The sequence below is a fragment of the Bidens hawaiensis genome, unplaced genomic scaffold, assembly GCF_021521415.1.
Source record: "Bidens hawaiensis isolate Kalapana, Puna unplaced genomic scaffold, B.hawaiensis_p1.1 tig00046077_1, whole genome shotgun sequence".
Lineage (NCBI taxonomy): Eukaryota > Viridiplantae > Streptophyta > Magnoliopsida > Asterales > Asteraceae > Bidens > Bidens hawaiensis.
The window spans coordinates 54854-126942 of NW_027498199.1; the positions used below are offsets into that span (position 1 = coordinate 54854).

At 35.6% G+C, this 72089-nt stretch overlaps 4 protein-coding genes across 4 annotated transcripts; 2 read left to right on the forward strand and 2 right to left on the reverse strand.

Annotated features, from left to right (window-relative positions):
• The first annotated feature begins 25164 nt into the window (after positions 1–25164).
• On the forward strand, positions 25165–31116 carry LOC143596103 (endoglucanase 6-like). The gene is made up of 9 exons (XM_077074963.1): positions 25165–25539; positions 25731–25943; positions 26082–26282; positions 28353–28442; positions 28528–28692; positions 29278–29562; positions 29984–30332; positions 30422–30487; positions 30568–31116. The coding sequence occupies exons 1-9, from the start codon at positions 25342–25344 to the stop codon at positions 30855–30857; spliced, it is 1857 nt and encodes a 618-aa protein (XP_076931078.1). The 5' UTR covers positions 25165–25341; the 3' UTR covers positions 30858–31116.
• A 1864-nt stretch (positions 31117–32980) lies between these two features.
• On the reverse strand, positions 32981–38309 carry LOC143596105 (vacuolar protein sorting-associated protein 45 homolog). Its single transcript, XM_077074964.1, has 13 exons — positions 38186–38309; positions 37883–38084; positions 37724–37803; positions 37422–37649; positions 36497–36622; positions 36318–36398; positions 36084–36225; positions 35822–36000; positions 34545–34700; positions 34347–34454; positions 34146–34267; positions 33295–33426; positions 32981–33225 (listed from the first exon to the last, which is right to left on the reverse strand). Exons 1-13 carry the CDS (start codon positions 38273–38275, stop codon positions 33165–33167), a joined length of 1707 nt encoding a protein of 568 aa, XP_076931079.1. The 5' UTR covers positions 38276–38309; the 3' UTR covers positions 32981–33164.
• A 1681-nt stretch (positions 38310–39990) lies between these two features.
• On the forward strand, positions 39991–44222 carry LOC143596100 (uncharacterized). The gene is made up of 6 exons (XM_077074961.1): positions 39991–40212; positions 41154–41308; positions 41437–41654; positions 42229–42838; positions 43411–43902; positions 44116–44222. Exons 1-6 carry the CDS (start codon positions 40016–40018, stop codon positions 44220–44222), a joined length of 1779 nt encoding a protein of 592 aa, XP_076931076.1. The 5' UTR covers positions 39991–40015.
• Positions 44223–45861: 1639 nt separating this feature from the next.
• LOC143596101 (RING-H2 finger protein ATL20-like) lies at positions 45862–48514 on the reverse strand. The gene is made up of 3 exons (XM_077074962.1): positions 48176–48514; positions 46785–47148; positions 45862–46422 (listed from the first exon to the last, which is right to left on the reverse strand). Exons 1-3 carry the CDS (start codon positions 48443–48445, stop codon positions 45974–45976), a joined length of 1083 nt encoding a protein of 360 aa, XP_076931077.1. The 5' UTR covers positions 48446–48514; the 3' UTR covers positions 45862–45973.
• Positions 48515–72089: the final 23575 nt, after the last annotated feature.

Below are 72089 nucleotides of genomic sequence, written 5' to 3' on the forward strand. Positions count from 1 at the left end.
TTAGTTAACTAATCCCTTGCACTACACTTGCACTAACAGGTGTTAACTTTTATCTTTATTGTTTGTGTAATAAAGATTTATTTATATTATTTTGGTATTAAACACCTATGTTTTGTTTATATACACACAATATCATTGTAGTAAACATTGAACCTCAAAGTTTAAATCCGAAAACAAGCAATTTTAATTTTAAAATAATCACATGTGTTTTACTATTATAGTGCATTTTATTTTTGGTTGTAAATTGATACTTATTATTAAAGAAATATAGACATGTTCTACGCTTTTATAAATTTTTGTATAAATCGTTCTGGATTTTCTTTTTTATATTTTTCTTTCCCAAGGATGTTTAATTTGTAAATCTGTATGGACATTCAATTATGATAAAGTGGGTGACGCATATTCAATCATTGTACGTGTATTATTTATAGAATTAATTACACTACTACCCATTTTGTGCGGTTAATTTTGATTTTTTTAAAACACGAATTTGATCTCAACCGTTGCTAAAACCATAACCACATTTGAACACTTCTACTATATCATACTGGTATGAAACCTGTGTGATGCTACTGCGGTGGTAACAATTTGCAATACGATACTTGTTTATATTAGTTTATCAATCTACTCGTGATATAGTGTACATTACTTATACGCATGTTAGTTTTCTTAATCGTGTAATATTTTACCAAAGTTTATTACATTAATTGTTTAACTGGTTCTAAAGATACATGTATATAGGGTTGTCAAAGAGCCGAGCCGAGCCGAGCTAGGCGAAGCTCGAGCTCAACTCGAATACATGTTAAGCTAGCTCAGCTCGAGCTCGAAACTTTAAGCAAGCTGAACATGGGAGCTTGATCTTGGCTCATTCATAAATCGAGCAAGCTCGGCTCAACTCGAAATGACTCAAACTCTTTTCTTTTAAGTTGTTTTTGGCTTATTCATTAGTTTGAACTTACCCATAAGATCTTACTTTCAATTAAATGTTATTACCATTATTTATAGAGACCATTCAATGATGCAAAGGTTTAGAGGTAGAAAGGTAGATTTGAGAGACAACTGATGGGGGATCCAAAACGTGAAAAATAATATGGGAGAAACATGTTTCAAACTCGGTAAGGAAAACAGTATTGCGTGTACCAGTGTTGAGAAGTAGCAAGCAAAATGCGTTGAAACAATTTGATATTAAAATGTTGGATATATAAACTAAATACCCTACATGAACAAATTAATTGAGCTATTGAGCCGAGCCATCCCTGGCTCAAGTTCGAAAAAGCTTGATTACAAAACGAGCTGGCTCGACTCAGCTTGATTTCTAATCGAGCGTTTTCGAGGGAGCCTTTTTACAAGCTTCGGGCGAGCTTTGGGGTTTATAGACACCCATATACCACCAAAAGAATTACAACTCATATCCAAAATAATGTTAGTTGGAGTTGATTTTATTCTTTTGATTTTGTATGTGTTTAAACATTTTATAGGTATATAGTTTCACATCTAAGTTGTATTTTAATGTTTTATTAACTTGTACATTACAATCTAGACATCGGTTTTGAAATTTTTTTATATCTAAACGTCGAAAAAATAAGCACGTCGTAATGGTAGGTTCGGTTTCTTTAAAACATATTGTATTTAAAGATATGAAGGGAAATAAAAAAAATTGTCATATTTTTGGATAAATACGAGGGGTTAAATGAGTAACAATTATTTTATATTACAAAAGTTATCTAAAGGGTAATTATTGTAAATATAAAATGAGAATGAAAATGTATTTATATAGTTGCATATATAAGTTATACTTTAATGGTTCATTGATTTGTACATTATAATCTACACATCTGTTTTGAAAATTTTTATATCAAAACGTCTAACAAAATAAGCACGTCATAATTGTAAGTTCGGCTTTTAAAAAGACATATTATATTTAAAGATATAGACAAAAACAAACAAATAAATCAATTTGTTATTTTGTGGATAAAGATAAGGGGTTAAATGTGTAACGCTTCTTAAATATTACAAAAGTTATTTGAAGTTTAAGGGTAATTATTGTAATTATAGAAGGGTAATTATTGTAAGTATAGAATGAAAATGAAAAGTGAGTGTTGTGTAAATACCAAAATGCCCTTAAAATTTTAAAATTATAAGCATTCAAAGTTGTACATGTTACATAATAGTTTGAACCTCTTAAAAATTAAGAGGTCCTTGACATTCTCTTTATATATAGTATAAATTTAAAAATATAGAAAAAAACAAACAAATAAATCAATTTGTCAATATTGTGGATAAAAATGAGGGGTTAAATGTGTAATTTTTCTTAAATATTACAAAAATTATCTAAAGTTTAAGGGTAATTATTGTAACTATAGAAGAGTAATTATTGTAAGTATATAATAAACATGAAACATTACGATTAGTGAGTGTTGTGTAAATACCAAAATGGACTCAGAATTTTAAATTCCAAGCATTCAAAGTTGTACATGTTGCATAATAGTTTGGACCTCTTAAAAATTAAGTCATTGACATTCTCTTTATATATACTGCAGATTATCAAACCAAAGACTCAAGTGTCCTATTCATCTTCTTTAGCGTCCCAAATCTAACTTTGTAAGCTTAACTTTCTAAGTGGGTGTTTGGGTGAGCTTCTAAAACTTGCTTATTTGCTATTTGTTTGTTGAAAAGTAAAAGGGTGTTTGGTAAAGCAATTTCAAAAGCTTCAATAATGGAGCTTTTGAAAAGTTGCATTTTCTTTTTAGAAAGCAAATAAGCAAAAAAGAAATTTTAAAAGCTTCCCCAAACACCCCATAAGTCTAAGTTTAATTTTCTTTTTGGAAAGTAACAATTAAGCCCAGATTGCCTAATTGTTTAACCGATCATCAATTGGAAATTACGGTGGTGAAGATCGTAAAGATAAATTTGTGTAATCGAATTGGTGAAGATTTTGAATGAAGCTGTAATTTGTAGTGTTGAAAAATAAGCACTTGCAAGTGTTACGGATGAAGTTGCAATTGCTTTTAACCCGAGCCATTTTGGAGTGACATGTTATAGTTTGACCCATTTTGACTTGACTTGTTTAGGTTGTCCTTCTTTCACACCCGTTGGCTAAAATTTCGAGATTTGCCACAGTATACGGCATGTCAGCACTTTTAGTCATTGGATCGTGTAGGGGTATGGTACTATAACCCGGTTCTACGACCCTAAATCTATTATGTTTGGCTTATTTTATTACATGGACTAATACAATGTTATTGGGCTGAGGGGGTTTTGTGGAGGTAACCCTAACTGGGCTAGGCCCATTAGGGTATCATGATGGTGGCCATGAGGCTCTCTATATAAGGAGGTCTCCACCTCCTTATTAAAGGGTCATGCTCAATAAGAGCCACCACCACTTTTTGTGTCTGTAAACAAGAGATCTTAGGATTTCTTAGCAGTCACCTCCACACCCCCGAAAAACCATTGCAGGTCTCAAGCAGCCGAAGAAGAAGATCAAGACGTGGTTCGTTCATCTCAAAATCCGTGGAAACATCGTCATGGATCAGGTCAGATTTCATTTCGTGTTTCGACATATCGTATATAACTATAGATGGTTTTCTTGTTTTGTTTGTTCTACTTTCCAATAATCAAAGGCTAAATATTGATTCATTTAGTTAATAATGATTTAATCGTTCTCGTTTGAACTAATTCTTACAATGTTATGTGAAGGAAATGTGGAATGGGAGTATGGGACAATGGGTGGCTGCATCATTTCTATCTACTCTTATGTTGGTTTTGTTCCTCAACAGTGTAGTTGTTTATATAACTTGTTAAAGTGACTAGAAAATAAATAAATAAATAAACTAAAATACGCCTATCTCGACATGCCTCAAGGTAGAATACCCGCAAACGACACAGTCTTGCTTAATTCTTATTCAGGAACAAAGAAAACACATAAAAAATACCAATATATCGATAAGATGTCCTCATGATAGGGTTTCACTTTGACATGCAACCTTTTCGCATATCCCTCCAGAAGTGTGTCCACGAGTTTTCATTGATGCAAAAGATGGAAACGGGAAATTTTTAGACACCCTATCTCAAGGACAGCCTGGCTATATCGGCGACTTTTGTTACGCTATAAGGTTTGTTGAGACATGGTCCAATTCTTGTAGTATACATTTTTTTTGAAAAAACGATATTCTTAATAGGAATAAAAACCGGGAAGGCTTACAAGAAGCAAGCAACCCAAACATACATAGAAGAAGGAAAAACATAGAACAACCAAACGGATAAACATACCCTTGTAAATTACAATGGGAAATTAACTAAGTTAAAACGGCTCCACCTTTCCCAATCTTGTAGTATACATACTACATTGCTTCTAATTCATATTCATATGCTATGAGGAATTTTTTTCATGTTCTTCACTTCACTGTTTTTCTAGTTTGTATGTTTATAAAGTTAAGTTTTCTGTTTGAAAGATCATCGAGAAGATTAAATCAAATATATTCATGTGGATCAGTCATAGATTAAAGGTGCAATCTTCAAGTTTGAGAGGTCGGGTGATAAAAGTTGCAATTTGGTGTACGTTTTGATTCTTATTTCATGTCATCGTAAATTTAACTTTTGTTTTCTTTAGTTATTGTTTTTTAGATAAAAGCCATATCGTTCAAAGAAAAACTATTTCAAGTCAATTAGCTTTAGCTCATTTGACATTGGAGAGGCAGCGAATATCTAGACCGGAGGCCACAAGGTTTAAAATAAAATTTGATCCAACCGGCTTTTATCGCATGGACATTTGAGTCCCTAGTTTTCCTAGAACCTGAGATCGAGCTTAGGCTACATAACGTTGTTGGTGACCTCAGGGGTATGGGGTTATGTTTTGACATCGGGTTATCTTGGATAGTCATATTTTTATTGGTTGTTCGTTAAAAAAATTAAAAGAAAAAGAGAAACTATTTCAAATTAAAGGTAGTTTAGCAAATATATGCCTTGATTTGCGGGAACCAATCGATGGTCATGTCGCATGTCACTTTAATGACCTTCCATTAAACTCATCCGTTCTACGTTTCCTCCTTTCCCACATGCGTGGTTAAAAACTCAGGTTGAAATGTAAATCTAAAAAAGAATATTAACAAAACTTTATTTATTTATTGTAAATAGTGATAGTGATGACTGAATAATACGGGTTAAATCTTGTTTGATTAAAACTCATGGTTAGTGGTGAATAGAATTGTAGAAAGAAATTTGTATTTCTTTATATCATGAAAAGAAATATAATTTGGCCTTATGATGTCGTTTATATCATAAGTTCACACATTTCTAATTTATGATATCTATGTTTATCAGTTTATCATTTAAAAATACTAAAGTTATTCTCTGAATCTCTTCTCTACTTTAAACATACTAAACAATAATAAAGCAATACTATAAGATGGTGTGATTTGAATGGAAACAATTGAAGGAATCTAATCTAACCTATATATATATATATATAATAAAGGAGACCATTATGGGACAGCTTTCTCATCCACAATCACTGATATTTTTTATTTTCCCGCTCAAACCTTTTTAGGGTTTATAATTAAAAAAAAACACTATCACAAATCGTTCCTATTCTTAATCTACGGGTTTTTCAAAATTAGGAGCATTTCCTCTCATGATTCATGATACAGTTACGATCACTTCTTCTCAGACTAATAATACGTAAGGTTTGCAGTTTTTAATCGTCTCTTTTCTATTAGTATCACAATATCATCTGCTCCTCTATTGCTATTTCAATCAATTTCATCAACCCATTGTTTCTTTTGTGGCTACTGAGGCTACAAAATCCGACTGAATCACAACAATCAATTAAAGCTTTTAATCATGTTTTGATTGTTAGAGCAGTCATCATAATTTAGGTTTTGTACCATGACATTTATAGAATGTTCATTAGTTACTTGAATTCCAATAACAGTTTTTGTACATTTAATTAGTAGAATTTTAGTATTTTGATGACAAATTTATTGATTTGTGTTAGTTCATGTATGAATTGGATTATATAGCGCATACTTAGATTCATAAAGTAATATAATTGAAGCTGTTACAGGTTTTGCTAGGGCTTTCAATATAGGATTGAGTTTAAAGAATCTATGTCTAAAAGGGTTTGGGTCTAAACGGGATCTGACTAAAATGAGTTCATGCTAAAACAGGTTGCTTTAAAACAATATGTCAATTCGGGTCGGATCCAACTACATTCTGAGTAAAATCAGTTCCGGCTAAAACGAGTTGTTTTTAAACAGTTTCAATCGGTATATCCTTTACAAAATTTTCCGGCTAAAACGAGTTGATTTCATTAACTTGGTACAAAATGTAACACTCATAGTTGCCTATATTTTCAAATCTTTTTTTTTCTGTCGAATAATCCATTGATGTACACCGTCTAATAATTTTCTCATTTAAAAAAATTGGTTCAAAAGATTTTAATATTGCAGATTACAATATATTCATTGAGGATTTCTATGGGACTGGTATGTTCTGTCATTAGTGCATATACATAACTTGCAAGTCAATTTTAGTATGCTCTGTCATTAGCGCATGTCTTTTATGGTGATATGTGAACATTCTTCATATGATTTGGTACTCACCTTCTTTAAAGAAGTTGATTTCACTTCATTATTGATGCCCACAGTTTATTTTAAGCACAATTAGTGGGATGCTTTTTGTAGGGGATACCAAGACCAACATTTGCAATGTCTATTTTACTCTCAACATGAATAAGTCATAGACTCATAGTGGTGAATATTTGAACAAAATTCATATCAATTTACCATTTTCATGTACTAAATCTGATATACAACTAAAAGTTTTGTTTTGTTTTGTCTTCTTTTGCATCACTTTATGGAAGGAAATGTGAGAAGCACTTCAATATATCGTCTACCTATTATGCCAACTTTAGACCAGAGGTTAAAGTTGCTGATATGATTGCACTTGAAGATGTAAATTTCTTAATTACTAAAGTTTAGTTTACTTACTATTTTCAACTTCAAAACCAATTGTGATTAATTCTTCTAAATCGCAGATGGATGTGACTGCCGAAATTGAAACATAATACCACCACAAAAACTATCTAGTCGGTCTCTATTTCTGGTATTTTTTGTTTAAAGTAACAATTGGGTGGGTTAACTTTATGCGCAATCTAATTGGTCGAAGGCTGTTGTAGATTTACTGATAACCCAATTTTCTTATTGGCTCCTTTTATATTCCATAGAAACATCCAAACGATTTACAATGAAGTGGCAGGTAAGCGGACAACAAGCTGCGCCGCAACCCCCTTTTGGATAGCAAACCCAATCCGACTAAAAACAAAGTTTTGATTCTTATGGGCTGATACGTTACTATACACAACTTTCTGAACCCTATTCAAAAGGTCCATGGCATCCGGCGCTAAGGAAACAAAAGTGTCAAAGGCGAAGGGGATAAACACGTGTTGATTCTCTAAACAAGCTCTCTCGTGTTTAGCAAACAAGCTCTCTCCAAACATTTACTAGATGGAAATGTCTTTGGTTTTTAGCAAGGCATGATTGGGAGGGATTGTCTCTGGTGATATCGATTTATTTACTTTTTACAACCACAAATATATTATCGATTATTATTTTCTTGAAGATTTATACATATAATCAGTTTTTTTGTACATCTCTTTATGAGTAATGAATTAAACTTGATTACACAATTATAATGACAATAATGATATTGTAACTTGATTTTGTTATTTTGAAGATCGTACCGAGTGAAGTTGATGGTGAAGGCAATAATAATAGACGGGATATTCGATTTGTCATCAGCACCAATGGACATCTTTGTAGCATACCTTGAGGTGTGTTTGTGAATTTTGGTTTTTAAACAGATAATGTAATATGTTTATAAGAATATAAATAAAAATACTTTATTTATAGAGTTATGACTTATATAATTTAAATTATTCATCCCTTGTGGTACACGGGTACATAACCTAGTATATTATAAAACATAAAAGTCAAATTTCATAAACACCTGAAGTGTGATAGTGCTCAATGGCTCATAAGCTAACTCGAAGAATAAGCTCACTAGAAGTGTGAAGTGTCCATTTTTCTTATAATTCGTCATCAATTATCAGTATTCATGTCCTATACATTCCAATTAATGGGGCGACTAAATGAAAAGCTGTCATCTATTGAAGAATGCTCGAGCTTTTCTATTCAAAGTCATCCACCTCTTAAAATTTGGTATGGTGCTTTCATGTATAACATTGTTTGTTTTTCTTATTTAACTATTTGCATTTTCGGATATACGATCAAACATTTCTTCAGTCTCAAAATTTTTCTTATTGAACAATGCTAATAAATAATATATACTAGATTTAGTTATTATTAAGATACGCTGATCTTAATCATTGAAGACAATTTTCCAATTTATGTCATCTGCTTGGAGTTCGGAACTTTTGCACATGCTCTGCTTGTAAAGAAATTGATCAAAGTTATTTCACTATGCTATTCTTTTAGATTTGAATTTACTTTGATATTTAAGGTCTAGTAATTATTGTAAAAAATTGTGACACGCTCAACAGAGAAAAACTTAAATTAGTAACAATGCAAATGGTGAGTGATAGATCGTATCAGTAGGAGTGGGGAAAATAGTGCCGGTGGTAGGAGGCTATAGTGAGTGATGGTTAATGGTGGCAGTCTGCAGTATGGGGCAGCAAAGATGGAGGTGGATGACAAGTTATGGGCGCTAAAGATGACCAAAGACGATTGACAAAGGTGGTTGGGATGGCGATCGACATAGGTAACTAGTGGCGATGACTGTAAGTGGTAGTGAGTTAAGAGTAGCACCAGTGGCTAGTGATGACAATGGTAACATTAAAGGGTTGTGGTGATGCCTAGATATATATGGTAGTCAACAATAGGTGAAGGCAAGGATTGTGGGAATGGGAAATAGGCTTGAATTTGATATTTTCTGGATACTAGTTATGAATAGATAACCGATTTCTCCTTTGTTAGGGCTGGCATATCGTGTATACCCGTACACGATAAGACACGACACAAAATGGGTATACCTGTACACGACACGAAAACTTATCGTGTACCTGTAACCCAAACACGAACACGAACCTGTTAATACCTGGTATACACGATAGTACACGGTAATAGCTGTTTAGAAACACATATTTGACAACCTTTTAGTGAAACAAAAGTTGACGAAAGTTCATAAAAGTTTTAAAATAAAATATCAAAGTCGACGGGTGGAGGCCGGAGAAAGTATGGCCACGACGGGTGATGGCCAGCGTGAGAGGGAAGGCCGACGACGGATTTCAAGTGTTGGCCGGCGTGAGAGGAAGGATGGATGTTGAGACTTGAGAGACAGACGGCTGTAAGAAACTAAGAATGAATTAGGGTTAGGGATAAATGGATAATAGGATATAACATAAGTTATAACTATATATATTTTATATATATTTATTTAATTTTATAAATAACCAGGTATCAACAGGTACCTAACAGGTAAACAGGTATTATACCTGTTTAGACACGAAAATTAACAGGTAATTTCGTGTCTACCTGTTTAGTACACGAAACCTGTTAAGGTCTTATCTATTACCTGTTAAAGTCGTGTAGATACGTGTCATGTATTAGTGTCTCGTGTATAAATTACCAGCCCTATCCTTTCTTTTATGAAAGATTAAAAACACTTTACATATTTTCACTTTATGTTTTTTACGTTTATCTTGTCAGAAAAACGGTGAAGAACGAGTTGGCACCAAGTGTAAGCGTGTATTTTTTTTCAAACTTTGTACAAAAATATTTATATATATCTGTTAATATAAGTAATAATTTATGGTTTGTATTCTATTATGTGGGATTTTCGGAACTAACCAAATCTCGTCCAAACAGTGTTAAAAGAAATGAAATACCGATACTCAAAGGCCAAAGCAATGGAAATGTGAAGTAAAAAGAGTAGTATGAGTAGAAAATTATCTCATATTAAAGGGGAGAAGAACATTGAAGTGGTACATACATGGGAGTCTTTCTTAGTTCCTATTATTTTTCTTTAAGACTAACAAAAGTGGGGGCCTTAAGGTTTGAAGCAACATACCTCATACCTATTGTGTTCTTTTGATTTTGATTTTTTTTTCTTATATGTATTGTGAAATAAACTTTAAGATGTTTTAAAACGGCTGACTCATACTGATCATGTAACATATTAATCCTATTTCTAGTCTACATATTTGTTCATTTAAACTTTTTCTCAATTGTATTACATACTACCAGGGCTACAAAAGTACAAAGTATTCAAAGAAATAAATTTCAAGTACATGGGAATAATTGTGAAGGAAGAAAAATATCTAGAATTCAGTTATATGCAAATATGAAGTGGACCTTAAGAGATTGTGAGGAACCAAACTTGTCCCCAGGGCCGTTTTGGACAATATGAGTCTGGCCTAGTAAACTTGTAAACTATATCACTTGAGATCGTTGTAGGGTATGTATCCTTTAATTTGATTATGATTGACACGTGTGGAACCCATTTTCGATCATTTAATGCATACTTTTAGGTTGTTTACATTCTCTTACGTGATACCGAAAATCCATTGTCACGTATATAATTTTTTGTTGTTATCTTCTATGTGGCTAACTAAACTAGTAGAATTCTCTCACTGTTATGGTGAGAATTCGATATATGCTTAACATACAAAATTAATACAAGTTATCAATGTACAATTCTCACTGATAAAGTTACGTTACGATATAATGTTTCGGTACGTAACAATAGTGAATAAATATCGAAATTGAATTATATTGAAACCAAAAACTGACTGAATGACGGTACATGTACCGATGTTGTTCAAGCGTTATAGGCTCGTCAAAAAATCGGAATTAAAAATTATGAAGTTTATTTTCTATTGTTTGATTACCCAAAAATTGTTCAGCGCAACACAGAAAATAAACTCATGATATGTTCGAATGATATCAACACTTGTTTCATATCAAATGAAAACCATACAAGCGAATACTTATACTGATTCTAATTATAATTGGGCACCATAGAAAAAGCCAATTGACACAATTTATAATAATACCGACACTGGTACCTATTCTATATGGTTGGTATGGTACGATATAGTTTCGATATCGAAAGTAGAAAAATATGAATAGTATCAAAACCAAAAACCACAAAATTGAATAGCAACATTAGTACCGATGTTTGAGCGATATTTATCGGCAAAATTTATGTGTACTACAAAATTAAAAGAATTATTTACATTAGTTTGATCACACAAAAGTCGTTTCAAGTAACCCAAAAAATTAACGTGTGACATGCCTCAGAAGTCATCAACATATGTTATACATCGATCGATCGAAACCATAAAATTATTGACATATGTTGTAACCCCAAAAATTAACTCTAAGATAGCTTTTAAACTCTTTTTCACTTCACATCATAATCCACATCCTTAAAACATGAAAAAAAACTACAACAATTCCCTTTATTTTGGGACTCATCATCATTTATCTTTATAATTTGGGGAATGAGAGAAAAGGTTTTTAGAAAATGGGATGTAAAAATAGTTACTAATTAATAATATTTCTAGTTAAATTCTACGGATGCGGATACGAAACCTACTAACGCTAGACTGTCGCTATTTAGTAAAAAAGCAATTGAATCAAGTTCCTAATCACCTAAGCAAGTTAGGGTAAGTAGGGTCTCGAACCACGAGGAGTATGTGGTCAATATAATCGTGTAAACAATTTCTAATATTATGAAGTACGTCTGGTAGTGCTGATCACACAAGCAAATTTAATTTTGTTTTTATACTAATTAAGCAATTTAACAAATTCAAGCAATTAACAAAAGCCAATCACACCCGGGGTTCAAGAATGCAAACAAACAGTAGTCTCATGCAAATTAACACAGACTGATTAACGAGCTAAACCTTAGGCCATCAACAATCGCTAACACACGACACTGGTTATCAAACAGTCCCTGCCAGTGTGACTCAACTAAGGGCAATTGTATGCTTCTTTGTATTCAACTAATCAAAACAGTCCTATGAGAAATTATTATAGCAACCGACAAGCTAATCGTTCTGATCAATGTAAACATAAACCGACTGAATGCACAAAAATACTAAACATCAATATTCATAAATTAATCAACAATAGTTACAAATTATATGTTCTTAGTACATGAGAAAACTGAAAATAATACAAACTTTACATCCCGGGTATGATTCGAAAAGACTAGCCGAGCATCGTCATCGATAGATTTTCAATTATGATGAGGAAGGCCATTAGGATTGATCAAGAGATGATTGGTAGCCCTTGAATTTATCCAAAATCACCTAACAGCTGTTGGAAGTCGTCCTTCTGGTTTAGGGTTCGTAAAATAGAAGTATATGTAACATCCTACTTTTGATTTTAATAAATAAATAAAATTTCGTTTATTCAATAAAGTGTCGTGTGTCGGTTTCTATAAGATGATGGGCTTGGACTTTAGAAGATAGAATAAAAGATGGAATGGGCCTTAAGTCCATGGGCTTAAGGGAGTATAAATACCCCTTAAACCCTAAACCTTTCAATTTTTATCCATCTCTACACTATAGCCTACACCACCAAAAACACACACAAGACTATCCTTTAACCCGAGCCTAGATCCGAAGTTGAAAACCCGAGATTTGTTGGTGCTAGATCGTTGTGAAGAACCAAAACAACATCAAGGCTTAACCGTGTTCGTAGTTTGACTCGTTTAAGGTACATATATAATTAGGAATCTTTCATTTAGGTCCGGATTCATTTAGATAATCTTAGATCTGTATACATATGGTAAAAACGAACCAAACGTGATGATTCTTGCTGAAAACCATTAATGATTGATAGGTTAATTACTAACCTAAAGAACCCGTAACATATATGCCCAAATCGCACCCCTTAAACACGAAAGTTTGGTTGATTTGATGGTTAGGGTTTGTAGGCGATGTGATTACGAGTTCATGGATACCAAAATCGTGTTGTTTCGTTAATATTTGAGGTTCAATTGCAAAAATCTGTTTCTGTTGACTATTTGCTGTTCTTGGCAATTTTGACTTTGACCCTGAGTCAAAGTCTGATAAGATTGATGCAATTCGTTATGATTAGATAACGAATTAGTTCGTCTTTCGTTAAGTTCAGATAACGAATCAAGTGATTCGTTATTCACCCCTTTCGCTATGTTCAAAAAACGAACTAGGTTATGCTAAGATAACGAATCAAATGATTCGTTACCCTCCAGTTCGCTATGGAAAGATAACGAATCAAGTGATTCGTTATTTACCCAATTCGTTATGATAAGGTAACGAATCAGAGGACGAATCAGACGATGAAAAGATGACGAATCAGGATAAAAAGATAACGAATTAGCTAATGAATTAGGCTTAATTCGTTATGGCGAAAGAGTTAGCGAATTAAAATCCTAATGAAAAATGTGTTAAGACAGTTAACGAAAATAAAATTTTTCCAAGCTGACCTGGCAGCTTAACCCCAGCCAGGGGCTCTGCCCCTTGGACCCCGCTAGGGACTGCCGCCCCTAGAACCCCGCTGCCAGGGGCGCTGCCCCCCGGATCCCTGTTCGTTATGGGTTATAATTGAACTAGAAACACAATATAAATAGCGATAGTTAATTGATACGTGTAATTGTTATACAGTTAGCCGTGCACAGCTTAAGAAAGGAATAACAATTAACGGTGAACGTAATCGTGTTCGGGTGAGATTCTAGCCCCATTTCCTTGTTATGATTTCGGGGCTGTGTGCATACTTGATGTGAATGTTAATGCACTTACCTTAAATGGTAAGTGTATGTCTAAATGATGATTGTGATAGTTATGTATGTATGTTTGACATTACGTGAACGGCCTTCGGGTATTGCACGTATTGTTAAGGTAAGTATAGTGTAGTATGTATGATATGTGTACGTGAATAAGGAAGTATGTACGACTATGATATGTATGGTATTAAACGTATGGATATGATAATGAAAGGTAAGGTAAGGTTAAAGGGTTGCATACCCTAATAATATATGCGAATGTTAAAGTGTTGCATACCCTAATAATATATGCGAAGGATAAAGGGTAGCGCACCCTAATAATATATGCGAAGGTTAAAGGGTTGCATACCCTAATAATATATGCGAAGGTTATAGGGCGTAATGCTCTTTAAAACGTAAGATATGGTTGTGCAAGTATGAAAGTATGAAGTATGTACGAAAGTATGTAGTTATGATTGTGTTGTATGTGGTACGATTAACTAGAACTCACTCAGCGTAGCTGACTTTTAGTATGCACGCAGGTGAGTAGAATAAGACAGCTGGCTTGAGCGGGGGCACATGGCAGAAGAATAAGAGTCTGGCATCTGAAGACCTAAGACGTTTTTAATTAATGTTTTTGATTCGAAATACAATATGTTCGTTAAAGACAAAGTTATGGATTTGATTGTAATATTTATGAAAGTTTTTAATATTCCGTGAATGTTTTAATGAATTCTGATATTTAGAACTGTGTTTATGAGTAAATCCAACGTCCAAAGTAGGGCACCGGTAACAGGGCCTTAAAGTATAGGTCAAAACCCGTTTTTTCACGTTTTTTAAGATCATCGCGTATCGCGATGGCCATAGACTCATGCCATCGCATATCGCGACTTAAGAATACCTCATATATGGATTCCTCTCGTCGAGAAAACCAAAATTCATATATTATAGGTCCCGTAACTCAATTTCTAGCCCAGGATTGCTCGTTTTACTTCTTGGTCGCGTTTTGTCAACCCATCTTATTCAGTTTTAGCATCGGCTTATGATTTCTCATCCATACTCTTCCCGAATCCTTGTAACACTTCCCAATACATCAAATCATGCTCCGGTCTTCCCGTGATATCATTCCATGCTCGTACAAGTCTCAAATTTAGCATCTTTAACGCAATAACCTGAAATACAAAAGCACGTATGAGGTACCAAAGTTCTAACAATATACTCAATAAAAATACATAATTAATACACTAATATATATACAAATACCCGACCATCACCTACCGTCAATGCTCTTTCTCAATGATTTACGAAAACAGAATAATACAAACATTACGACAAATAGCTTAGTAGATCGGCGAAAAATTTTGATATCATGTTGGAAGATTCATGATCTTTGGTAAGATAGTTTCCGTGAGGACTCAAGATATGTTTAATAGCTTTTGATGAAAGGTGATAATATGTGTGATGAAAATAATGAGATGTTAGCGATGAAGGAATGAAATACACTTATAGTTTATAATTTACTTTTGTGAAATCTGGTGACGTATCAAATAACTAAGGAAATCTCGTGTTGTATCAAATAAGTGATGATATTCTATGTCGTATCAAATAATTTGCGTTTAAAATAAGATTTTTATTTTAAAAAAAAACCTTATCTATAGTTGTACTGTTAAGTTCTATGAGACATATGACTATACATACACTTACAAAATTGACAGGATATACAAGACGTATAAAAAGGGATGTGTTTGGTACCGGCATCAGAAACAAATATACAAATACCGAAAATCTTCAAGAATGGGTACCGGTACGGTACTAAAAATGCCCAGCATAGTACCCATACCAAAGACAAAAGAAAAATCAATAAGCTACAGTATCGTATTGTACCGATCCCAAAACCTAAAAAGTGAGTACCAATTTAGTGAAAATACCTTGTACCATTTGCTTATCCTACGTATAACGTATAACCTGTATGATGGATGTCATAGTGCAAATGGACACACTTTTAAATAAAGTCACTCTATATATTTAGGGTTATATGAGTCATGCAACTTTGCAAAATCCGACTAATATGACGTGAAATTGAAATTTATATAAGGATACATGCTCTATAACGTGGGACACGTATTGAAATGTAAACTTGGTGTGATCTATATATAGCCATTGTTTTATAAAAATAAATAAAAAGTAGGTTAATAAGTTATGGCAAATGGGAAATTGTGTGTGGTTTCAACTTTAATAAAAGCGTAAGTTGAAAAGTGAATACGAATGTGCACTTTAAACTCTTTTTGTTTGCCCCTTGGGAAAAATGGACTTAACTCTCACGAAGATATCCATTTTCTTCCACAATACCCTTTTTCTTTTACGCTTTGTTAAATCGTTCTAAGTATTAGTAATTAGTTCTCCAATTTTATTGAAATGTCAGTTTCAGGTACATATATGTTACCGGTTAATGGGTCTCTTAGTCATAGTATTTGTAACCTTGTTGGAAATCAATACCAATTGTAATTAACTTTTACATAGTTAAGATAAAAGAAAATAATAATAATTTAGTCTTTTAATTAAAGTCAATATACCGTTTCATTTATGCCATAAAAGTCTAGTTTTCCTCTCAAATATTTTGTTTTTATCGTGAACATGATATTTGTATGTGTAGAAAAGTAGAGTTATCAGTTAAATAATTAGTTATTGTGCTGGAAAGTGATGTTGGTTGTTTGAACCACTAAAAACTTTTTGGTTTGGTTACAATCTACATCTACATGCTTATCTGGCTTGGTTACAATAATAATTAGCTATTGTCTGGTTTTGAGTTTAGGTTGAGAGATGAAGTAACTGTCTACAATCTACATGATTATCTTTGAAATATTCAGATATTTTCCTAGTATAGAAACACTCGTTATTGCTAGATGGTTGTTTGTTTGGTTAATACAATTTGAAAGATTACATTGTAAAGTATTTGTACTTACAAACCCAAATAATGATTAACTTGATCTGAATAAACCTGAATCTCATTTAGGTCGGTAAACGGGTAAAGATTCCTATAGTCTTGGTGGTCGAAATTATCGAATACGAGTACCAAGTCAAAAATTACATGAGGACTAGTCAATAAGAGATCATCAACGAGAACAATATTTTTTATAAATGTAATATCCAACTGTAACTATAAATATTAAATACCTTTTTTATTACTGATACGAAAAGAAAGTAAAATATATGAATGTGACATTGTGACAGGATCATGAAATTAGCAACAAAAAAAACATTAATGAAATTTCAAAGAATATGGAATAATAATGGAAAATATATCACGATTATACGAAAGTTTGCCCGTCATATTAAATGTATGTACTAGAGCCCACCTAACCAAGATTTCATGAATCTACCTCTATTTAAAAATCTACTCGTGGATATATAGTGAGATGATACACTACAATTTAATATCCAAGATATACAACCGTAGAGGTGTGCATCATAACTCAGAATAATGCATGTCTATGAGTGTCTGACATCAATTAGACTTATAATTGCACATGAGATATACACACTGAACAATATTCGAACATACGTATACCTTAACTTAACATTTTACACATATAGTGGCTTACTAGGTTACTAACCCGTGTAGTATACGGGTGGAAATTAGGAAATTCGTCACGTAAAGAAATTTGATTATATATTTGAATATTATATTATTTATTTTCTTAACCATTATAAAATGTTTTTTATAGCTTCATATAAAATATATTTTTTCTATCTAATTAAATAAAGTTTTACATGTTAATTAACATAAAAATAAATTTAGACTGGCCAAAGATAAAATTAATAAACGTTTGGAATAATAATAAACTTTTGGTACGATAAGTTTAAAGATATGCCTCAAACACTTCAAGTTCAACATTATAAGGTGTCGTCTTATAATGTTTTGTTAACAAATATTGTAAAGGTGTATGTTTTGCAAATGGATTGGTTGAAATACTCGCTGATGTGTGTTCGTCGAAAACAATTGATTATATTTATTTTAAGTGAATTTGACAACAAATGGACAATTAGAACTCCATCCAAGAAGGCAACTTCAACAGGTTTTTTGATGCCCTTAGTGTTATACAATCATCATAGAATGAACTGCAAATTGGTATATTTCAGTAATTATGTATTTCAATTTTTTTATAATTATTCATTGTAATTAACCATATTTTCTGTTTCTTCTAATAGGTTGTATCAAAGTAGTGATATTTTCTTGTATCTATTTTTGTACTATCGCCATAATATATTTGTTAAACTTGAATTGTTTATGTTAATCTTTCCATTTTGTATACATTTTCAAGTTAAATATCTCGCATTAAAAGTTTCCTAATCTCAAAATCTTTCCAACATTTTTTAGAATTTCATTAAAGTAACAATTAATTGTTACACGATTCTATTTGAATTTGAATTCCATATCAAGATTATATTATAATATGTTAATTATTTCAAAATTATTGCTTAAAATAAACCCTATGGTCCTTAAATTATACAAAGTTATAGATTCGTATAACATGTCTAATATTAAAACATTTTAATTATGTCAAAATGAATACTTAAAATAAAACTATGCATTAAAAATTTTCAAATCTTAAAATAATTTCCAGTTTAAGGTTAAAATTCTATTATAATACCAATTAATGATTACATAATGTTATATGAAGTTAAAAATCAGCCTTTAAATATTTTCTAATATCAAAATATTATCAAGACCTTTTTAGAATTCCATTAAAATACCAATTAATGATTACACGATTCTAATTGAATTTGAATTCAATATTATACTATAATAATATGTTAACTATGTCAAAATTATTGCTTAAAATAAAACCCCATGTTCCTTAATTTATGCATAATTATGCGTATAATAGTTGTAAGATTAAAACAGTTTAATTGTGTAAAATTGAATGCTTAAAATAAAACTCTCATTACAAGTTTTTAAATCACAAAATACATTCCAGGTTAATGTTATTTGAATTATTTAATATAATATTAAAATATTTTAATTATGTCAAAAGTTTTGCTTAAAATAAAATTACCTAATCCATAATTTATACATAATTATGCATATAATAATTGTAAAATGAAAATTTGAATATTTTAATTCTGGAAAATTAATTGTAAAAATAAAACCCGTATTAAAACTTTTCCATCCTCAAAATAGTTTTCATATTTTTATTAAAATTTTATTTAAATACCAATTAATCGTTATACAATATTGTTAGAATTTTAGTGCAAGATTATAATAAAGTCTTTTAATTATGTCAAAATTATGGTTTAAAATAAAACCATTTAGTCCTTAAATTGTGCATATAATAGTGGTAAGAAGATTAAAACATTTTAATTATGTTAAAATGAATGTTTAAAATAAACACAAATATTTTTAACTAATCCTTAATTTATGCATAATCTAACTATACTATTAAAACAGAATTATTTTTCCACATAACATCATTATAGAGTGTCTACATTGGATTCCATATACACAATTCCCTTAAATACATTTTCCACCTAATTAACATTTATTAAAATGCATAACAATTCATTAAATGCATAAAATCCTCTATCAATTCCTTTTCATTTAATTATCATTCTAAAATTATATTAACTTAGTTATATAAATTTAGAAAGACTAATCTTTGACCTTTTACAATTCTATATAAAATTCTTCATTAATTTATTTTATAATCATTTAATTCAATAACAAAATTTTGACTTTATACATCAATGCTATGGCTAAATCTTGGAAAATTATCAAATGCTGAAAATCATGGACAAATCTTTTAATTTTTTTATATACATGTATTTCAATTTTAATATTAAGTTATAATTTGATTTAATTGAATATAAAATAAAAGTCATAAATAAAAATTATCATATGAAATAACTGAATTTATTTTTAATGGGGAAATCGGTTTCTAAAATGCCATTTTAAATGTGTATAAATCTAAAAACATAAAGTAAGATAATATTCGAAAGTATAATAATGTTTTAAATTGCGTTAACATTGGTGATTTAATTGGACTTTGACCAACAATAATATAAGATTGATTATCTTACTATAGATAATTTAATGTCTTAGAATAATCAACTAAATTTCATTTTCGTATTACATAATAATCAATTGAATTACATAAATTATGAAAAATAAATAAATACATGAATACTAACAAAAATATACATCAATATTAAACAAAAATAAAAAGGCATCTTATCAAACAATCTTCAATTCATGAAATTAGTTATATCAAGTTGGGAACAATAACCTGAAATGATAAAATTAAATATTAATATCACATAATAAATAAATTACAAATTATGGAATATTTGAATCATGTAAAATTGATGTTATAATTTACAACCGTAAATTTGAATCGTGTTACCGGAAAAACAAAATAGTGAAGATCTCCATTGAATCTTTGATTTTGATATATAACCTAAAGAGATTATAAGAAAAAATCATATAATTATTAATATAGATACGAAAAACAAAATTAATTGTAATTAATATAAAACCTTACCTGAATAATATGATAAGAGTATCAAAATTAATTGTAATTGATATAAAACCATACCTGAATAATATTATAACAAAGTAATATAAAAACTAAAATAAATATAAAACCTTACTGGAAAACCGTAATAACTTTAACATATCAATTAAATATTGAATTTTGATTTACAACCTAAAGAGATTATAAAAAATCATATAACATTTAAAATAAATGTAAAACATTACAAGAAAACCTTACCGGAAAACAATATAACCTTATAGGAAATACATATAACAAAATCGACCATTACCGGAATATAAGAGACGGTGGAGGAATAAACCGAAAGAGAGACGAAACAAAGAGAGAGCGAGAGCGAGTTAGAGAGAGATTGAAATGGTTAGAGTTTTTCAATCTTGAGATTTATATATTGTAAATGAGATGATTTAGTAAGTTTTTGAATTCTTATATTAATTAATAATTAGAATAGTTAATATCATAATTACATTAATATGCTAATTATGATGTTTGACCAGATTTTGAAAATAATTACATTAATAGGTTAATTATGATATTTGACCAGATTTTAAAAATAATTACATTAAAGGTTAATTATGATGTTTGACCAGATTTTAAAAATATTTAATAATCATTGATTGTTTAGTATTTTAATATATTTTAACATTTTTTTATTCACATGAATTATTAATAATCATTGATTGTCTAGTAATTTAATTTATTTTTTATTTATTTTATTAACATGAAAATTAGACAAGTGATAGATATACATGGAAAGTCTAAGTAACAACCAATAGCAAGAGTGAGAGTTGAGTTAAAGCCTATTGATTTAATAGTATATATAGATATAGATTATAAGCTCAATCCTAAAACATATGTTTCATGCTCTTGTTTCATTATTCTCTCTAGGGCCGAGCATAAATTATGTAAGATCCGTGAGACCTGATTTGCCTGATCCATTTATATACAATAAGGTCGGTTCTCGAGTTTTATGAATATCATTATAAACTGGTCTGGGTCTATCCTCACGAATCTGGACGTTTTTCTTTACGTACACCAATCCTACAATATCTGAACTGATCAGACCCAATTATTTTCAATAAGGTCGGGTCCCGGGTCCTGAGATTGAGAATACCATTAAATGGATTACGGGTATAGGGTCTCGTAGGTCTAACCCATTTGCAAATCACTAATTCTATCGTCATCACTCCACTGGTTATGGTGAAGTGTAGCATTAGATTAAGTAACTGAATGCAAATTCAACGTAATAATATAGCTGATATATTTTGAAAACACAATTTTAAAGTAATAAATACTTGTATTATTGTAGACAAAAAAAAATGCAATCACCTCTCTATATTTAAAACAATTATTTTTCACATTAACCTATTCTTCCGGATTTTCTGCTGTTACAATTTTATAAAATAAAATAAAATTAAATTAAATTAAATTTATTATAAAATAAAATTATATTCGGACACACATCGTTAACAGGAAAGAAACCAAGCTAAAACCCACATGTTCCGTCTCTTTCTCTTCTCTCTCACCGCTATATTTTCCAATACAAAAAAAATTCAAAGTAGCCACCATTTATTGATTTATAATTTACGTCATTTTTACTGTTTAATTCTTTATTATAACCGTTGAAACTTACTAAAATTAGTTCCCGTAATTAATACATAACCAACCAATATTTAATATTTTATCCTTTTGTAGAGTGTAGACTCACCATTAAAATCATTTTAAATGACTTTAGTAAAATAAGAAAATGAATAACCGAGGATGATTATTTTGAAGATTGTTAATGATGCCGGGTCAAGTGGTTAAAATAAGACAAAAGAAAAACTCATTTCAAAATGGAGAGGCCTAGGTTTTACTCCCACCCATGACAAAAGCAATAGGGGGTTTCTTCTAAAGATAGATATGGTAATGATCGGATAGGTTATTGACCCATCAATAACTCAAATGATCATTTTAAAAGGTTTATTTTGAACCTATAACATTTTCTCTAGGTGTGAGAAACAGTTTATTAAATATATGCATTATGGATACAATTTGAATGATGAATAATACTTGTTAATGTACACCTAAATTTTGTATTATACTATTATGCACCTTTTGAGCTTGTTTTAACTTTTTTTTAACTGCCAATTTCTTTTTTAATTCTCGCCTTTTGTGGGAGTTGAACATATAAGTATTACTTTAAGTGTGAATTTAAACAAACTAGCGTAAAATAGGCATGATATATATAATGATAATGATTGTAATAAGAAGTGGGAATAGAAAGGAAGTTGTCTAAAAGCTTATGAATGTTAATCCAATATTTAGTAGAAGCAAGGTTAACAAACTGTGGGAGTTGAACATCATTAACAAGGTATCAAAAAATGTCTCACAATAAAATATGATGTCATCAAATTTGATTAAAAAACAACCTAATTATGAAAGTTAATCCTGTTGGGTCAATTGTTGTTTGGCCCAAGTATAAGGCCCAACTCAATAATTAGGTTTTATTATATCTGATAATGTCTTGGCTAACAAATTAGGGTAAGTCTATATAAACAGAGTTATGGTTAGACATTAGAGGTGGTGGAGTTGGTGTAACCGAGTTAGGGTTCATCAAGAGTCAAACCGAGTTAGGGTTTGAGGTATTGTAATCAGTTTTTTGAGTGAGATTTTCTGATTAATATAAACGAGAGTTATTCGTTTAATATTCGTGTGTTGATTATCGATACGGGACTTGAAATCCAATATTTAAGTCAATGGAGAATATAGAAAAGATATGTCACAGGTCCAGTGTTACCGTTCGTTGTGATGAGTTTGGTCACTTTGCGTCTACGTGTCCGGAACGTATGAAGAAAAAGGAAGAGTCTAATTTGAACAAAATTGATGAATTTGATCCAAGTTTATTTATGATAAAACGTGATCAGAAAACGGTTTTTCTGAATGAAGACGGTGTGATTCCAAAGCGTTTCGAAACTGAGCCGATGGAGAAAGATGTTTGGTATCTCGACAACGGAGCATCGAATCACATGACGGGTAATAAAGCGTATTTTTATTAGTTGAATGAACGTGTTACGGGAAAGGTGAAGTTCGGAGATGAATCTTGTATTGATATTCGGGGAAAAGGGTCGGTCTTAATTGAAGGAAAAACGGGGGGAGCAACGTTTGTTGACCGATGTCTACTACATTCCGAGTTTACAGTGCAATATCATAAGTCTTGGTCAAGCAACGGAAGGTGGACGCGAGATTCACATGAAGCATGATTTGCTAACCATGAAAGATGATACAGGTTAGCTTTTGATGAAAGTGACAAGGACCAAGAATCGATTATACAAGATTAGTCTCAAGATAACAAGTCCCGGTAAACGAGCTATCATTCGAGTGAAGAATTTTGCAGGTATGGATCTTCAAAGTATTGGACTGAAAGAAGACAAGCCGGTTACGAGTCAGATTCCAATCAAAGATCCAAGTTCCAAAATTCAAAGTCCAAAAAAGAGAGTTCAAGAAACTAAACGCGTGGTCAAGGAAGTGGTTCAAGCCCAAGGGAAGGCGTCTAATGATCAAATGAAGCAAGTGTTACTTCTAGCCAAGTGGAGCCGAAAGAACATTGCAAGAGATCATGAAAAACCTCGGGAGAATCAAGAGAATGATGACAAGCGTGAAGTTGAAAACCCGCCAATTTCGAGTAGGAAATTAGAGGGTGAGTCGGGTGACTCGGGTACAACAATTGCGGGGGTGATTGTTGGGTCAATTGTTGTTTGGCCCAAGTGTAAGGCCCAACTCAATAATTAGGTTTTATTATATCTGGTAATGTCTTGGCTAACAAGTTAGTGTAAGTCTATATAAACAGAGTTATGGTTAGACATTAGAGGTGGTGGAGTTGGTGTAACCGAGTAAGGTTCATCAAAAGTCAAACCGAGTTAGGGTTTGAGGTATTGTAATCAGTTTTTTGAGTGAGATTTTCTGATTAATATAAACGTGAGTTATTCGTTTAATATTTGTGTGTTGATTATCGATACGGGACTTGAAATCCAATATTTAAAAATTTTGATATAACATTAATATGCCTAACATTTTTTTTTTGGGTTTTAACTTAATAAGAAAAACTGAAATCGCTGAAACTTGAAATTGGTTAATTAGTAGAAGCAACGTTAGCAAACTGAAATCGTTAAAACCGAATCTTATGTTTGGATCCACACTCTTAAACAGTTACTCTTCTACTGTACAATTCCGGTTTTATGTACCGTTTTCTTTTACAGGTGCGCTTTTTTTAGTAATTCTTTTTGCTTAGTAAAACCACATATACACTTTTTATTATTATTATTATTATTTTTAAATTTCTTCTACATTTAATCAAGTAATAATAATTTTTTAATGTCTTTTAAACCGTAAACCTATAAACATGCTCCATTCCTACTGTATTCTTGAGTTTTTTTCCATGGGATAAGAAAGAAAATGATAAGATTTTAGTTTGAATCTTCATTCATGAGTTTTTTTTATAAAAGAAATGATATGAAATGATAGGAAAACTTGGGTGTTTTAAGTCCCAAAGTTTTCTTGCTAATTTGGCATGATTTGGAAAGAAAGGAAATGATAAATATTTAAGATTACCACTTTACCCTTCAATCTACATCTAATAATTGTTTTAAAAAGGCTATATTTGTAAAACTACACATTTTTTTCTTTTCCTTTTCTTTCATTTAATATAAAGAATGTAATTAACCATTTCTTTTTCTTCCCTTTTCTTTCATTTTTTATTAAACTTGAGAATGCATTATATGCATGTACTTTCTTTTCTTCTCCCATCCTATCCAATCTTATACTTTCCTTTCTTTTAATTAAAAACTCGAGAACACAGTGTTAGCCGTTACAATAACATTAGTAAAAAGTAACACCAGTGTCACATTAACACCTTCTCCTCCATATATACTCCTCTTATGCTCATCTCTCTTCACCATCATCTCTCTCTGACCCCCCATAACATTTTTAAAACCGGTTTATCAGACAAATTAAACCGATACACCAAACCAACATTATCATTTCAACAATGGCAACACTCACCAAAGCAACTACTCTATTCATGCTTCTAGCAATTGTACCTTTCGCTTTAGCCGGACATGACTATGGTCAAGCCCTCTCCAAAAGCATCCTCTTCTTCGAAGCGCAACGATCCGGTTACCTTCCCGATAATCAACGAGTTCATTGGCGTGGAAACTCCGGTTTACTCGATGGCAAAGCCAGCGGGGTATGTAATTATAAATTAAGTATCAAGAACTAAATATTTTAAAGACAAACAGACAATAAGTTGCGCTACACTATTATATATTATATAAATAATCTAGTGTAACAAACTTTAATTAAAATGACAAAATGCCCTTGCGTACATTAATAATTTTTGTAATAGTGTAAATTAATTTGGGGAATTTGGCTGTGAAGGTGGATTTGGTTGGAGGATATTATGATGCAGGGGATAATGTGAAGTTTGGTCTTCCAATGGCCTTCACGGTGACAATGATGTCATGGAGTATTCTTGAATACGGTTCGCAAATGTCCGCGAGTGGCGAGCTCGGTCACGCCATGGATGCGGTTAAATGGGGGACTGATTACCTCATCAAAGCTCATCCTGAACCTCGTGTGTTATACGGAGAGGTAATCGTTGCCCTTTTGATTCAATTTATTTTTATGGGTCGGTTTGCATTGTTGTATTTTTCTATATAGATAGTTTTCTTTTATATAATATAGCTGTCGTTTTAAAAAGTTTTCTTTATTGAATTGTCATTGATTTAGGTTGGGGATGGTAACACGGATCATTATTGTTGGCAAAGGCCGGAGGATATGACGACTTCACGAAGTGCTTACAGAGTTGACGTGAATAACCCGGGATCTGACCTCGCTGGAGAAACTGCGGCCGCGATGGCCGCGGCGTCGATTGTGTTTCACCGGTCGAACCCTGCGTATTCAAGGGAGCTTCTAACACATGCTCACCAGGTCAGTTAGGCTACTACTACTGTCGTTTTCTTTGTTTCACTCTTGCGACTTGTGGTTGAAAGAGTACAATTAGTTAAGCATAAGGTGCAACTATTTGTTGCATCGTGTTTTAATTATGGCAGAAAATCAAAGTCAGCTGAATAAAATATAGTTTTAGCTCGGCTAGAAGCCACACTTAAAAAGTATCATGAAAATAAAATTTTGTTATTTTTATATAGAGTTAATAGCCATTTTCGTCCCTGTGGTTTGCTACTTTCGCCACTTCAGTCCAAAATTTGTATTTTTGTCAATTTAGTCCTCATAGTTTTAAATATTAGCCAATTACGTCCTATCCGTCTAACGGCATCCAGCTATGCCGTTAGTTCAAGGGTATTTTTGTCTTTCTCCTTTTTATTTTGAGTTATTGGTCATTTTCGTCCCTGTGGTTTGATACTTTTGCCAATTCAGTCCAAAGTTTGAAATTTTGTCAATTTAAGTCAGTTTTTTTTCTATAACCCTAGAGAGCATTATCCAAGCCCAAAACAAGTCTGCATTTACTCTGTCGACAACAGTAATCATACCCCCTCCTCTCATATTTAGTTTCTAGACGGTTCCTAAACTCTCCCCCATGGTGGAATTCAATGGTAAAGTGGTCAAAGTAATTCTGTGAAACCGAATTGTACGGAAAAAACTAAAAATCGTTTCTTTGATGAATGCATAATATTTAGGGTTTAGAGATTAACATATCATAACGAAAATCTGGGTCGTAATCAACTATTATACATTAATCAACAAAACAATTTTTAGTTTTTTCTGTATAATTCGGTTTCAGGGAATTACCTTGACCACTTTACCATTGAATTCCACCATGGAGAAGATTTTAGGAAATGTCTAGAAACTAAATATAAGGGGGGGTATGATTACTGTTGTCAACAGAGTAAATGCATACCATTATTTGAGGTTGCTCGATGGTTTTGGGCTTGAATTATGCTCTTCAGGGTTATAAACAAAAAACATAAAAAACAAAAAAAACTGAATTAAACTGAACATTAAATTGACAAATTTTTAAACTTTGGACTGAATTGGCAAAGATATCAAACCACAGGGACTAAAATGACCATTAACTCAAAATTAAAAGGAGAAAGACAAAAATACCCTTAAACTAACGGCATAGCTGGATGCCGTTAGACGGATGGGACGTAATTGGCTAATATTTAAAACTATGAGGACTAAATTGACAAAATTAAAAATTTTGGACTAAAGTGGCGAAAGTAGTAAACCACAGGGACGAAAATAGCCATTAACTCTTTTATATATTAAAAGTTCATTTTAGGAAGGTTAAATTATTAGAAAACATTACAACATAACTTGAGAAAGGAAAGGAAAGAAACAATAGACAGGTAGTATTATATTTTTTAAAGGTTTAATATTATATAAATAATTTCGATGACGCATAAATTACTTGATTTTATAAACATTTAATGAATGTAAATAAATGTACAAGTTGTTCTGCACATTGTACAAACTTACTTATTCACACTACGAATCGGTTATGAATTATAGCAGTTCACATGGGATGTGTCCGTTTGTACAACTAGTTACAATCACAATTAATATTAAATAAATAATAAAAAAAATTGTAATAAATTTATTCCATTTATATATTTAAATCCCCATTCATATGCGTGTAATAATTCAACCTTTCCAAATATAACCCCTTAAATTTTTAATTAATGGCGTTTTTGTCTCGTGGCTAATTTCGATATTTTAATAAGTAAAACTTATTTGTTTTGTTTAGTAATCACATTTTCAATAAAAAAATTAAGAAAACAACAAAAAGAAATGAATTAAAAATGAACATTCACATGTTATTTGTTTTACGTTGTACTTAACAAACTGACAAATGAATCATGGTACCAAAATAATATTAAAACACCGCTTGCCACGTGATACCATTCACTGTCGGTGTGTTGTACCGTACTAACCACTAATGCACACTCCACCTCACTTTTTAACTCTTTCCTATATTACCCGTACACGTGTCACTTTTTAATTTTTACAACTCATGTACAAACAAACTTTTCTGTTCAGCTCTTCGACTTTGCCGACAAGTACCGAGGTAAATACGACAGCAGCATCTCCGTGGCACAGAAATACTATAGATCTGTCAGTGGATACGCCGTACGTCAATTTAACCCAAACTCACTTATTTACTTAAATGCCATTTATTTAATTATTAATTTAAATTTTAAAAATTTGTTAATAGGATGAATTACTTTGGGCTGCTTCTTGGTTATACAAGGCAACTAACGAGCAATATTATCTTGATTACTTGGGGGAAAATGGTGATGCCCTTGGTGGGACCGGGTGGGCCATGACGGAGTTCGGTTGGGATGTTAAGTATGCCGGAGTTCAGACCCTTGTCGCTATGGTAATATGTTGTTACAACAAGTTTTTACACTGGAATAGCGCTATAATAGATTGAAATGGGTTTGGGCCAGTGTCAAAACTAAGAACTTTATAAAACCAAAAACTTCGGTTTTTAGATTTATCAAAAAGGTTTGGTTTTGGCTTTTTCTGCCTTTACAAAAGCGGGTTCGTTTCGGTTTTTTCTAAGTTTTATCACTAGTAGTTTCAGCTTGAAGATTTTAAACTGAACAAAGTGACTCAAAATAATAAACTTGGGCCTATGTAGTAGGTCTAAAGTTTTTGGATTACACAATTTATTTGTTTTTTTTATAAAATAATAAACATTCTAAAGTAAAAAATAAAATGTATGAATTAAATGATAAAAGTTGCTTTCAGTAATTCAGTTTAGTTGCCCCGTTTTTTTGGTACGTGCAAAACCAAAACCCAACCGTAAAGTTGGTTTTTGAGGAAATATAAAATCAAACAATCGGTTTTAAGTTGGGTTCGATTATTTTAGTTACTTTAGTTACCTATTGATTCTTTCAGTTTAATCATTTTGAGTGATTTAACATGTATCTCATAACCGTTTGTTGAAAACTGTGTGCAGCTTCTAATGGGAGGGAAAGCCGGTGGTCACGCGCCAGTGTTCGGAAAGTACCAGGAAAAGGCAGAGATGTTCATGTGTTCGTGCATGGGGAAGGCAAACCAAAACGTTCAAAAGACTCCTGGCGGTTTAATATTCCGACAACGGTGGAATAATTTACAGTTTGTCACAAGTGCATCTTTCCTCCTTACCGTCTACTCCGACCACTTAACATCTGCCCGGAAAGACCTGCAATGTGCTTCGGGCAGCGTTGCCCCCTCCGAGCTTCTAGCATTTGCCAAGTCACAGGTAATAACAATATTGGAGTCTGTCGCTAAGCTAATTGAACAAATTTCTTTGTTCATGTTCGTTCATTTATTAAATGAACACAAAGTTCAGCTAATGTACGGTTTGATTACAACCCTAATAACAATTATTGAAAAATATTTAGAATCTTTTACATACAACCAAGATTTAAAGTTTTTAAAATATTTATATACAATGTAGATTGAAAATCTTTTGAATCTTTACTTGACAATTGTTGAAAAATAGATTAATCTTTATACAACAATAAAGATAACTTCTTTTTTTAAGAATTTTAAATGCAACAAAGACTTAAAAATTTTTAGATTCTTTATATAACAATTTACAGTCTTTAGAATCTTTGTATACAATAAAGATTGAAAGTTTTTAGAGCCTTTATATAACAATAAAGATTGAAAACCTCTAGGTGGACTACATTCTTGGAGACAACCCAAGGGCAACAAGCTACATGGTTGGATACGGAAACCACTACCCGCAACAAGTTCACCACCGTGGGTCCTCAATCGTGTCAATTAAGGTTGACCCGTCGTTTGTTAGCTGCAGAGGCGGTTATGCAACATGGTTTAGCCGAAAAGCAAGTGACCCGAACCTGTTAATCGGTGCCATTGTCGGTGGTCCAGATGCATATGATAACTTTGCTGATCAAAGAGATAATTATGAGCAGACCGAGCCTGCTACTTATAACAACGCACCCCTTCTTGGAATCTTGGCTAGGTTAAGTGGTGGTCATGCTGCCAATAACCAACTCCTTCCAGGTAAATTTTATCACATTTTTGTTTGTTGAAATGCCATTTTTACTCTTCGGTTTTCGATCTTTATAAACGTATTGTTTATTGTTTTTCAGTTGAAGTTCCTCTTCATAAACCTATTGCTGTTCAACCGAAACCAAAGCCTGTATCCACATCTACAGGTACGAATTCAACCGTAACTAATATCATGTTTTTCTTGTTCAAATTATTTTATAAATTTGTTACCTTTATCTGTCTTTAGCTCCGGTTGATATCAATCAAAAGGCAACTACATCATGGGTATCGAACGGAAAAACATACTACAGATATTCAGTTATAGTAACCAACAAATCAGGCAAGACCATCAAGAACTTCAATCTAAACGTCTCCAAGCTCTACGGTCCACTCTGGGGTCTCACCAAGACCCCAAGCGGTTCCTACGGGTTCCCAAAATGGATCAACTTGTTGCCGGCTGGCAAAAGCATAGAGTTTGTGTACATCCATAGCGCGCCTTTAGCTGACGTGTCAGTTTCCACCTACAAATTGGTCTAAAGTTCAAGATTAAGTTAAATGAGACCGATAAACTAGTTCAAGATACGCGGATTGTGGGAATTATGAAACTATACAAAAGGGTAAAGCTAGTGGTTGTAATTAGGTGGTTTGTGTTTTGGATGTTTGAAATAAGGTGTGAAGAATAGAGGAAGAAAGGAGTGAAGAGAGTTTAATATTATTACTAGTGCTCATCCTCTTTCAACTCCTCTTTCATTAGGTCTTATTTTTTGTTATATGGAAAGAGAGTGGCATTATGCAATGGAGTGAGTATACAAGAAGTTATATATACTGCTCAACAGGGTAAAAAGAGAGATCAGATTTGTGTTTTTATGCTTTGGTTTTTGTGTTTTTTTTTTCTTTTTAACTTCAAAAGAGGTTTGAAGTTGTCTGTTTCTTTGTCTTATGCAGTTGTTTAATGTAAATTTGACAACATCCTTTTAATTATATGCAATATGAATATAGGTTGTGCAACTGGCTTGTCTTTGTGTTATTCTTCTTGTTTTCTATTTAGCTTTAACATGAGCTAGGAGATGTTTATGCCACCCTCATGTCATGTCATTACTTCAAATTGTAATCACTAATCAATCTAGTTAAACGGGTAAACAAAACATGTTAAACCGAACATGAACAATTTATTAAATATTTAAGACATGACAACCTACATGTTAAACCGAACATGATCAATTTATTAAATATTTAAGACATGACGACCTAAAACCTGATTATCTTTAAGTTGGGTAAGAATGTTCCACCCTATATGTACCCCTATTTCATATTGACCCTAGCAATTAGGATTTAAAACGAACAATTCTACTCAATCTCTTAAAATCATACAATCGTGTAAATGCTTAAAGAAATAAACTACAAAAAATAAGTATAAAAGTAACTTTCAAAACCAGCTTAACAAAAACCCATTATAATATTTTCAATGCTAATTTGTATGTATCATTGGTCACCTAAATAATACAAGATAATTCACTATGATTAATAATGCAAACCAAATGTACGTCACATGCCGCACATGGACCTGTGTCTGGTTTAGAGTTGAGACCCCATATGATGAATCCATACATTACTTCAAAGCACCCTAGCTAGGGTATGGACCACATAGTTCCACAACTCTATAACTCAACCTACACAACTACCTTTGTCCTAATTGAGAGTTCATGTATTGACCATTATTCACTTATTTGATTATGTAATTTATGTTGAATCCAAATTAGGAGATAATTATAACATCACATGTTCACAACTAAACAAAAAAAAATCTTTTCTCAATCCAAGTTATGCTTGCTTTTATTTGATCATTACAAATTAGACGAGATACAACTACATTTACCAGACACCGTCACTCTACGATAGAAGTAATTCAATTACCTATTTTGATTATCATAAAAGTTCACAAACTAAAAAGTCAAATATCATTTAAAAGTTATTATATCATTTTATAATTCAAACTATGATAATTTAGCCGATAATGAATCATAACGGCAATACGGCCATTAAAAGTTTAAAACACTAACTTAAACTTTCGTTGTCAGGTAAACTCATCCTGATGGAGAAGGAACTCCATTTGGCCGTAGCATTCATTTATGTGTTTCCAAAACAATTAAAATAGTTTAATTGAGACAGATCGATCAATTTTTTTGTTTGTGGTGTTCCCTTAACAACGTAAATGAAAGTTAAAGTGACTAATGAAAGTTAAAGTGCCATTAGTCACGTTACAAGAATGGTAAAAGCAATCATTCATGTTTTCACGTATTCGGCTTTTTTTTTTCTTAGCTCGCTCTCTTTGATTTCATGTTTGATACTTTGACATGCTCAATACCATTATGGTTGTAAAAAATCCCGTGTAAACGTCGCTTAATCTCCAATTAATCACTGGTCAGTACCCCACCAACCAGTCGTCGATTAATTGTTGTTTGGTCAATATCTGTCAAAATTGAAATACATATGTATATTTGAAATTTATATATAAATTTAAATCAAATTAATCCCTATTAATCCAAATTAATCATTAGTCGTTACCCTACTGTCCAACTAGCGACTAATGAATTTTACAACATTGAATACCAATTAAGGCAGTGAGAAAACTAAAATGTTAATAATAAAAAACACTGAGATTATACAGCTAGTGTTCATATACCCTTGTCACAATTTTATGCACCACATCAAACCAACCACTGGCTACAACATTATGTATAGTTCATATATCATAACAATTATCAGCATCTCATCTCCTGAAACCTTTTACATCTCGAAGCACACGAAACCTCAAGAAAAGCAAACTATAAAACCGAGTGACATCTAAACGACACCTGTGCTTGATCGGGCAATCCTTTGAGCATCTTCAAGGTCCTTCAAAAACCTGCATTTACCAAACCATACATTATAACTCATGTCATCATAAATAACTATGAGTAGAGTGTTAACCGACCTTTTAGAATTTAGAAGAGTAGAACCTCCAAGTATAAACCGAATGCCAGAATTCAATGAGTTCTGTAGAGCAACTGAACGGGATTCCTCATATGTTGTCCCACCAACAATAAAGATCACGACCTCTTGTGGCCTGCCACCAATAAAAAAGTTGGAAACTTCAACCCGTTTACTTTATTTCAGTTTTTGTAATGGATAAAGCCTCCTAAATGGGCCTATAAACAAACCCAATGTTCAGTGAACACTTTGGCAGGAAGTTCGCTTATATTTGTCTATTTAAAAAACAAACGAATAATGAAGAAAAGGTTTTGTTCATTAGTTACATGAACAGAATTCTTGTTGGTTCATTTATGTTCGTGAATATTCGTTTACGTTTGTTTAAGTTTGTCAGTTCATGATCGTTAATGTACTTATTAAAAAATTTTGGACCATTATAACCTAGTCTAGTTTTACAACTTTTTAGGTCTAACAACATATTACTTTTCATTAGTTTTAGCGCAGCTATGATATGTTTGACTATGTTTGTTCATTTGTACTGTTAACGTAAGAACATAAACAAACACCAACATTTTCATTTTATTAACCAAAGAACACGAACAAGTAAACCTCGTTTGTTTAATTGTTCGCGTCTGATCGTTTGTTCGGTAAAAGTTAAATGAAAGAACATGCTCCGTTCATGTTTGTACAGTTCGTTAACAAACTACTCCTACATCATTTTAGGTGTTAAGACTAGTACAAAAAGTTACTCGTTTTGACCAGTTATGTACTCTTTTCAATTTCTTTAATATCAAAGCAAGCTCATTTGACCCACACGTTTAGCCAATTAGAAAAAAGTAGAGCAAACCGACAAACCTGCCCTGCTGAAAGTGATTCCCAACAAAAGGGTAATCAACATCTCTCAATCGTCCCTTTGTGATACTCTCCATAGTTTGGAACAGAAGCGGTTGATGCTGAGTGTACACATTCTCAACCCCCTAATAATAATAACATATAATCAGAATGTAATACATAAAGATCAAAAGAAAACTTGGGGTGAATGTTTATAACGCACACCTTTAATCCACGAGCCATGTTACGTGCAATATTCAAGATATCCCTGTTACCATACAGATCTCCGGTTCGTCTATCAACCCCCGCTTGCTTTAAAAGGAATTGTACAAGCTGTCATATCAACAAAACACACTCAAATCAATCCATTTATATAAGTAATTGAATGGGCTTACATCTAAAACAAAGTATTAGTATTAGTACCCCGGGCTTATACTTGGGGGACCGAGAAGCCAACTTATTGAACAGCTGCATGAGTTGAACGGGGCTCTCTTTCTCGTATCGCAAAGCATACAACATTACAAGGCGTAGTCGATCGATGTCTGACACACTTTCGTTGTTCAGAAGATTTGTCACAGCCTAATAATACATTAGAACACGGGTCATGTTAATAATACTCGGAGCATGTTCAACAAATGTACGTACACGAACAATAAACGCACAGGGTTTTTTGTTCGTGTTCGTACATTAAGAAAACGGGTGTGTTCGTGTTCATTTGTTGAAAGTGCAAATGAATGGGGCACAAACGAACATAGTTAATCATGGATTAACAAACATAACTTAACAAACTCCAATTACAAGCAAGCATAAACATCAACATGTTTAGTCTAAAATTTTAATAAAGCTAGTAGACTAAACTGTAAGATGTGATATTTCAGTTTCATCAAACTAAACTAAACTGTAATAGGCCTTAATATTTTAAATGAATATATAAACGAATGTAAAAAAAAACTTAAGCAAACGTAAACTAACGAATGCAAGCCTACGGACTTAAGCAAATGTGAACGAACAAGCACGAACGACCGTTCATGAACGTAATTGAACGAGCGTGTTCATGTTTGTTCATTTAACTAAATGAATAAAATAATATTTTCATGCCCGTTCATTTATTGAATAAATAATCATGATTAAAATGTATAAGCACCTCGAATTAACTGAGCGAACCAATTGAAAGTAAGGGGGTGTTTGGGATTCCTTATTTTACGTCCTTATAACTTTTCATTAAGTTAATAAGTTACAACATTGTAACTTATAAAACTTTTCCTCTCACAATATAAGCAATCCCAAACACCTTATTACTTTTTAAAAAGTTAATAAGTTATAAGTTGGTGAAAATAAGCAATCCCAAACACCCCCTAAATGTGCACATCAGGGCCTAAAAAAAACTAGATTTAATTGTAAAATGGACCTAAAAAAATTTAGATAAACATATAAATGAGCATAAATGAATTTATACGAATGGATGTGAACGAACATTAACCAACATAAATGAATGAGTGAAACATGTGTACATGTTCATTCGTTTAACTAACTGAACAAACAATGTTTTTTATGTCCGTTTGTTTATTAAATACCAACATTAACAAACATCTAGTCCAATGATTCACGAAGAGTTTATTGAACGTACGGGTTGTTTACATGCCCCCCACACCCTACGCACACAAATGGAACATGTTTATTTGGTTAAAATGTATAAGCACCTCGAAGGCAGCTCCTTGGCCACCGTTACAAGCCAATTCTTGTTCAGTCTGTGATACTAACATGAGTTTTCGCTCCTCAACTATTTTGCTCATTTCTGTCACTAGGGTTACATGCTTAGACACATTTCCTTGCATTTTTCTATACTCTGGATAATTATCAACAAATTTAGCCATATCTTCTGCACTCAAACAAAACAAAGTAGTACAGTCAGATTATTAGTTGCCAAATAAAAATATAAGTTTGTAATTTTTTTGTTCAAACCTATTGTTTGGATATTCTGATTGCTTTTTGCCACTTGCTGAAAATCATCCACCATCCGCTTTATATTCATTCCAATGTCTCCAAAGTTTTCATACATATTAGCCTTGAAGAAGGTATCTTGTTCAGACGACAATACAACCTCCTATTTTAAACCACATCATAAATAACAACTGATCACAATGTATTCTATGGCATATTATTAATTAAGGTGAATATAAAGAAGTGAAAGCTGACCTGTTGATCCTTTGAAAACTTCCCAACATTTCCTAAGTCTACTTTATTGTCTTTGATGCCTATCAGTTCGTGCACCATAGCCTACAAAAGTTATCAAATTAGCATTACTGTTAATAATATTACAACTGGCTATATTATTATTGCTACAGTTTAAGTTTCAAAAGTTGAAAAATTGGCACCTGATAAGTCCATTGATTCAATAATGGAGTAACGGGATCATCTCTCCTATCAATTACAAGCAATAAAGGAGAGATTTCTGTTCGTCTGAAATCAAAAAGACCACTTTCTTGCTGATACATCAGCTTCTGTTGCATCGAAAAGGATATTAGTAAAAAGTGAACAATTTAAATTGAACTTATTAGTACACAAAAATAAAAAGTTTACAAGAATCAGTAGTAGGCTTGTAAACCAACCGAACGTTCAGTGAACCGTTCGTTTATAAATAAACAAACAAACATGAACAAAACTTTTTGTTCAATTAGTTAAAAGAACAAACAAAATACATATCTTGTTTTTTCATTAATGTTCACAAATGTTTGTTCATCTATGTTTGTTTAAGTTAACATCCGTTTATGTTAGTTCATTTATATTTGGTTAAGTCCGTTCGTTTATGTAGTCATTGTAACTGTTAGGCCCAACAAAATCAAGTCTGGGTTTATTAAATTAAAATACCACCCATTACAATTTAGTCTCGTTTGATTAATTTTTTAGTCCCCCCCCCCCACACACACACACAAAAAAATTGATATTTACGTTTACATTTTTTCAATCCGTTATAGTCATTGGTTTACGTTCGTGAATCGTTCGTTTATACTATTACTGAACAAACACGAACAAGAAAATCCCGTCCGTTTAGCGTTCATATTTGATCGTTTGTTTAGCTAAAGTTAAACAAACGAACATGAACACGCCCTCATGCCCTGTTTGTATTTGTTCGATTCGTTTACAAGCCTATTCAGCTAAGCTTAAAGGATACAAAAAAGTCATTTCTTCCATTCATATACTAACATTATCTTTTATTAACAGATTTAGGAACCTAACTAACTCACAACATTAACAAAAGGGCATCTGAATCAGAAAGAGAGAAAGATAAGATGAACTCACAGAAGCTTCATGTGCAATCCTTTTCGCAATATCAGATGTTCGTGAATATCGAATAACGGGTCTTCTTTTAAAAGCCAAAAAGATAGCCGCAAGCCCATCTACAATCCGATCACAGTAAGTTTGTAGATTTGGAGGATCTATAACAGCAGGAAGCATATACATGTGATTTGATGGTGTGTTCAAAGTGAAATGGTACGGGTCAATTGCAACAAAATCGGCAAAAAATTCCTGCACAATATATATAAATTAAAACCCCTAATCACATTTCATTAAAAATTAGAACATAAAGTAAGTTAAGTTACCTGGACTTGTTGAACAACTTCATGTTCATCTGCATCGGCTAATATATGAAGCTGAGTAGTATTCAACATATTCGAGAAAACTGCAGCAGGTGAAAATGAATAATTAAGTACGAACCGAACCGACAATCAATCGAGAACACTTAACATAATAAGACTTACAAAGGTTATATTCTCCAAACCGAGGTTTAGCGAGTTGGCGTTTCAAATGCTGAATGTTGTCAGATGTCGGGCGAAGAAAATAAAGTGCTTTAAGATGTGACATAGACTCGTCTGAGTTTAAAATGGCATCAACCAATTCTACCAAAAAGACTTGTTTTTGCAAAAGTTCAGACTGGGAATACACGACACTCACAACACTAACCTGCAATTAACAAACATAATATAGTAAACCCTAGAATATTATTATTATTATTGCTACACCTACATACATAGATAGATACATCTATGAGATTTGAAGTGTACCGTTTGTGAATCAAGAATGAGGACCTTCATGCCTGAAATATCTTGTAACATTCGATTTATATACTCTCTTACCGATGACACCAACACCATTTTTTCTTTTCTTTCCTTTCAAATTCACCACCAGATGATTCAGATCGCAATTGCAATTGTTGACGTCAGTGATCCTGGAGAGCCGATGACTATATCAAACTAATTTTTTTTGGGTCGGGTTCAGCTGTTCAGATCGGGTAATCGGTATATAAATCTTTTATCCTCTAGGGTCAAATCAGGCCTGGTAATATATATAAAAATGTTTTTTTTTTTAAATTTAATCAAAATATCATCTAGTTTGACATTAATAAGCAATACATTTTGACATTTTCTATGAAATAAATAAAAATATCGTTTAAATGTTATCACTCGTTTAGTTACGCAAATTGGACTTCACGTACTTTGTCGCATAAAAGCATCTTTAAAGCTTGCGGTTGTGACGGGTAATGCGAGATCTAACTTCAATAACGATATACCAATGCAAATGATGTTGCTGAGTAAAACAATGTATGTTGAAACTCGAAACATTTTCTTTTAATATTAAAGCTCTTAATTCACTAAACTCATTCGACATAGTACTTGCATTGTCATAACCCTTCTTGTTTAATCAAATTAAATGTAGATTGAGTTGTGAGTTTGAGACTTGGGCTTAGAAATTGGATATAGATTGACAGGCATTTGGGCTTTAATTTGTATCAAATTTGTTTATATTAAACTCAAATTTAATTAAATAAATTATTTATATACATTTATTCAATTATAATTGTAAATATGTAAGTATATTTTTATTAGGGTTGGTATCGAAATATCATTGGGTTTTTTTTCAAATTTTACAAGGGTCATTTTGTGTGGTTCTCGAAATCCTACAGGGGTAGGTGTCAAAATTTCACAAGAGTTGATCGTGATTTTAACACATATACCACTAACTCACTGGCTTCACAAATAGAAAATGATGACCTTTTCCAACGCCATTTCCAAACCGGTCTTTTATCGGTCAGATCAAAACAAGAGGGTACGAGCAATAGTCTTTAACTTGGATCATCTTCAATGATCATACGTGAAAAGAAATAACTGGTTTTTTATACCAATTTATGTTGTTCTTAAAGGTAAATTTCTCCTGCTTATGAGAGTCGAACATTTAGTGTTTAAAAGACTTTGTTTTTGTGTCTGGGCCACCGGCCCCCATAACTTACACCAATTTATGTAATTATACGGAGCATATTATATTATTATTTATTTAATATTTAATTATAATAAAACCCAATCCATTTAATTATAATAATCTAATTAGAGAAATAAGAGCGATGAGTTTTCTTTGGGTTTGTAATAGATCAAAGTATACACGCATTTCATGGGAGAAGTGGTGAAAATTCGATATTGAAAATACGTAAACATTATATAGGTGGCTTTGGCTCCTTTATTTGTAAGGTGTTTTATATGTAAACTTTGGTGGTGTAATTTGACGAGATAGCTTCTTGTTATTTCGTCGTTTTTATTGATTGATCGTTCAAAAAAAAAATTCCCACAAACAACACATTGGAGAGGATACGGGTGACTTAACGAAATCCTGTGATATTTGTTTCGTTTATAAAAACGTCCGAGTTTTACTACAAGTGACCTGGACGGGTTGGTTTTCTCCTATGACTATAGATAAATCACCGTTGATGAAAATAATAATAATAATAATAATAATAATAATAATAATAAATCAAAGTGGAAGGTTATTATTATTATTGTCTAAACCTGCAAATCTGGTCTTCCTGAACCAATTTGGGATTCACAGCAAGCAAAAAGTTTCAAATGACGGATCGGAGGTTGTTAATGGAAGTAGAGAGTCATCTTGTTGGCCTGTGCATCGAATCGGCGACACAAAGCGCAGACGCCGTAGAGAAGTGGCGGAGACAGCGGCGGACTCTCGAACGCCTGCCTTCTCAGCTCGCAGAACCTCTCCTCCACCGCCTTCTCCGCCGCCGCCTTCTTTATCCATCTCTTCTAGAGTAACTTACTTTTTCTTTCTCGATCATCCTAAGTAAATTAGGTTTTACACCATACATATTCATTAATAGATAGAATGCCCTTAGGATTCAAAAGTAATTGAACAAGTTAATTACCAAGTCTATTTTATTATTAACCAATCGGTTCGGTTTATTCCGTTAGTTTGTAGCTTCTCGGTTTTGTTAATACATGAAGTGGATGTATAAATACATGAAATATATGAAAACATGAATGGTTCGGTTAACGGTTCAGTTATTGCTCACACCTAATGATTTCAAAGTCTGTAGTCTACCATATACACTTTCAGCATTGCTTAAAAGTGATCTGAACAAGTTGCCATACTTAACTGTGCCATTTGGCTTTTAGCATATAGGTCTGCTGTTGTTTACTTGATCTGCTTATGAGTTGTGAAAGAAAAAGATATATGCTCTGATATGGAGATTATGATCTTGTATCGTTAATAGTTGGAATAAAAAATCACAACTTTTCTTTCCAAGAATTTTCAACTTATTAAATGTCTAAAACTGAAACGTGTGTTGAAATTCCAAATTTTTATAAACTAGTTGCATCTCTATAACTCGTGCTTTAGTTAAGTTATTTTATTGATGTGCGTGTGCGGTGTTCATCCTGTTATATAATTAATTATCTTTTCAAAAAGATCATATCTTGTTTATGACCGGTTATTTACTATCTATTTATGTTTTGCTTGCTATATTTTAGTCAATAAATGAGCCATATTGTTGTTACCGTAGTATTTTTAGTCATATCCTTGATTTTAAAAAGCGGGAAGCACACACAGGCGGTGATATGGCTCATACAGATTTACTTCGCACTATTTTCTTTCGCATGCTTTCCACTCTGAAGTCTGAATGTTATGTCACCTTTTATTCTTATAACATTATCCATGTCAAGTTATTTATTTAGGTTTCAATATTTTGTGCAGATTATTCAAATACAGTGTAGAGAAGATTGATCTGAGAGGTGAGAGCTCTGTTGACGCAGAATGGATGGCATATCTTGGTGCTTTTCAATACTTGAACTCTTTAAACCTTTCTGATTGTCATAGAATCAACAGTTCTGCACTTTGGGCTCTTTCAGGTATACTAGATGCTCTTTTAAATCTCCTTCAAACCTTATTCCTTGTAAAACGTGGTCACATTAGTGAATTTCCTGTTTGGAATATAAGTATTAAGTGCTGATACATAACCATTCGGGCCTTGTTTTAGGTATTAGGCATTTAAAGGAAGTGGATCTTTCTAGATGCTCTAAAGTTGATGATGCAGGCATAAAGCATCTTCTTTCCATTCAAACTATTGAAATATTATGCATATCAGAAACAAGTGTTTCCGCAAATGGTGTTACACTTTTATCTTCACTTAAAAGGTTGTCTAAGCTGGATTTAGGAGGCTTGTTTACTACCGATTCGGCCCTTGCATCTCTTCAGGTTTTCTTTTCCTTTTCACATTACTTATTTAATGTTCTTTATACATGTTTTTTCTAAAGGCGGAAATTACATTTCATTTATCTATGAATGTTTACCGGGTTGTGTGAACCAATCCGTAACCGAAGTAACCAACGAAACTGAACCTAACTCACAAGTGACGGTTTGGTTTTATGTTTTAAAAAAAATGCATTTTTGGTTAGTTGGGTTCGGTTTTGCATGTATCGAATCGTAAAAACCGAAGCAAACCCAAACCCGTAAAACCACCGACTTTTGTTATTGAATTTATGGATTATGACGGTGTAGCCCAAAAATTTTAGACCTAAATGTGTAATAATCCATTTCTGGGCACTCTGTTTTATCTCAAACGGGTTAAATAAAAAAAATTGCTATACATAGAACAAGTCAAACGGGTTGAAAGTTGCAAAAAGTTTATTTTTTATGCATACAACCACCAAAATCATCTTATTCAAATACGTAGATTACTATTCTACCTATCTGTTTTTGCATTATCAACTATTTATAAATAGATTCAACATGGGACAATTATATTTTGTTTTCTATTGTGGTTTTTCAGGTTTTAACAAATTTACAACACTTGGATCTTTGGGGAAGTGATATATCAAACGACGGTGCATCTATTCTAGTCAAATTCCCAAGTTTGAGTTTTTTAAACTTAGCTTGGACCAAGGTCACATATTTACCAAACATAAGCTCGGTTACATGCTTAAACATGAGCAATTGTACAATACATTCTATATTAAAAGGCGATGGCAATAAGGCTAAGCTGTCAAAGTTAATTCTTGCGGGATCTTCGTTTAAAGATATTAACAAAGCCTTTTTATACTTTGATTCCAATTATTTATCTTATTTAGACTTATCAAACGCCTCGCTTCGTGACATATCGTTTTTGTCACTCATCCGTACGTTAGAATATTTGGATCTTATGGGTAATTTGATTGGGGATGATTCGGTTACGTTTATAGCATCCGTTGGAGCAAATTTGAAAACTTTAAATTTAAGTAAGACACGAGTGAGTTCAGCAGGAGTTTCAGTTTTGGTTGGGTGTGTTCCAAAGCTTGAAACTTTATCGTTGGATTCCACACCGACAGATGATATTGCTATTTCGTATATTGGCATGATGCCTTCACTAAAAGTTGTCAACATGAAGGGTACAAATATCAGAGGTATCTTCTCATGTTATATAATTGTTTCGATTTGTTTCATATTTCTGCATGCAATCCTAAATCAAGACTGACTAAAAAAACAGTTTTTTTGTCAATAGTTTTGCAAGTTTTTATATATACCTGGTTTATTCATGTAATTTGATTTAATTTACTTGTTTTCTCCAAAAATACATCTCTATTTATAATCTTATTTTGAGAAATTTAGGGATGTAAACGAGGCGAGCTAAGCTCGAGATGTATTTTCAAAGCTCGACCTTGGCTCGTTTATTGTCTATCAATTGTTTAATTGTTTTATTTGTATACATATATTTATAATTATAATTTTACATGTATCACATAATATATATTACTTGGTTATTTTTATCGTAATTGTACATAGTAGGAGTGTGCATGAAACCGTAAAAAAATCAACTCAACAAAAAACCGACGGTTTGGTTTTATGTTTTTGTAGAAACCGAGTTTTTGGTTCGGTTTCAGTTTCGGTTTTGCATATAATTAAAACCGAATCAAATTTATGTATATTATGCTTAATTTGTATTACTTGATATATAACCGATTAATCTACCAACCAGGTGTAATCCAACAAAACAGCACAGAAGATGAATGTATTCTCTCACTAACATCACTCGAAAATCTAAACCAATTAGAGAAGTTAAACCTTGAAGAAACCGCACTAAAAGACGAAGCAATCACCCCCATTTTAAGCATGAAACAACTCACCCATCTTTCACTCAGAAGCAGTTTTTTAACAGACGCCTCGTTGCACCACTTATCATCCATCCCCAATCTGATTAATCTCAGCATACGCGATGCTATTTTAACAAACGCTGGAATCGACCATTTTACTCCTCCACCTTCGCTGCAAGTGCTGGATTTGACCGGTTGTTGGCTGTTGACCAAGGATGCTGTTTGGTCATTTGTTCAACGCCATCCAAATGTTGAAGTAAGGCATGCAATTGTGACCTCTGATAATGAAGATAATAAATATTGTTCTCCGTTGCAAACACGGCAACAGAGAAGATTTTCATCATCCCCTCTTAAATCTGGCATGGCTGCCATCATAGGTAATTATTAGTCATATTAAGTACATATGCAGGGGTATTTGTGTCTTTTGTTATATTTGTTTTTAAGAGGTCGTTAGATGCTTTATATGTAATATATATTGTTCATTCTCCAGCTCTATAACTAAACTTTTATATATGAACACTAAAATTTCATGTGTTTCGTCATAATTTCAGTATATTATTTCCTAATATATTTTTGATGATTTGTAACAGATCAGAGGTTGAAGTATAGTAGAGCGGAACTACTATCAATGCAGTTTGCATCCGTGTCGGTTGGTTCAGTTGATTCGTCCGATGACCCCCCTACATCGCCCAAGTAGAAAAGCGGGTAGTAGTCATGGAGATGGTTTTTTGTTTGTTGTTGTGAGGTTTGTTACCTAACCATTTTGTAGCGAAAAAGATAATAGATTTTTAGTAAAATAAACGAAGTTGGATGAAAAGGTCAAGATATTGTATTTCTTGTGAATCTCGGATATTTATCAAAGGTTTATGATGGGATAATAGTTGATACTAATGGAATTTTGGTTATTTTCTTTTTGTATATTTATTTTTCATTACACTTGTTAATACTTAATACTGTCTAATATGATATTCATTTTGTTTCTAACCCTTTTTAGCCTTCTGGTAAGACGGATAGATCCGGAAATCGTGTTGAGTTGAGTAACGGGTCATTTGTAAACAACTTGGTTTAGGTTAAAAGAGCATATATTGGTTCAGTTTGGTTATTCCGGTCCACATAAACCTTCGGTTTGCAAAATCATCCACCGAAACCAATAACCAAAATTAGTTTGGTTAATTCGGTTAGTTTGTCAGTTTGGGTCGGTTAATATTGGTTAATAATCAAAACCAAACTTGTGCTAAGATATTTGCTTAGAAATACATGAAATAAAGGTACAAACACATGAATTGAAAGTACGAAACCTAAAATACATGAAATGATGAAATGAAATGAGGGTATAAAAAACATAAAATGTTGGAAAATATCAATGGATTGATTTAGTTAATTGAATGTACATGGAAAAAACAATAACTGAGTTTTGGTTAATTCGGTTTTCAGTTTGATTTCAAATATTTTAAGATGACAATTAAATACGAGATAAAAACATTACAAGTTCATCATTGGCAAAATCAAATTTACAAGCATTATATGTAAAGTGGTATCAACAAGTCTAAATGGGTAATGACACTTCTAAATCATTTTATTTAAAAAGTAAAATAGCAAATACAGTTGAACAATTAAAAGGACAATTTTTAAAGAAAATATACATGTTTATTTTGTGTGTATCCGTTCGTCAATACTACAAACAAACTGCTCATGAACATAATCAAACACCGATTAAATTTAACATAAATATCCAAAACTGTCCAAACATTTGTTTTCGTCTGAAAAATCATTTTCGGCTTGCGCCTAATTTTTGTTTCCGATAACTAATTCGTCCACAAGGGACTCAAGAGTTGTAAGCGAGAAACTAACTAATTTGTCCATAGCTCATCCAAATCAGGAAACGCCAGTGATATTACTAAATTTCACTTTCGTTATCAACATTCATCCGACTCGCAAAATTATCATAGATTTACACTTGATAAATGAATGACTATCAGTGAAACACGCATATGTACTTGAGAGAAAACAGTGTAGATCAATGATAGTTATGTGAATTAATTGTCCTTAACAATGAAGTTGAAAGTTAACAGTGCAACCAGCTTAATTATCACTATTAATTATTATCAGTCAATACATAGTAGTTTAGATTATTAAAATTTTGAATTTTTATGAAAAATCAAAGTTTTAAATAATATAGTACTCCATAACTAGATAAGTATTAAAATAATACTTACTTAATTAACCATTTAAGATATAAGATGCGGTATATGTATGAGAAGGAAACTTTTTTACTTTTAGAAACTAATCTTTGGTTTTTTCTTTAGCTAAAATCGTATAAGTTACCTATTAAAAAAAAGCTCCTCACAAAGTACACATAACTATTCAATTGCATGACCTTGTATATATACATACAAAAAATCACATGTTTAAAGTACCAAAATTCAAAAATCGTTGACTGGTTTCCTACTAGTCTATAGTAGTTGTTGCCGAAGAACACGGTATTACCATTGACGAGCTTTCAGGCATATTCCTACAAACTGGACATGTTGCATTCAATTTCAACCACTCATCAATACAATCCGCATGAAAATAATGATTACACTCTGGAATTGTCCTTAACGACTCTTTAGGCTTGTACTCTGAAAGACATATAGAACATGTACTATCATCGTCAGGTAATCTACAACTCTCTCCAAGAATGATTATCGGGTATGAATCAATTGCTGGCCCGTCTAAACCCGTTCTAGAGGGTGGTTGTGGTATGATAGCAACAGAAGACAGGTCGACACTTTGGCGGTGAGTTTCATTGTAGTCCTTGGCTCTAAAACCCGCGTAACATATGAGCCCGATGACGCAAATCACTGCCGGCACACCAACGCCTAAAGTTAATCCATACTTAGCACTCCTTGAAAACCCTATTATCAATTATTAGTTATCTGATCAAATATTCAATAAGCAAAAGTCACACTCAAAGCTGCCTGTTTTGACTTTTATGACTAAACAAGTCAACTAGTCTAGCAATGTCATTTAATTAATAGGTATAAAAAGAAAAGATAATCTTAATGCTTTATCACTAGTACTTCTTGCAAAATAACTTGTACCATAGTTTAAGATGAACAAATGTTATCGGATACCGATACCGACCAAGTTTTTGAGATTTCGATACGGTATCGGTATTATATTTCCTTTGGTACCTGTACATGTACCCATTATTTACGAATTTTAGTATCAGTATGTACCGAGCTCATCCCTAATGCTCATGCATAAAAATGTGTACCTATCTGTCGATCTTCATTTCCACAACCTCTACATGCCGGATTGAACCAAACGAGATCCAATTCCGATTTCATATCTCCATTCAACGACACGGGCACTGCGATCACCTGCATAACCTTACAATTCGACGGCATGTTTCTACGCGAATACAATTCCTGCGGAACCGCAAAAACCGAGTGGTTTTTGGTGTTCAGGCAAGGAAACGGCACCGCAGGGTGCATGAAACCGAAGCTCTGCAACGAGCAGTTATAAAAAGTGTATCTCTGGCAGAAAATGTTGCTAAAACCGAATGGCGTATCGGATAAATTGAAACTGTTGATGTTGATTCCATTTCGCTGGCAGAAATCCGGATCTATTTTGATCACCTGTGAATCGTAACAATCGTTTACGGTTCTGATTAATTAATTAGGCCATGAGGTATACTTATCGACTAGAACTATAGCTGAACTAGCGTCTAGGTGGAGTTAAGGGGTGTGAGTAGTCAGTACACCTCATCCTCATAGCCTAAGGCTATGTGTCGTGATTTAATTAAAAAGTGAAAAATGCCTTGACATGTAACTACCACTACCACTACCATATAGGAATGAGGGCTTTTACTAATTTTGCCATAAAAAATGCTTAGGTATTTTCCGGTACCGGTACCATAAGATATTGTACCTGTAGTACCGGTATTGGGACTAAAATGACATATGGTAGGTATTGGGACTAAAATGACATATGGTATGGTATTTGGTACCCACTTTTCTTAAATTTGGTGTTGGGTATTTTCGATGCCGGTACTCGTTTTTTTTCCGGACACTGATTAAAAAACGTAGAGTTTTTCTTGGGTATTAGGTAACAAGGAAGCCCCCGTAAACTTTCTTACGGATCCTCAAGAAGGAAGATCTACATTACGACCGGCCGATATACTTGTTTTTGGATGGGTAGAGGGAAAACACGCTTGTGTCGACCTCACAGGAGTGTCCCATCTTGTTGGGATTAGGGACACTGGATTTGTAGTAGGCCAGGTAGCATTTAAGGCGGCATCGGGCAAGGTTGCTAAACACGAGAGAGCTTGTTTGGAGAATCAACACGTGTTTATCCCCTTCGCCTTTGACACTTTTTGTTTCTTAGCTCCGAATGCCGTGGACCTTTTGAATAGGGTTCAGAAAGTTGTGTATAGTAACGTATCAGCCCATAAGAATCAAAACTTTGTTTTTAGTCGGATTGGGTTTGCTATCCAAAAGGGGGTTGCGGCGCAGCTTGTTGCCCGCTTACCTGCCACTTCATTGTAAATTGTTTGGATGTTTCTATGAAATATAAAAGGAGCCAATAAAAAAAAAAAGAACTAAAGAATGGTTTTAGGTAACAACTGAAAATTTTTTATGTACATGATTTGAGTTGAAAACAAACCTGTGAAACATAGTTGATCGCGTTGACGGTGTATGAACGCGACGACGAAAGTCGAATAATTGTTCGATTTTGTTTGTTACACGAGAGGCCGTAACCGGGAAAGCCGCACCACGGTGGTTGCCGGCCGGTTATATGGAACGGGAACCGGACTTGTGGTTCGTTACGGCCGCAAGAAGCTGGCCGGCAAGGGTCGTCATCGTCTGCGGCAGTGATGGATCGGAGTAACACGCCGGAGAAGAATATTAGCCGGAGAATAAGTGACTTCTCCATGTGATTGCCGGAGCGTGCTTTATGGTGGCTATTGGTGAGTTAGTATTTTCAAATGGTTTTTGAACGAATATTTAATATTTTATAGTCACTGTCAAAAAGAAGTTAAATAATATTAATTCAAGTTTTATATTATGAAAATGGAAATATAAGCTGATGCAAATAAAACTAGTTATTATATTTATACATTAAAATAAATAAGGTTGATGGAGAGATATATAGAATATTGTAAAAAGAATCAAAATGGTGACCAAGTTGGAAGAGGCTTATCATTATGTCCGTTCGATCAATAAATCGATGGTCACTGATTATTTTGTATGATTAAGTTGAAGATGGTTTCATGAGGGTATCTATTAATTAAGAGTTAAGTGCCATTTTAGTATCTGTGATTTGTATAATTACGTAACTTTGGTATCATTTTTAAATTTATTGTAAATGGACTTTTGCAAATTTAGTACTTTTTTCTAACCTCGTCAATTTTAGTCCGTTAAGTCAGAGGCTCTTTCGTAATTTTGTTTTTTTATTTGTTTATCCTTTTCTTTTAAAGGACTCCTGATCATCATCCCCTTTATTATACCCATAAAACCCTAAAAACACTCTTCATCACAATTCGTCTTTTATGTGTGCAGCAAACACTCCAAACCAAAATGTTTAAAATCTCCGGCACCAGTGGCGGTGTAGGCCAGATTCTGGCCGCCGTCGCTGCGGCGTTACTCCTCCGTCTCTTTTCCGGCTCTGGTCCAGCGTACTTGCCGGAAACCGAAACCGAAGAAGACGAAACCGAAGGTGCAGTTTCATATTATGAAGCTTCGGTTTCGGTTAAAGTGTATCCGATTACAGTCCGATGGACGAATATTACGTGTGCTGTGACAGATAAAGCTTCTAAATCAGTTAGTTTGTGTTTATAATAATATAATTAGTTAATTATTACTGCATATGTTGATTTAGGAGTTTGTGTGATTGTTTGCTGAAATTTGAAATTGTACGGATTGTTTGCTGAGATTTTAAAGTAAACAAACATATTAGGATCAAAGAGGAAGATTAAACAACAAGATGGTTGAACAAGAATTTGATTTTTACTAACCGGATTCAACAACAGGTTCAAAGCCAGACGATTCATGTCGAACAACCCACAATTCGGTCATATTTAGAGATGAAGAGTGGTTATGGTCGACCGATTGAACAAGAATTTGATTTTATTTGTTTGAAGATTCGATGACTAGTGGTTATCATCTATGATCAGGAGTGGTGATGAAGAGTGTTTTTAGGGTTGTATGGGTATAATAAAGGAAGATAATGATCAAAAGTCATTTAAAAGAAAAGGAAAAAAAAAATAAAAAAACAAAATTACGAAAAAGCCCTTGACTTAACAAACTAAAATTAACGAGGTTAGAAAAAAGTACTAAATTTGCAAGTTTTAGAAAAGTCAGGTAGTCATTTGCAATAAATTAAAAAATGGTACCAAAGTTACGTAATTGTATAAACCACATGTACCAAAATGGCACTTAACTCACTAATTAATTAAGGGTAGGAAAATCAAGACTGTATTTGAGAAATATTCTTCTTATGCTTTAATCATACTATGTATATGTTTATATGACTATATATGTACGTACATGCGTTTGTAATAAACATCCTACTTGATCACGTGTATTGTGATACATAATATTGTAGTTTATTTGTTTTGCCAAAATTATAATGTGTGATAAGGTTTATGATATTGCATCAAGTATAATGCATCGTACGTAAGGTATAACATAATGCATTAATATAAGCCAAAGCTTGTATATATATAAGACCATCTCTATATGTGGTTTTGTTTGGTTTAAACCAACCCCAAAACCAAGCAGTCCATTGGAGTGCTTGGTTTAAACAAAAAACCAAAAATTTGATTTTTCAAACCACCAAAAACCAAATGTTGTGGGCCTCAAACATTACATCTTTCACTCCACATATATATACCCATATTTATATTTATAACAATATATACAAATATTATACACATATATAGGGATGAGCACATTCGGTATCGTACCGAAATCGGTACCTAAGTTTTGAGTTTCGGGATCGGCACGGTACCGGTATTTCCTGAATTTTTATTTTTACCTTTGGTACCGGGATAGTACTGGTACCGAACAGAATATTTCGATATCGGTACCAGTACCAAGAATTTATGATTTTCGGGATCGGTTTTCGGTATCGATACCGATCTCATCCCTACACATACATTTTTTTTATATTTATTTCAAAAATTATGTATTTTTTTGTTTGTCTATTTTTTACGTCACGGCTAGTTTAACGATTAATTTTCTTAACAATTTTATTATCTATTTACAACATTTAATTCGAATAAAAGACATGACAAGAAGTCCCGGAAAAAGGTTACAAGAAGTCCTAGACATTACAAAGAGTCCTAGAAAAAAATGTTATAAGAAGTCCAAGTAAAAAAACGTACATGGAACGGTTTAGGGATTTACGTGACAATGAAGCTCATCATGTATTTTAGAATGATTTAATGGAACATGTGTGGATGGTTAAGAATAATATTTCTTAGGTTTTATTATTAGGCAAAAGTTTAAAATGTCTCTTTTTCATTTTGTTAGAGTAATTGTCATTTTAAATTATTTAACTTTTTTTGTTTATCTATTTGTTATATTTTAGTTAATCTATTTTTTACTAAATTTTTATTATATTGTTATTTATTTAAATAAAAATATATAAATTAAATATTTTATAGTATTGTGAAATTCTTATTTAAAATAAATGTAAAAGTAAGTGATGATGTGAAAATGTAAAGATAGTTTGAGAAAGTGTATTGTTGGAATAAAAAAATGTTTTTTTTTAAGAAAGCTGATGTAGCAGTGATATGTTTGATTTAAACCAAAAACTATTGGAGGTAATCTAAAAAATATTTGTCAGTTTGTCACTCAAGTAGGGCTATAAGCGAACCGGACGTCCGACGGATGTCCGTTAGGCAAAAAAATTCGTTTGTGTTTATTCGTTTAATAAATGAACCGAACATGGACAAAAAAAATTTAGTTCGGTAAGCTTAACGGACGAACACGGACAAATGCCAGGTCCGTTCAATAGTTTCCGTGAACGTCCGGTAAAGTCCGTTCGAATACGTCCGGTAATGTCCGCCCGGTAACGTCCGAACGGATAGGTTTGTGTATGTTCATTCGTTGACAATATTAGTGTTCGTTGTCCAATAGTGTCCATTAATGTCATATGTTTGTTTGTCCATTAATGTTCTTGTGTTTGTTTGTCCATTAGAGTCAATTAGTGTCCGTTTGGTCGTTAATGTCAATTAGTGTCCGTCAACGTTTGTTTACAATACTAACGGACGGAGACGGACAAACTCAATTTCTTAATGGACGAATATGGACATGAATTTTCGTTCAGTAGAGTATTCGTGAACTGTCTGTTTGTCCATCAAAAGCTTAACGAACGGACATGGACAAGGTCTCGTCCGTGTCCGTCCGGTCCGTGTACACCTCTAACTCAAGTAAATGACATCAAGTGTGTAGTGGTTCTAGCACTATTAAAATCACCTTATATTTCATTCTTTAGTTTTTCATTTGAAGGGTTTTATCCTAACATCATTACCTTCATCTAGAGATAATAAGACATGATGTCTCTTTGAGACGGTAGAGTTTTATCTGTCTCTCTAGAATGCTAAAGATAGCCATTCCTTGTGTTTTTAAAATATAGATCACCAAATATAAAAGGTAAAGCGTTTAATACTCACACAAATTTAATTATTCTTTTGCTCTCTTGGATCATCAAAACCTTTAATGGATAAGCTGAGGCATAGCAAAGATACCATAAGAATATGTGTATATGTCTAGCTTTTCATTTTTAATAGAGGACGAGTAAGAAAAATGGAGGATTGTAGATTCGTGAAATATGAACCCTGTCAGAAAACATGTTATCTATTATAGAACTAGCTTTAGAAACTCGTGTATTACACGGAATAAGTTAATATATAAATTACCATGAATAATTCAATACAAATTAAGTCTCTTTATATTATATAAAAAATGTATTACAAATATCAATGTTGCAAAAATCGTTATGCGGACCCTAGACGGCCGACTGGGGAGTTGGGTGTACTCAGAGTACTCGGGGAGTACTCAGACATGGTAAATATAAAGAAAACTAGTTTTTGGATATTATATATATATATGTCTAATATCATAAATTTACTAATATTTATGACAAAATAGGTAAAGATCAATATAAATAAGAGAAATATATTTTTAAATAATAAATTATTCTAAAAATTGTTAGTCATTAAGTAAAAAATGATATTTATTCTTTAATATTAAAGTAATGTGAGTTATGTTTTATTTTTTAAGCCAAAACTGACCCAAATTCACCGACTCGTTGCGATTTTGACTAAGGTTGACCACCTTTAGTCAATTCTTAGTAACTAGGCGGAATTAAAGAAACTCGCCTCGGCAACATACCTTGTAGCGAGTACTCGGCCTTGGAAACCTACTTTTACAACATTGGCAAATATAGTCGCTTTATATCATCAAATATAATTGAATTTTAAATCAAGAATGAGTTGTTCTACCATCGGTATCTTTAACTTCATCTTTCAAATCTAAAGGTCTCATTGTTTTAAATATTGTTTCAAGTGGCATTGATTCATTATTGTTTTTTTCACAAAATTGCTTTTCACTTTAAACACTAAACACTAAACCCTAAATAAATAAAAACAAAAAAACACCAGATTTTTCTTTTTGTACAGCTTTCATGATGTTCAATTATACACGCACTGTTGTTCAATTGTCACAATAGTCTTATACTAAATATAAAAAATGAAAAATTTGTCTATGATTTTTAAGACTTATTAAACATTGAATATTTGTAGAAAAATAAAAAAAAATTACTATAGTTTTCTTTAATATAAAGATGTCTCAAAAGTAAAATGTTAGTGTACTATTTAAACATAAACTCTTTTATATACATTTAAATTTTAAAGAAAATATCTTTATGACATCTAATTATTATATTAATATTTTTTTATATTAAGTATGTTTACAATATAATGTATGACATTAATAATTTAATTAATGGAGGTTGACCAATTAATACGGTATGTTGAATTTTTAATCAATACTATATTTAGAACCATGATATTTTTTTTCCCATCAATAGAAAAGAAGTGATTTGGACGGAAATTTGATAGTGAGAATTAACCTTAGAACGTCATGTGTTCAAAATTATTTTCTTTTATTAGTAAAGATGGATATAAAATCACCCTTTTAATATAATACTAGTAGAAGAGAACAACTTTGGTACAAACTAAGTGTACATGATTATCTTTTTACATACCTCTGGTTTACATGAATCAGAGGTTCTTGAATAATCAATGATGTGTACATGATTATCTTTTTACATACCTCTGGTTTACATGAATCAACACGTGTTTTTTTATGGTTTTTTTGAAAATTTTCAGGAACAAATAACTTATGAATGATCAAACGAACTGACACACGAAGAAAGAGCTTGTGAAAGAGGCCGAGCACGGAACGGGCCCCATTAGACACCCCCACTCCACACCCACCCAAACCCACGTGCTCAATATGACAAACGTGTGTGCCCAAAGTCCAGCATGTCTCGTGCTCCTAGTACCATGCCCCTGTGCCACTAACAATGCCTTCTTACACCTTGGTGATGGATCCAGAACATCCACACTCTACCTTGGCTACTTAACACATAAGCAAAGTTTTCTTGACAACAAATAAACGCACAAACTAGGGCTCAAGAGTATGTGCTTGTTGAGGTAGAATAAGTGAGTGAATGATTTCAAATGAACATTCAAGGCTCCTACTTATAGCCTGATTCTGGTACCTTAGCGGACCAATAAGGGAATCAGTAATAGACCGCTAGTGTCTATAAATTCTGCTACGAGAGTCCTACGTAAAGACACGCTTGATCTTTTCGATTGTATGTGTTTAAAATATTAATAAAAGTTTTGTAAATACCGTGAACTTAAACCTAATTCTAACGTATTAATAGTTGTATTTTTATATCTGATTCGGTTTTTATATTAAATTTGATGAGTTATTTTGGAAATTATATCCCATTGGATTAGTTAAATTGTTTATATTGTACGTTTATTTTTTACAATTAATAATATTAAGACAAATTTAAAGAAACAGCTAGCTCTTTTCATCAAGTTCCACGTTAACCTTGTACTTTAAATCTTATTGACTTGTTAGACGTTTTGTTTTGTCAACACTCTTTTCCATTTTATTGTATAAACGAACTAAAGACGTATATAATATTTCCGTAACCTTCATATCAATTTCTCATGTCAATACTTTAAATAAATATAATTGACCGAAGCAACAAATATAGTTGGAAGACAAGCATACAACACGAGGGTCACACCCAAGTTTTAGAGACTATTAATAACTACCACAAATATTCTACCAACCAGTCACATTGGCTTTTTAAATATGCCATCATACATATTTGAAGAGGTAGGTCCTAGCAGAGCCCAGTTGGACCCGCAAGACTCACCTTGAACAGGGACGTCTGCGCAACGACCAACTGCTCCCGCAGGACCCACCATGCTCAGAGAAAACCTTACGCGCAGTAGGCCAGCTGTACCCGCAGGGAAAGCCTCCCAATGGTGAAGTACCCCGCTTGTTCCCGCAGTTGCGGATACAAGCCATCAGGGAAGGCTACCCGCACTGACAGCAAGGCTACACGCACAAGGCACTAGCTACTTCAGTAGTCACATGAAGGAATGAGCAAGGCGGGAATACTCCCGCCTAAATGAGCCAGTCCGTATGCTTCTGGAAGATCTTTTGTACTATACCTACTAAGGTATGGGCAGAACAGACGATCTGACCAGAACAGCCCATGAACCAATCACAGGGTGACAGCTCACCGACAACAGTACGAGGAGGAGCACCCTCTAGTACTGTTTGTCACTATTAGCCGCTGCCTACTCACCAACCCTTACTATGGGACGTGCGCAGCCTACAGTTGGTGGAACAGTGCATAGCCGGCAGTAAAGGAACAGTGTACAGCCGACCTTGTTACTGTCGGCCGTAGTCTATCCACCAACCAGCATGGCCTGTGCGTAGTCCACTGTTGGTAGAACAGGAATACTATTCAGCCGGCTGTACCTTCTAGGAAACCTACCTTCGGCTATAAATACTCCAACACCTTGGAATGGTAAGGACATCATCTGGTATCTCGTTATCTTATCTAGCAATCTCTTAATATACACTTATATTCAGAGCAATCTAGTCTGATTCTCACGCCGGAGGGTGGTCACAAGGAGGAACCCCCCCCCCCTTCTCAGTGACGAGCTTACGGTGTCTGTTTTGCAGGTCACCTGAAGAACAACCTTCTCTGCTGGACCTAATCCTCGTGGGAAACATTACTTAACCCCCAGATTATCCGTAATCTGCCCCGGGTCACTTAGTGTTTCTTCATTGGCGCCATCCGTGCATAAAAGCTAGAACTAATTCTTAGTTTTTTCAAAATTTCTGTAGAAATGGTTAACGTTACTCCAGTCCCAAGGCCAGTAAGTGACCAAGAAACCCCGGTGACCACAACCCCAGCAACTGGGAACACCGGCGGTTATACAAATTTTACGAACACTACCCCGGTTACCCAAGCCGGGGCAAGTGCAGTAAACAATATTCCACTGGGGTTCACTGATGCCCAGTTGGAAAAACGAACGAGGGTCCCTCGCCAAACACTAAATCAAGTGAAGGCGTGGGCCGAAGCACGTCAGAAAGAGTTCCAAGCTGAGTTGGATGAACGCTTGCGTTCAGTTCAACAGGCTGACGAATTCGGCAGTACTCGCCAACATCTCAATATGAACAGTGAGTGCGAGTACTCAGACGATGAGCGGGAAGAATCCGATACCGACGCAAACCCTCGCCATAAGGCAAAAGGGAAGCGTAAGGAAACGGACTTCCAACCGACAAGGAATTTTGGGGAAGCCTTTAAACCAACGAATGCGGAGAGAAACCCGCGTGACTTCTCCAAAACCTTCAGACCAACTGCTGCAAATGCAGGAAAGTCAAAGTTTGCAAGGGACATTGCGGAAGCAATCGCCCCGAGAAGTGCCAAACAAATGTCCAACATTGGCACTTATGATGGTCTATCCGACCCAGACGACCACTTGAACAGATTCATCCCGGGGGTAACCGTCAGTAACTGGACGGAACCCACGTGGTGTTATATGTTCCAGATGACTCTGGTTGGAGCGGCCAGGGCATGGTTCGATCGTTTACCGGTCCACCACATATATGATTGGGCGGACTTTCAGAACAAGTTCAGCCAACACTTCAGCCAACAAAGGAAATATACTGAAGAACAGTGGACGATCCTCAACTGCGTTAGAGAGGAGGATGAATCTTTACTAGACTTCATCACTCGCTTCAACTCCAAAAAGCTAAGTCTGGGCAACATAAGTGAAGATCTTGTTCGCGCCGCTTTCATCCAGGGCGCCGAATACCCAGAGCTTATCCGCACATTGACGGGTAAGGACGGCATGCCATCCACATGGGATGCCATCATGACGGCGGCCAAGCGCTTTGCCGAGACGGAGAAGCAACTGGGAAGGGATCTTCCCCAGAGTACACACCTCTACACGCAAAGGACTAGAGAAAACAATGTTCGGATCGCCCGGCAGAACAAAAAGAGGAAGCTAGGTATTTGGCAGTCAAAGGTAAACTTTGACACCTCATCCAGCTCTCACCCTCTTGTTGGCGGAAGAAATAACACACACCCTTCAAGCCAAAAACACCGGTGGACGCCACTCACCAAAAGCGTCACGGAGATATTTGCCACTGAAAAGCTACCATGGCCAAAAGCTCCAGTGATCCGGCAGCGACCTAATGCGGATCAGAGTAAATCCTGTGACTTCCACGGGACAAAAGGCCATAGTACGGAAGAGTGTACATCCTTGAAGGATATTGTTGAAGCATTCGTCAAGGATGGAAGACTGGCACACCTGGTGGCATCAATCAAGAAGGGAGGAAGGAACGATAACCGGTACCGAGGCAACGGACGAAAGCCCGTTGACATCAGCATCAACATGGTTCATGGTAAGATCAGAGGAAGAAAAAGGTGAACGACAGAACCATGCGCGTGGAAGGAAGCTGAGGTGCGCTTCCCGCGAGTGCCAGGAGGACCCAGCAAAGAAGGCCCTATCGTCATCAAAAGCCAGCTGGGGCACTACATCACTTCTCGCACTCTTGCTGACAACGGCGCCTCGTCAACGGTGATGTACAGGCAGTTCTTCGACAAGCTAGATGACGAAGACAAGGAACGCCTGGAAACGATCTGCGCCTCGATGGAAGGGTTCGATGGCAGCACAAACACCCCCCTGGGTATCATATCTTTCCCCGTCACTCTTACGGACGGGAATCACTCACGCACAGAAGACGTGGATTTTGTCGTAATGAGGAAGCCACACCACATATACGACATTCTCTTCGGAAGAGACGGGATGGCAAGATTCAACGCCGTGGTATCCTCAGTCCACGGCATGATGGGATGGCCAACAGCTGAGGGTGTAGCGATGATCACCGGCATTCCCCAGGTATGCATCGCATCTGTCTCATCTAAACCCAAACCAAAGATGGCTAAACCAACCATCACCGAACCAGAAAGATGGGCCTTCAACGGCAAATACCCTGACCAGGCCGTTTCCATTGGCCCAACAGTTGTTGATCCCACACGCACCTTACTCAAGCGCTTATTACAGAAAAACGCTGACATCTTCGCGTGGACACCAGCTGACATGACTGGTGTACCCCGAAGTAAGGCAGAGCATAAGCTCAAATGCGATCCGGCTGTTACGCCAATCGTACAAAAGCGCAGAGTAATGGGGCCAGAACAAACTAACGCGTGTAGAACCCAAGTCAAGGAACTCCTTGACGCAGGCATCGTACGCGTTAGTAGATATCAAACATGGGTTGTAAATCCCGTTATGGTACCGAAGAATAACAAACAATGGCGCATGTGCATAGATTTCAAGGACTTGAACAAAGCATGCCCCAAAGATTGTTATCCGTTACCCGAAATTGATCTTAAGGTGGATTCGTTGGCACCGTTTCGCCTTAAATGCTTCCTGGACGCGTATAAGGGGTACCATCAAATCCACATGGCCGTTGATGATCAGGACAAAACCGCTTTTCGGACGCCCGATGGCACATTTTGTTACCAAATGATGCCATTCGGACTTAAGAATGCCGGGTCCACACCCCCCTGGGTATCATATCTTTCCCCGTCACTCTTACGGACGGGAATCACTCACGCACAGAAGACGTGGATTTTGTCGTAATGAGGAAGCCACACCACATATACGACATTCTCTTCGGAAGAGACGGGATGGCAAGATTCAACGCCGTGGTATCCTCAGTCCACGGCATGATGGGATGGCCAACAGCTGAGGGTGTAGCGATGATCACCGGCATTCCCCAGGTATGCATCGCATCTGTCTCATCTAAACCCAAACCAAAGATGGCTAAACCAACCATCACCGAACCAGAAAGATGGGCCTTCAACGGCAAATACCCTGACCAGGCCGTTTCCATTGGCCCAACAGTTGTTGATCCCACACGCACCTTACTCAAGCGCTTATTACAGAAAAACGCTGACATCTTCGCGTGGACACCAGCTGACATGACTGGTGTACCCCGAAGTAAGGCAGAGCATAAGCTCAAATGCGATCCGGCTGTTACGCCAATCGTACAAAAGCGCAGAGTAATGGGGCCAGAACAAACTAACGCGTGTAGAACCCAAGTCAAGGAACTCCTTGACGCAGGCATCGTACGCGTTAGTAGATATCAAACATGGGTTGTAAATCCCGTTATGGTACCGAAGAATAACAAACAATGGCGCATGTGCATAGATTTCAAGGACTTGAACAAAGCATGCCCCAAAGATTGTTATCCGTTACCCGAAATTGATCTTAAGGTGGATTCGTTGGCACCGTTTCGCCTTAAATGCTTCCTGGACGCGTATAAGGGGTACCATCAAATCCACATGGCCGTTGATGATCAGGACAAAACCGCTTTTCGGACGCCCGATGGCACATTTTGTTACCAAATGATGCCATTCGGACTTAAGAATGCCGGGTCCACATACCAACGCCTGATGGACAACCAGTTTCATGCCCAAATTGGGAGGAACTTGGAAGTCTACATGGATGACTTGGTCATCAAAAGCCCTGACGCAGAAGCGATGTTGAAAGACATCGAAGAAACTTTCAACACGCTCAGGAAGATAAACATGAAGCTCAACCCGAGCAAGTGTGCCTTTGGAATGGAAGAAGGGAAGTTCTTGGGGGTCATCGTCACTAAAGATGGCTTCAGAGCGAACCCTGAAAAGATCGAAGCCATTATCAAAATGGAATCACCTACTACCATCAAACAGGCTCAGACACTGAATGGAGGACTAGTGGCACTTAATCGCTTTTTGGCAAACCACGCGGATAAGTCGTTTCCTTTCGTGTCAACGTTGAGAAACTGTTTAAAGAAAATGCACTTCCGCTGGACACCAGAAGCGGAAGCAGCTTTTCAGGAGATTCGGTCACGCTTGATCGAACTCCCAACGCTCACAGCACCAAAAGCGGGAGAGGAGTTAATCCTATACCTTTCCGCAACAGATAGAGCAACCGGGGCAGTCCTGTTAGTAGAGCGGAAAGGCATCCAGATGCCAATCTATTATGTCAGCCGTATCCTAACAGACGTAGAAACCCGGTACTCTACCCTCGAAAAATTAGTCTTAGCACTTATACACGCTTCACGCAGGTTAAGATGATATTTCCAAGGTCACCCAATCACCATTCTCCAACTTCAAACTTGCAAACGTTCTAGGCAAACCCGAGTTATCGGGACACCTAGCCAAATGGGCAATTGAGTTGGGGGAGTACGCGATAAAGTATAAGCCAAGACCAGCCATAAAAGGCCAGGTTTTGGCCGACTTTATTGCGTAAGTGCCTGCATCGCGGGAAAAAGAGTGCCAGGAAGAGGCTCAACCCTCTCCAGCACAAGACATCAATGATGTCTGGCGACTCTACACTGATGGAGCAGCCAGTAACGAGGGTTCAGGCGCAGGGCTGAAACTAACCAACCCAGCAGGCCAAGAATACACTTACGCTATTCGACTGGATTTTCCAAGTACGAATAACGAAGCCGAGTATGAGGCATTCTTGGCTGGGCTGAGAATTGCGCGTAAGATGGGAGTGAAACACTTGGAAGCCCACGTGGATTCCATGTTAGTAGCCAATCAAATCAACGGGACGTACACGGCCGTGAACGACACAATGGCCCTGTACCTCGCACAAGCAAAATCCCTTATGCGCGATTTCAACGACTGCAAAGTCATACACGTCAAGCGAAGTGAAAACAAATCTGCGGATGCGTTAAGCAAGCTTGCATCATTAGCCTTCACCCACTTAGGAAAGGACATCCGCATTGAACTCCTTGAGACACCTTCGGTCCCGCACAAGGAAATTTGTGTCATCCAAACCGGCACAGAAACGTGGATGACACCAATAATAAAATACCTTGCGGCAGGCACACTACCAGAGTCAAAAACACAGGCAAGAAAACTACGCTGTAAAGCACTGAATTATCAACTCATCGATGACATCCTTTACAGACGTAACTTTCTTGGCCCACTCTTAAGATGCGTGGACAACCAAGATGCTGACTACCTCCTAAGGGAAGTACACGAAGGCATCTGTGGAGTACACGCAGGTCCCCGCGCTGTTGTAGCTAAGCTAAACAACGCGGGATACTTTTGGCCGGGGATGCATACGGATGCGCTGGCATACATCAGAAAATGCAGGTCTTGCCAGCTCTACGCACCCAACACGCACCGCCCGAAGAATGAACTTGTTCCAGTCACCTCTTCATGGCCATTTCAGAAGTGGGCCATCGATGTGACAGGCCCATTTCCTACAGCAGCAGAAAATGTTCAGTTCCTAGTGGTAGCCATCGACTACTTCACCAAGTGGATAGAAGCAAAACCCTTAGCCCAAACAACCGCGAAACATATCAAAAAATTTATTATTTGTCGTTTTGGACTTCCACAGAATTTGGTGAGCGATAACGGCACCAACTTTGCTGACAAGAAGCTACAACAGTGGCTGAAAGAACTTCAAATCACCCACACCTTTACCTCAGTGGCACACCCGCAAGGTAATGGGGAGGTGGAAAGAGCAAATAAGAGCATCGTCGAAGGCATAAAGAAAAGACTCTTAGAACACAGATCCGGCTGGGTGGACGAGCTTCCGCACGTCCTTTGGGCAAACAGAACGCTGAAGAAGGCCAGTACGGGAGAAACCCCGTTCAGTCTCACTTATGGCACTGAAGCCATGGTCCCGGTCGAAATTGGTTTACCCTCACCAAGGGTCTTGATTCAGCCAGAAGACAATGATGCGGAAAGACGGTTAGATCTTATGCTAACCGAGGAACGCAGAGACTTAGCCGCAGTGCGTGAAGAGAACTACAAGCGACAAATGCAAAAGTACTACAACACGCGGGTAAAACTCTGCAATTTCAATCTAGGAGACTATATACTGCGTAACAACGAGGCTTCGAACCAAGAACGCAAAGGAAAGCTGGCCCCGGTCTGGGAAGGGCCATACATTATCAAAGAAGTTCTGGGAAAGGGCGCGTACCGGCTCGAAAGGCTCGATGGCACTCCCATCCCAAGAACATGGAATGGAGCTCAATTACGCAAATGTTATATGTAGATCAATTCCAAACTTGTAAAGAAAAGGCCTAGAGCCACTTCTAATGGAAATGATTCTCCTATCACAATGTGTTGATAGCCTTACCTTTATACTTATGAACTTCCCACACTGATGTGCCGGTATTCACCGCATAAATAGGGGAAGAAGTAAGTCGTTACGTGTGGAAGGCGGCAAAACCCGCATAAACACAACGGTAAAAATTTCTAGTTTTAAGGAAAACCTACACGCAGGTCAGATGTAAGTAAAGTTTAGCCATCCTTGTAAGTGCAAGTGATGGTCTTACCCGCACAATCATGAACAAGGAGGCAAAACTTCAACCTATCATCTACCACGTCCAAAGGTTAACTTATTCTGAACACTTAGAAAATTTCAAAGGAAAAGATGAGGAAAACTTCCACGCAGGTCAGATATAAGTAAAGTTAAGCCATCCTACTAAGTGTAAGTGACGGTCATACCCGCACAATCATGAAAGAGGAAGCGAAACAAACTTATAATTTGCCACGTTAAAAAGTTAACTTATCTAATTACTAAAGAAATTGCTAAGTTAGATCAAAATATGCGTAAAATAAACAAGGCAAAGAACTAACACAATCTTTATTCCATCAAATTCAAATATTACAAAGATTGCTGGGTGCATACCCGCATACAAAAGAAGCTATACAAAAGCAAAAATCTACGCTAATGGTGGAAAGGGATCTTCAGGATCATGCTTCAGGACCACTTCCACTTGGACCCGCACCATCAGTAGAGCGTGACGGTTCAAGGAAAGCTTTAAGGATAGCTAGCCCATTATCAGCAGCAGCGACTTCGTTTACCTTCTCCACCACCGGATGCGGGAATGCGGTATACTGATTCACTGCTTGGTCATAAACAGCTTCAGTATCCACATCATACAAAGGGAAGTTGGAAGGCGGGATGCCTTTCTCAACAAACCCTAGACCAAGCAGGAAGCCGGCCTTTTCCCCATCCTCATGAGAAGCGTTGAGGGCTGTGCTCATAGCATCGTCATAAGACGTCTCCGTGAAAACCCGATGCACAACCTACAAAAAGAAAAAATACAAGTATCAAAACCTTTTCTATTTACAAAGAAAAGCGTAAAGACGTGAAAAGCTTACCTGAGACAACGCTTCTCGAAGAAGCCATTCCTTGGCAACCAGAGCTTCTTGGAGGGCGGCTTGAGCTTGGTTACAGGCGCGTTCGGCTTCACTTTTATTGAGGTTGGCAAGCAACACTTCCTTTGCAGCAGCCTCTTCGACGCCCTTTAGCTTCCGCTCAGTGTGGTCAAGCACACCCCTCTGGTCCAGGATCTCTTGGAGCTTCTTCGCGTCCTCCATCGCCAAGGCATCATGAGCCTGTTGGAGCGCCTCTAATTTAGCTTTAAGTTCCTCATTCTCGAGGCGTAGAGGCTCAGCAACAGCTTCAGCCTTGGTGGCCCTTTCAGTTGCGTTCCTAGCAGTTTCCTTAGCCAGCCGAAGCTGTTCGTTAACAGCTTGGGCAGCCTTGGAACGGGCCTCGAGATGGGCCTGAACCTCAACTTCAAGGGCCTTGAACGCCTTCTCCTTCTCCGCAGCCGCGGCGGAGAGCCTCCTATTCTCCTCTCGGACAGCCCGCGCCTGAGCTACTTCTTGAATGCGAGCTGCTTTTAACTTGTCGTTTTCACGACAAAGCAGCTCGACGCGCGGCTGCATCTGGGCCAGGAGAACCCGAAGCTCATTGGTTAGCCTACCCTCCTGGTAGCTAGCCATGGCTTCCCCCAACGCACCACTGGGAGCTGCGTGACGAGCCCAATCCACGCACTCCACAGGTGTGCGAAGGGTTGTTTCTCGGCGGATGTTCCATCGTGGAACATGCACTTCATTGGAATCCGACACTACAAAAAACAAAAGGCAGTTAGGAAAAGATGATATATAAAAAAATATAATAATAATAGGCCAAGAGAACCCTACGCACCTGTAGGGTTAATAACAGGCCGATAGCCGCCAAACCCGTCACCTGAACCCAAGGGAAATCCGTCCAAGAGGTCAGGTAGAAGGGAAGGAGGCAGAGGTTGGCGAGAAGCCCCATGCATACCTGAAGGATCGGCCGTCGTTGCCGATGACTGAGGAGGCATGGTGAAGTCCGCCGCGGTCGCCGCTGCGGAGTCCGCAGCAAAAGTAACCGCCGGCTCAGTGAAAGATGCGGTAAAAATGGCACTAACAGCCGGCGGTGATGTCATCACAGCTGGAACAGTTGGCTCAATGGAGTGAGCAACTGAACCAGCGGAAGCAGGCGCAGCCGCCTGGGTCGTCGCCTCAGGTAGGCTGACCAAGCCTACCGTCATGGGCGGGGGAGTACTCCTCCGAGCTCTACCCTGGAATGCGTCAACATCCACGCCTGCACAAAGAAGATATGTATTAATGATGGAAAGTTATAAAGTTAAAAATAAAGTTTGTACTTACGGGTTTTCTTGAGCCTAAAAGTGCGGACAGGCGGGGATGAACCCGATGGAGCCGGCCTCTTCACGCCGCTCACCATTGTCATCCTGGGCTCTCCAGAGGTGACAGTCGTCGCAGCCTCCGGAGCGGTGGTCTTATCACCACCGGGGTTCCCCGCCACCTCCTCGCTCTCGGCCTCTGAGTCAGACCGAGGCACCGGATCGGCAGTGGAGGCCACCTTCTCCTTCCCCTTCCCGCCGGCGGCCTTCTTCTTCCGCACCAACGGAGGACCATCTGCGGATTCCTAATCAGAACATAAGATTAGAGGAATTCCAGCAGAGGTTTCAACATTGAGGGGTCGAGGGTTGAATAACGCCTTACCTGGCCGCCTGGCGCTCAGGATCTCGTGGCCTTGCGGGTAGACCTCCACGAACCGATCCGCCGTCTGTTCAAGGATGGGCAACTCGTTCTCGTCTAGAGCGCGAGTACCCATCCGAGCGGGACTGTCAGCCTCCCGCGGATACAGGAGCGACTGCAAGTCGTTCCCCTCTGAAATAAACAGGAAAGAAGTTAGAAGAGATTCTAGATCAACAAAAAGAAACAGAGCATACCGTAAGGAACAGAGTTCAAACCGTATTCGAGGACGATCGGGATCTTTCGCGCATCCGCATCCTTCCACACCCGGCTCATCCCGAGCATCACCATCCCGGACTCCGCAAACCGGTAAACCGGAGATTGGACTCGGGATATCTTCGAGAACCATTCCGCCTCCTGGTAGTTGGAGGCGTGAAGGCTTGGGAGAGCTTGCTCATTCTTAAATTTCATGGCAAGGGGGATGGCGCGAGAGGAAATGTAGAAGAACTCCCGCTTCCACGAGCGAAGACTGCGCTCGGTTGCGCAAATCTTCAAACCCTTGATTCGGGTTATCAGCGTATACCACCCCTGGATGCACCTCCAAGAGTAGAAGGTCATCAGGCGGTCGACGAAGGGCTCAATGCCCAGAATCCGGCACACCCACTCGAAGTGGCGAATCTTCGCGATCGCCATCGGGCGCACCTCGGTCAGGTGCACACCGTGCCTCTCCAGGACACGGTACACAAACTTTGTCAAAGGGAACCTAAGATTCCCATAGACAAAGAATGCAGCATATACCCCGATCTTGCCTCTGGGGGCATCATACACCCTCTGATGAGGTTCAGGAAACTCAGGCTCGAGAGACTCGAGCATGAACTTCCTGACGATGTACTGATATAAATCGACAGGCAGAGCACACTAGCACTCGCCAGCAGTACTCTTGTCATCCTTGTCGGACGTGGATGACGGGTGCTCGGCGTGCACCCCGGCCTCCTGGGCTGTACCCTCAAGATCGTAAGCAGAAGACATCTTGCAGATATGAAAGAAAACGATTTCGAGATAATGCTCGACTGAAAAGTTGAGTATTAGCCGGAAATCGTTTTGAAGATGAAGAGAAAAGTGAAAGTGTGGATTACAAAGAACCCTCTCCCCCTTTATATACTAATCGCAATTAATGCGATGAATTTAATGCGGAAGAGAGAGAAATCGAAGGTGCAATGAAACTATGACACGTGGCAAAAAGCAAGCTGGCAACAGCTGTTGAAAGGACGCGTACCATTAACTTCGCGGCCACGCGCCCGAAAAATCGCGCCCACGCGCCTGAAAAAGCGTCTGGAATGACCAGGTACTGTCACGTCACCATAACTTCCTGCACGTCCTGACACAGTCAGAAGAAACCGTCGCACGACGTTTCAGAAGTTTGGACTGTTCTTATCCTTTCACCAACTCTTCAAATTTCAAAAAAATTCAAAAAGATTCAAAAGTAAGCAGGAAAATACCCCTTACCTTGGCAACCAAGTAACCATAAGACGGGTGCGGGTACAGTGTCAAGGCAAAACCCTTCACATACTTAACACCCGCAGGGAATTGACACCAGGAATACCTTGGAAGTAAAGTAACCGTAAGACGAGTGCGGGTACAGTGTCAAGGCAAAACCCTTCACATACTTAGCACTCTGCAGGGAATTTAAACCAAGAAGGATCTTCTGGGCCATGCTTGCGGAAACGGGAATAACATCCCCGCATGACGGGAACGTCGAGAACTATATTGTTTGAAACTCCAAGATGGAATTGGTGGTTTTAGCATAATTGATCACTATGTTGAAAACTACCAAAACCCCATGGAGAATCCACACAAGTGGGACTCAACGCTCCTGACTTGCGAGGAGGTTACAAACCTACCCGCTTCATACCCAAAGATCAAGCAGAAAAGTCGGGAATTTCTGCGTGACATCAGGAAAACCGCGGGAAGAATCCCCACGGAAAACCTTGAAACTAAAAACCCTTTTCAAAACCCCTTGGTAGTCCAAAAGTTCACCTCACTTATTAATAATTCATGAGAAGAACATTGGACTGGGGGGACTTGAAGAGGTAGGTCCCAGCAGAGCCCAGTTGGACCCGCAAGACTCACCTTGAACAGGGACGTCTGCGCAACGACCAACTGCTCCCGCAGGACCCACCATGCTCAGAGAAAACCTTACGCGCAGTACGCCAGCTGTACCCGCAGGGAAAGCCTCCCAATGGTGAAGTACCCCGCTTGTTCCCGCAGTTGCGGATACAAGCCATCAGGGAAGGCTACCCGCACTGACAGCAAGGCTACACGCACAAGGCACTAGCTACTTCAGTAGTCACATGAAGGAATGAGCAAGGCGGGAATACTCCCGCCTAAATGAGCCAGTCCGTATGCTTCTGGAAGATCTTTTGTACTATACCTACTAAGGTATGGGCAGAACAGACGATCTGACCAGAACAGCCCATGAACCAATCACAGGGTGACAGCTCACCGACAACAGTACGAGGAGGAGCACCCTCTAGTACTGTTTGTCACTATTAGCCGCTGCCTACTCACCAACCCTTACTATGGGACGTGCGCAGCCTACAGTTGGTGGAACAGTGCATAGCCGGCAGTAAAGGAACAGTGTACAGCCGACCTTGTTACTGTCGGCCGTAGTCTATCCACCAACCAGCATGGCCTGTGCATAGTCCACTGTTGGTAGAACAGGAATACTATTCAGCCGGCTGTACCTTCTAGGAATCCTACCTTCGGCTATAAATACTCCAACACCTTGGAATGGTAAGGACATCATCTGATATCTCGTTATCTTATCTAGCAATCTCTTAATATACACTTATATTCAGAGCAATCTAGTCTGATTCTCACGCCGGAGGGTGGTCACAAGGAGGAACCCCCCCTTCTCAGTGACGAGCTTACGGTGTCTGTTTTGCAGGTCACCTGAAGAACAACCTTCTCTGCTGGACCTAATCCTCGTGGGAAACATTACTTAACCCCCAGATTATCCGTAATCTGCCCCGGGTCACTTAGTGTTTCTTCAATATTGCTCTATTACTCATACTTATTTAAACCTAGTAGGTATGTGAAAAAACATGTTTTGATAATTGGATTAGAAACTACTTGACGTATAAACAATATCATTTAACTTGAGTGTTACGCTCATGTTCCACGTGAAATATGTATGTATTTACATAGGTGCATGCGTAGCTTAAGAACATGATCGTCTCAAATTTTAAACATGTTTGTGTACTTTTATATCTGACATCTCCAATGGGACTGGTACAACAACGGATCATATGACGCTTTTGTTAAGTTAAAAGAGAGCAAACTAAACAACATAATTAATTATTTTTTTTAAAGTTCATTGTTACCTAAATTTGATTCATTAATTAAACTATAAATTCGCGTCTCATAGTTGATCACAGGACATGTTCATATCATGATAGTTTTAATTTATTAGAAATGATTTTATGGGTCTGCTTTAACTCGTATTTCTCATGGGACACCGACTAAAGTAACAAGATTTGAAAATTAAATAATATTATAATAACATAGAAAACGTCATGATCCTAAGAGTAGGTCGCCCATAGTCCATTTCATGAGATCAATAAATTAAAGTGCCAAAAAGAATAAAACGCTTTTGTCAAATATAATTTGTCAACGTATTTATGGCATTATTGTCACGAAAGCAAGAAGCCAAATAATGTGTCAAAAGTACAGCTAAAGGATAAGAAAAAAAACATCTCCAAATGGTGATCGATCCCCAAACAGTCACCGGCAAACGACTATCAATAGGCGTCCTCAATTTCTAGGTTATTGCATTTAGAGTAGAGAACGCTAAACATATAGAACAACAATTTGAATTGAAAAAAATTATATTATAAAATATAATACTTGTATGTGAAAGTTCTTGCATTACATTTACTTTATTCATATACTATCTCGCTTCAGTGTAGTTTTTACGGTACCTAAAGGTGACGTTGTTATCATCTGTACAACCTTTCCACCTCGTTGTCACCTTAACCATGTCGAATTGTCGATTGTCGAGTCCATCCAGCTTCCCCTTCCCCTTCCCCACACTAATCTAAGTATTACTATAAGTTTATAACATGGGTAAATAAGAAACCAAAACGAGAGGGCTCAAACATGACTATTTGGGTATGTGGCATTTAGAATGAATGCTCTATGTGTAATAATAGAAATGAATGAGTGATACATGCAGCAACCAATACATCTAATATTCTAATATATATAGTCATGAAAATAATTTGTATAGTATAATCTGATCATCTAAGGAACACAATATTAAATTCAAAGCTACTGATCTCTATCACATGCATACCAAAACCTAATGTGCTTTTTTAGGATCAATGTCAAAAGGTTAAGAGTAGATAATCAAGGATGTTTAGGAACCTTAATTTTAAAAGGATGAGTGAGTCAACCAAAGTAGGCAACAATAAAAACACTCACAGCACAACAATCGGTAAATAGAATTTGTACCCAACTCTTGATCACAATAACATATATAAGCCTACATGATTACGTCCTAACATCCATCCCAAACAATCACAATCCTAAGATTATGTTACTTTCTAAATTAGAGTCATTAATGAAGAAGGTGGTTGTGTTATTTAACGAGTTGATTGTACACTTATTTAATAATTAACTTATGGTTCTTAATTATTAGTTCTACATTTATAAAGTTCAATGCAGACTCTAGTATAGAGTCTAGAGTCTAGTATATATATAGATTGAGGTGACAACTGACATGGGCTCGGGGTAAGTGGATGGGCTTACAAGACTTACCGGGTCTTATATAAGGCTTGGCCCAACCAAATGATTTCAAATAAACTACTTCCCCTCAAATAAACTATATTTCAATTTAAACTACATTTTTCTACATCAAATCAAAACATAATGTTTGATCTATGATAAGAAAAGATTTCACAATGCATCTATTGTAAAACAAAGTAACTAAGGTGTCACATAGCCCGCTTATCATATCCATCTCGTAATCAACCCGCATAATCAGCAGGCAACGGCCTATTGTATACGCTTTCGATAGGGGCTTGTAAGAAAATGACCAAAGCGGTTTCCTTGTAATCTTCAACATCTTGGGCTGCCTTTGAAAGCTCGGGAGGTACCGGAACATTAAACTCCGTGATGCTATCGACACAATCTCTTAACGTAATATCTCCCGTACGCAGATAATATTCAATCATAGCTTTGTTATCCTCATCAACGGCATCAATCAAATCATTAATATAGCCCGCAATATCTGTCACCTTTTCTTTACATGTTTTAAAGATACTTTCTGAAGATGGAGGTTTGAGCTTTGCGACCGCAGGAGTGAGCACGAGTACAAGTCGTTTTGTATATCTTCGATTAAGAGAACGAGTTCGTTTAAATGCATTTTTCAACGCATCATTATAATTTGTTGCACCACGAACCATTGTGTTACATAATGGTTGTAATCTTGCGAACTTGCAAAACTGGCTATTTGGAGGTGTGGCGTTGCTCGTGTTGATCATCATTATTATTGCAACCACGATCGTTGTTGCTACCGTGCAAATGTACCTACCCATCGGGTCAAGGTCTAGTTAATTTACGAATTGATTGGATGTATCGAAAGGAAGAAATTGAAGATAATTTTCATTTCTTCTTCCCCATTCAATCAATTCCGAGATAATATGACTTGTGATCTAAGTAATTAATAAATTAGATAACAAAGAACTACCCACGTATTTCATAAGTTTCTCTACTTTTCATCAATACCACTCGTTCAATTGGTTAACTAATGGTTTAAAAACATTTACTTGCAGCATATTATTTTGTAAGGCTCTAAAAAATGAAGAAATGTATGAAATTTAGAGATAATCCGTTAACTAAACAAAATTTATTCTACAGATTATAAACATGCAATGCCTATCTATAAGCATTCATTCACTCTTATTTTGATCTATATATATTTAGAGTTTTGAGTAGCATGTTAAATATTTCAATCGGACATTCGAACCGAAGTAAATTGAATTCATCTTGAAATTATGAAATTTGAATAACCCGATTCTATTAACTTAAAATTCTATTTGTTGAACATGCCTAATTTAGACTTGATTTGGGTCCCTAAGCTCACAAATTAGGTAGTACGAGTATTTTCCTTAAATTATTTACAAGTTCAATCTTAGAGGGTTTTTCTTACCTTCGTGTCGAGCCTACAATGAGAGCAAATGTATACACCATTATTCGTGGTCTAACGATCAAGGTAACCGGAAATTCCTTTCGGTCACTTGCATAAGTACTTTCCTCAAATTATTTGAAAATATTTCTTTAGAAAATGAGCATAAGAGAGAAGGGATTGAGATATCTTAAGAGAGGTTATGTTCACGACCCCATTTTGTTGTAGGTACTTGAGATCCGAAAAGTAATGCTGGAATAAGATAGAGCACTATCACAGTGAAGATATTTGATGGTGGACGAAAATAGGTATTCTAATAAATTTTCAAAGTGATGAAGTAACTTGGTTCTTAAGAACGATATGATTAAGGATATAGATAGTTGAAGCGACCAAAATCACTTACATAAGTGATAAAGTAATAAGTTTATCAAACCAACTCAAATATTTTATTCACAATATGTGGTTACATATAACATAGAAAAGACTAAGATCAAGGCATAAGAAAAGGCCAAGATCAAGAAAAATAAAGACAAATAATTAATATGAAAGTTACAAATCAATAAGTTACAAAATTCAAATTATATTATAGGGAGAATCGATTCTTAATGTAAAGTAGTTATATAACCTGAACGAGATGTAGTCTGGGAAGATCCCCAAAGTTCATAGAATCATAGTGTATAAAGAAGCAGTGGTACAAGTTAAAGTTAAGGAAAAAGGTAATCGACTATAGATTGAGATTACCGCAAGCATTACAATTTCTATATATTGAAAGGTTTAGCTAAAGAATTACCACCACGAAAAGAAATACAAGAAAATACATAATCATCCGGATGTCCAAGACGATAGTGTCAAAATGAAAGTGAGTCTCTAGTAAGATGAATGAGATAGTAGAAGTGGTGAGGTCTATAAGTATAAGATGGTTAAACTGAGTTTGTAGTC

Coding starts and splice junctions, on each gene's coding strand:
- LOC143596103 (XM_077074963.1), top strand. CDS start 25,342: ATGGCAACACTCACCAAAGCAACTACTCTATTCATGCTTCTAGCAATT. Junction 28,443..28,527: donor GATCTGTCAGTGGATACGCC/GTACGTCAATTT, acceptor ATTTGTTAATAG/GATGAATTACTTTGGGCTGC. Junction 30,488..30,567: donor GCCTGTATCCACATCTACAG/GTACGAATTCAA, acceptor ATCTGTCTTTAG/CTCCGGTTGATATCAATCAA.
- LOC143596101 (XM_077074962.1), bottom strand. CDS start 48,445: ATGGAGAAGTCACTTATTCTCCGGCTAATATTCTTCTCCGGCGTGTTA. Junction 47,149..48,175: donor CGATCAACTATGTTTCACAG/GTTTGTTTTCAA, acceptor TACGATTCACAG/GTGATCAAAATAGATCCGGA. Junction 46,423..46,784: donor AAATGAAGATCGACAGATAG/GTACACATTTTT, acceptor AATTGATAATAG/GGTTTTCAAGGAGTGCTAAG.
- LOC143596100 (XM_077074961.1), top strand. CDS start 40,016: ATGACGGATCGGAGGTTGTTAATGGAAGTAGAGAGTCATCTTGTTGGC. Junction 41,655..42,228: donor CGGCCCTTGCATCTCTTCAG/GTTTTCTTTTCC, acceptor GTGGTTTTTCAG/GTTTTAACAAATTTACAACA. Junction 43,903..44,115: donor TGGCATGGCTGCCATCATAG/GTAATTATTAGT, acceptor GATTTGTAACAG/ATCAGAGGTTGAAGTATAGT.
- LOC143596105 (XM_077074964.1), bottom strand. CDS start 38,275: ATGGTGTTGGTGTCATCGGTAAGAGAGTATATAAATCGAATGTTACAA. Junction 37,650..37,723: donor AAGTTGTTCAACAAGTCCAG/GTAACTTAACTT, acceptor TATATTGTGCAG/GAATTTTTTGCCGATTTTGT. Junction 33,427..34,145: donor AATCACTTTCAGCAGGGCAG/GTTTGTCGGTTT, acceptor TATTGGTGGCAG/GCCACAAGAGGTCGTGATCT.